The 60,948-nt window shown below is 47.5% G+C and overlaps 1 long non-coding RNA gene and 1 pseudogene across 1 annotated transcript; one reads left to right on the top strand and one right to left on the bottom strand.

Annotated features, from left to right (window-relative positions):
- Window positions 1-31,962: 31,962 nt before the first annotated feature.
- Window positions 31,963-37,228, top strand: LOC144146328 (uncharacterized; annotated as a pseudogene).
- A 1,158-nt stretch (window positions 37,229-38,386) lies between these two features.
- Window positions 38,387-45,634, bottom strand: LOC144144428 (uncharacterized). Its single transcript, XR_013317254.1, has 2 exons — window positions 45,409-45,634; window positions 38,387-38,598 (listed from the first exon to the last, which is right to left on the bottom strand). It is a non-coding gene; the product is annotated as an uncharacterized LOC144144428 (long non-coding RNA).
- Between the last annotated feature and the right edge of the window lie 15,314 nt (window positions 45,635-60,948).

Below are 60,948 nucleotides of genomic sequence, written 5' to 3' on the forward strand. Positions count from 1 at the left end.
TGAACTGGCCGCGAAATAGACATTTTTGAAACGGACATAACACAGAATTCCGCCCAGGAGTGGTTCAAAGCATTCCAAACAACGCGTTCGTGCGTTTTTGTTTTCCTTCTTCCTTTTTTAAGTGCTAGCTTTCTTGGGGCAGCATGACGAGTGTAGCGTGAATGTCTGGTTCCGACGCACGCAGACATCGAGAAATTGACATCGAAGGCCGTGACGCCGTCTGTGAATGTAGCTTGTGACATCCTCCAGCTATGTACCCGTACGACGATTTAGAAAGCAGAACTATATATAGAGAAGCAATCGCCACGTGCGCAGCCATGCAGCCGGGGGAAGAAACATTGCAGAAATTCCCAAGCGGGACTCGTCGGATAAATGAGGAAGCGGCTATGCCATACATGGACCGTCTTTAAAGACTTCTCTACAACCCACACATGCATTCCTGGGAGGAAATTTTCAAGGGACAATATAAGCAGCCTGATAGGAGAGCAGGGGGCCCTATGTCCTTTAATTAAATACCTCCAATGACCCCACCCATACCTATGGAGCGCGGTGTACACCGAGACCTTTTAAGGTAAGCTTCACTACTTCACACAGGTGCATTGATGAGTGATGTTATATCAACATAGGTGATCTCATATAATCAATGCCCTAGTGCCTTCTGTTAGTAGCATCTTCTTTTAAGCGGTGAACGTGTGACAAATGGAGCGTTACAGACCGACAGACGGTTTTCCTCGTTGAGTCTAAACATAGAAAAGTTGGACAGTTGCAAGTTGGGCAGAGAAACATTGAACATAAACATAGAAATGCTTATTGAATTGAATTGAATTGAGTTTATTTCGCAACCATGTGGCAGGAAGTTCCGCAAATAAGCAGTTGAAACAGCTTGAATGGCCCTAACCCCATTACATATAAAGCAGCAAGTGAAGCATGACGAAAGGAATTACAAAACAAGTGTTGTACAGTTCTCAATACAAATCAGAGCAATTATGAATGTCAGGTACAGCCTGAAAGTAAATCTTATTACGGTGCATTGAGTTGCAAATCGTACCCCATTCAAACAGCGGGACGTTGGAAGACACTCTCAAAGCAGGTGCGTTTCCTCATCTCAAGCTCACGTGGAGGTACTGGATGACACGAATGAGCGGAATAGGGGAAAATACAGTGCATGCAGATGGCGCTCGTCCTGCTCGCAGAAACATCATCTACTGTCCGCACTCCTCACAACTGAGAATTTATCGGCTGTGCGTCGTACTGCAGCGCACACAGACCAATAATCTGTTTGGCATGGTAGAAGGAATGCAACACCACCCTGGCTGCCTAATAAAAGACTTTCACCAGCTTTTTTTAATACTCGGAGCCTCAACGGTGTTGCAGATTTTGTTTGGTTATCTATGCAAGTGCACTTACGATTACGTTTGCAGCGGAGCAAGGGGATGCGGCATCAATTTCCGTTTTCTTATGCTTAAAACCCTGGGATGCCCAACCAATGAAAATAATAGATAAAAATCTTAATGGTTTGTTACATTGTAGTTTGGGACTCAAACAATAAAGAAACGCGAAGAAATTTTTTTTTCTCCCAGGGTTTCAAAGTTACATTGTATCATAAACGCATAAAGGGTAAATATATATACACCTACATAGATAATGTAGGTATATAATGCAGCATATACCCGTTTACATGTAGGTATATGTATACCTACATTTAAGTGGGCAAATAATGTATCATATGCCCTGTAAAAAAGTGTATCATACACCCAATGAATGTAGGTGCAGACCCACCGGGCGCGCTTACGACGGAGGAATACATCTTGCAAACTGTATTTGGGACTCAATGCAGCGAGTTATTGAGCTATAGATTTTTGAAAATGCTCAGGAGGTATCTGAAATGATACTAGTGGGCATTTCTTGGCGGCCGAAAGGCTCAGGGGCGAGTAAAAAAATCCTAAAGATGGCGTATCTTATGTGATACATTGGGCATTACAGGGTTGAACAATGATGTAAATTTGAATTCTAGGAGGGCAGGCAGTTCACAGGTGGCAGTATATATATGAAAGCTATGGTAGTCATGTTAGAAGAGGGTGTTTGCGCTTGCACGAAAGCAAAGGCGGCACAGACAGAACGACACAGAGCAGAACGGAACCGCTAAATTTGATTCATCCAATCGTCCAAGCTGCCGCCATTTCTCAACAAAAACTTCACAACAATGCCTGGTGCCGCCATCATCACGGACAGACCAGGAAAGCATTTCAGCTGTACGTTTGTTGCTTGTGCGACGTTCACTGCTCCGTGAAGCTTTAGCGCCATTTGCATTTTACGCCGTCGTCTCACCGTCAGAAAAATGAAACGCGAAGCAAAACAAAATGAAACAAAAAGCATGATTTCCTTCCGTGCAGGTGTAATTTTCGCGTGGCTTTATTACAGTAACAAAGTTGAAAAATGTGTCTTTCCCAATAACCACCAGCGGGCCGTTATTGTATCTCCGCTATCCACATTCTTTGATTTTGCGTGCTCTCGTCGATATTTTCGTGTTCTCATTACATTTATTCATGAGTGAACGCTCAGTGATGTCGTTTAACGGTTTTTTTTTTTTGCGGCTGGATCGGCTAAGCTGGCGTTCCTTTTGGACCCAGTCGTACACTAACTTAACCTAATCTGCGCAACCGTAACCGTTATCGTTACCGCCTTCGTCGTCACGCATGATTTATCAAGAAGCTCTTTCTAAACCATAATATGATACCATCGCATTCGCTGACAGGGCCCAGTCAGCAGCGTTGCATAGCTTTCGTCGCAATTAACTTAAGGGTTGCGTGGGGCACCGTTAGTTCTTCTTCCTTTGCTGCTTAAAAAACGCATTTACAAAAATACCATTTCCTAAGCTAGCCAGCAGTAGAGGAACTGTTCCCCCCCCCCCCTTTTACCGAACCTCTAAATAGAGGAAGAGCGGTTCTTATTTTATCGGCGCCTCCCTTTTACGAGCGCAGTGATGATGAATAGCGGGGCGTGAGTAGCGAAAACGAGAGCCCAAACAACAGAGACTCGCGAAGCGCCGACTCCGAAGCTTACACACAGAGCTCGTGAGTCGTCGGAGCTTCCCTTTCGGAAGCCGAGCGCCAAGATTAATTTTCGCCGAGGCGTGTGCGCCGTGCGCAAGCTTCTGCAAAAAGAAGCGGCGAAGACGGCGGCACGGTCTTAAGACGCCAAGGAGAGCAGGAGCTTCTTCGCTTTCGTGTCTCCCTTTAGTGTGCTTTTCTTCAACTTTTTGTGCACGTGTTGCGATGTTGAAACCGTAATCTCGGCTTTTCTCTTGCCGTTGTCTCTCGCCCAGCTGGCCTCTGTTTGCCGGTTTCCTTACTTTCAGCTATTTGTTTCGCTTTCAGGGAACTAGCTGCTGCTTCCTGTATACGGCGCTGAACAGCTCCCTCCGTTAGGCTGTCTTTTTTTTTGTATTGTTTTCTCTCCCAGGAAAAAAAAAACGTGATCTAACTTCCCGCCCTTTCTTGCTTTCTCTACTGTTCTTACCTGCTCCTGAGGGGCAGAATCTGTTTTCTTTGTTGTTCCTATTTATGTTTTTTTTGGCCGTTTGTTCAACGAGTGTAGGGAGAGTAAGCGAAAGTTGTGGGTGCAAAGTACACTTATTTTTTTTTTATCGACGGTATTCTTTTTCTTATGTACAGCTCTCATATCGAAGCACACGGTCCGAGCTGCATAGATACCAGAGAGTTTGTCGACCTCTATGCGCACGCTTTAGTCTCGTTCAGTGAAGCTAAAAAAAAAAAAAAAAAACAGATTTGCGAGAAAAAATACACCTTGCTAGCTTTTGCTTCAGCAACAGATGTGAGCAACATTGGAGGGGAGTATACCCTTAATATTCATTTGCTTCGCTGTCTACGTCAAAAGGCAGAATAGAAAATGGCTGAAGGAGCATAATGAGCGTGGGGGACCAACAAAAAAAACAACAAAAAAAAAAAGGCTCGCGGCATTGCTCTCCTTGTAACGACGTTCTAGGAGCAGCGGAGCCTATGAGCCTATTTTGGTGTCCTGAAATGAACGGATGAATGAATGAGTGTCCGCGAACGGAACCAGTTTTGAGGCGCGTGAGTCCGAAGCTATATACGAGGCCGCCGGGAACGAGCCACTGACTTGTCCGCCAACTCGGTGCTCCGCGTATACGTTTCTCGCTCGACGATATTTGGGACTCTTTTGATTTAGCTATGAAAACGCGTGCGGTCTATTCTGAGAAAGTGAAGAGCCGGGATTTCTGCTTCGCCTATCGCCCACCCGCTGAGTCTTGCTACCGCGCATTCGAGCGTGACCGTGAAATCCCGAATGCAATCTGTTTTTCGTCGAAGGAAATTGGACGGCGTGAACGCGACCGCGAGACTCTATAGCGCACGCGAGCCGAGGATGTCACGCGGAGAGGTTCATCCCCTAAACGAACGCGAATTACAAAGACGCAAAGCGTGCGCCGTATTTGGGCGCACGTTAGTCGGTTGACTCTTTTCATACCGGCAGGTGAATAGGATGAGTGAAGCCACGGGCCACGCCTGTACGCGGGTAGGAGAGGAAATTGACGGTTCTCACGGCTCAGGCTGTATTTCTGCGAATAAGTCGCCGTGGGGCACGTCTTTGCTGGGAAGAGCTCACCACTGAAGGGACGTAGGGCTTCACCTTGCGTACGTTAAAGGGACCCTGCAACACTTTTTTCAACTTTTTTTGAAATCTTAAATGCCTGTAGAACGTAGTCACCCAACACACCCGGTACTTAGATTAGGAGGTCGCAAAGTACCTCAGCCAAAAATTACTGCTCTATGCCCATCAGATAACTTTGAAACTCGCTCAAAAGATTTTTCTCTCTTTCTCGGTTTTGACGTTCTTCGACGGCCCGAATTACGTCACTGAGGCCATGTAGCGGCTGTTGACCGGTTTTTCTTCAGTTGCAGCAATGTAAGCTTTTCGATGGCAACTTTAAAAATAAAGCCACGAAAACAAAGCAGAAACGGAAGGCGTATATGTTGCGATGAGCAAATTAGGCAGTGCCGCTCCGTGCTGGCGATAATTGTAGCTTTCGCAGTACTTCCAGACACGAAGGAAAAAGTGAAGGCATTTATCGAAAGTCTTGCAGGATCCCCTTAATAAATGTTCCAGTGCACTGCTGAGGGTCCCGTGGGAGGACTGCATTGCACCTTCCAAGCTCCAGATGAGCGTCTGAAGCGATTATGATCTAACCCGCTCCAGTTGTCCATATGAGAGACAACATGGCGGTAGTCCGAAGGGAAGAGACACGACCCGATATTGGTGTGTCCGAGGCGACCGCGAACACAGAAGGGCTATAAATCACCCCACCCTCAACACCCGATCCGGCCGGTATTAAACGTTTATGAATCTTAACTTAATCCTTCACTGTCTCTCGTATTATGCGATAGCGCGAATGCGTGGTTACAATGGTTAAAACTTGTAGATATGGTCACAGTCTACACGCTTCGTTTATTATGCCCTACAGTCCTCGAAAATCAATGGTTTGCTCATATCGTCCACGCAGGTATTAAAAAATAGAAAGGGCAGTGACGAGTGGTGGACGTTGCATACATGCTTGTAATTTTCTTGTCAAAGTTGCAATTTTACAGTATACTTTTTATCACTCACTGTATACATGCGTCAATTGCATCATAGCTGTGTATACTCCATAATTGCTGTATGCAAAAGGGATTTGAGCGCTTGCTTTGTATTTGCCCACACGACCCTTCGAAATACCTGGCGCTCGCTTAGAAAAAGGGGAGACCTTAAACGGCTACTGCCACAATTATCACTTCCGTTCCCCGAACTCCACCAAAAATTGAGAGGGTCCGAAGTAAAATATAGCCCAAATTCCTCATAAAGCGTATTCAAAGGCACTGCGCAGACCTTCAGTCTGCGATAGGAAAACAGGTGAAGGTTCTGAAATGTCGCATTCGCGCATCCTTCTACCGCATGCAGAATTCTTATCTATGGAAGATGTCGCCACTCACTCCGCGTAGCAAGTACAGAAATTAGCGCCGTACGCCGTAGCAACTGCCTGAGTATGCAAGCAGCCGCGTTTTTAACACCGCCGTAACATTGCAAAAATGAGAAAAAAGGCCTGTATTTGTAAGGGTGTCGTCGAATCGTACCAAAAAAACAAAAAAGAAAGAAACGAGAACAGTATCCCTTGGTTATCCTCGTTCTTTTTAACACCCCGGTGTAGTAAAACAGAGTTTGATATCTTGCAGATGTTCTATCGCATAACGCCGAAGAACGACTTTTATTGCGAATGAGAGACCGCACTCGTTTTATCAGCATAAACCTTACGTACGGGGGCTGTAAAAAAAAGAGTGCAATACAACTTCCCTCGTTAACGACATTCAAAAGCATTGTCGGTTGGCACGAACTGCAAACCGTACGCAGGGATACAGGGCAGGGTATTTAACACTTCGGACGCCACCTGGTGCTGTAAAAATTAATCCGCCTTTCAATAAGACCGGTATACACGTGTTTAGTCGCGACGCAACACGACGACATAAAACCACGAGCCACGTGTACAAAGCAGCGCACACGAGATTCCACGTTCTGCATGGCGTCCGTACACAGCCTTGCACGGGCTCGCACTCGGCTAAGTGTTACGACGACGCTTTATCCCATATAAAAGGAACTGGGACGCACATATACGAGCTGGACCAAAGCTCCCCCCTACGTTTTGTGGGATCCTGCCCTGTAATGACGGCCATTACGTGACCGGTGGTGGTTTGCCGATCGTCCGCCAGTTTATTTCCAGCCAGAAAAGAACTCGGGGGACGGCGAGGATTTAAGAACGTGGAGAGCTTGCCCCTGAATCATCGGATTTTCGCAGGAGCCCGCGTCTGAGTCGTAAAGTCCGCAACCGCCTCCCCCAAACACTGACCTCGCCCCGACTGGGCTACTGACCCGTCAAAGAAGAGTTCTTGCATGAACGAGCGTCACCACCGTCGTTTAGGCGTGTTTCTCCCTGACGCCTTACGAAGGAAAAAAAAAAAAAAAAAGGGCCTTCAACTTGATTCATACGAAAGGTCGCGTTTAAGTCGCCACGTATGAAAGAGGGATTGTTGGGGACTGTGGTCGCTGCCGGGTTCTAGGTGCTTAACGTCACGTAGTGAGCGAAAAGCCACGACCAGTGTGTTATAGCCGCCCTTCCAGCGTTGAAAGTATTCCTATTTTACAGCGCAGCTGCTAGCGGTAAATTAATGACAATTTCTCGTAACAAACAGTCGTCGTCATCATTGAAGCACAAAAAGAATTGGCTCCAATCCACGCTGTGAAGGTAGTTGTAAAGCAAAGCTTCAAACGATACCCACAACAATTGCCCATGCGACGTCACTTGAATTCACACACGTGGCTTCAGAAAGAGTGAAACCAGAAATTCTGCCCGCCGTTACCTGGAATTCGCTGGGGCGGCGTCCAGAACACAGCAGCTTCGGCCACGGCCGGGCTATAGAGCGGCGGACGCCGCCGCTCTGTCCCGGCCGTGCGTCGGCAGAAAGAAAACGGACAGGAGCGTCTTTCGAAGGGTGAGACAGTGGAACCTAGCCATCCTGATGTGCTAGCTCGGGGCTACACCACCGCGCGACGCAAGCACAGACACGGAAACAATTCGGCTGGTGGCAGGGAGTGCACAAATAGTAGCGTTTCTCTAGCGGCCAGATGTCTGTATGTGGTCTCTACATTTTGTTTTCCCATCCTGCAAACCAATCCTTAAGGTATCTTTGCCGTACGACCACTTATTGCCGTTGGGTCCGGGGTACCCACGAGGTGCTGTCGAACAAGTAAGTCAAGCCGTGCGAAGGAAGTGCTCACTGGACGCGAAGTTGCGCCAAAACAGGCACAAAACAACCATCACTAAAGCCGACGACAAAGCCGTCCCGCCGACACGCCCACTGGTGTGAGCACGCACCTGCGCGCGGGGAACGCTGGGTAACCATTCGCCGCACCATCTACACTGTGCTCCGTAAGTGAAAACCGCCCTCTTCCTCCCCAGCCACTTAAGGAGTTTCTTGTCGCTCACGCCACGAAGGAAGCGTTGGCTCGTAGAGGTAGAAAGCTTTGCGTTTAAAAATCTGCTGCCCCTCTTCCTAAATCACCTGCTGATGTTAGTGATGAGGGTGTGACATGGTTGTTCTGTACCCTTATGGGAGACGAGGACGTCGTTAGCAGGAACAAAGTAAGTAGCGGGATGACCGTGGCTGCCTTTTATTATTGCATGGGTAGCGTTTGGACTGGCCTTCCCGGCGTTGTCACCACTGTTGGGGAGCAGCCAACCCGACGCTGTCACAATTGTTGGGATTGGGCCCTTTCCCCGCAGCCCCCACTGTTGCGACTGGCCATCCTAGCGCAGTCACCGATATAGCGACGTTGCCTTGCTTCGTCCGCTATCGACGCGGAGCAGAGGCGGCAGAGCAGAGCTATGAAGTTCTCGAGCCGAAGAAAATTTGAAGCAACATTTATATACAGTATGTACAAGTGTAACAAAAGCGTAACATGGCTCGCACAAAGGCGACGGCACCTCTATACTCGGTGCCTCCGAAAAGTGCCGCCGAAAAATGCCGCGCTCGCTGCGCTTCCGGGCGGGTTTTATACCACCGGGAGTCCGTTGAAGCCGCGAAAGGTTTGAATCGCTCCAATCAGGACTCTTGCTGGCCGAAGTGCGAAATCTGACGAATGGAGGCAAAGCGGTTGCGTCAGCCGAGCCGCCCCGACGGGGAAAGGCAAGGCGATGCCGTTGCCGTCTCAGCGGAGCCGTCTCCAGGCATGTAGCGGCATGTCGGCTGTTCTCCCGATGCCGAACTCGGCCGAGCCGCCACAACGGGAAAGGAGAGGCGACTCTGCGGCGATGCAAGTTTGGGCTTGTCGGCGGCGGGCGGTTTGGTCTGGTTTGGTCGAGGCGTGAATCGGCCACTGTCGGCGCGTCGCCCCGTGCAACGAATTTCGGCCGGGTGCTCTGGCACTACAGTAGTCGATGGGAATTTGCTCAGAAATTCTCGCCGTGGAACTGTGGACGGAGAGCAACAGAAGAACAGAGAACAACGGGGCGGGTGTGGAGAGGGGTGACGTCAGGTCTAGCCGACGGCGGCATTAGGTGTGGTGGCGCTGCGTTCGCACAGTTACCAACCAAGTTGCCAGCGGCTCAAGTCAAAGTGAAATTCATCCCCCTAAGCAGCGCGACGCGATCGTCGTACAAGCATCTCGACGCGTCCCATCACCGCTTGCAAGTGTAAAATGAAGCGTGTGGTAGCGAGTGCAGGGTCGAGTTGGCGGCAGAAGAGGACGGAATGCGAATGATGGCGACGAAGTGCCGATAATGGCGGACGACAGAAGGAGCGACAGGCACCCAATGCCGCTCCTACAGCGTACTAGCGGGACAACTGAGACAGAGCGCAAAGCACGTTTGGCGCGATGTGCGATGGTGCATTGGGGCATACGAGATCCGCCATGCTGTGGGCTTTTAAAAACGCTCCGAGGAGTGCGCATGGGGCACAGTGTCAAGTTGACAAGGGAGAAAGATGGGGTGCCCATGTAAGATGGCCAATATTTAGGAAGGGATATCTCGTTATTTTTTGTTCATTTACGCTGACGGTTTACCCCGACTGATTACCCCGTTTTCTGCCCAGAACATGTGGATTCGAATCTCATCGATTCGATTTCGACCAAGTCTGAACCTTAACCCTAGCGTGCGCACTGCCCCGACAATGGCCATGAATTCACCCAAACGGATGGCGTACTAGCCCGCGTGAACCATCTCGTCTTGAGCACCATGCCCTGTATGTTGGACAGGTACTACCTGTCCAACATACAGGGCATGGTGCGTTCGAAAGTTACTTACGTTCGAGACTTGCGTTCGAAAGTTTCGAACGTAAGTCTATGCATCGCTCGCAGCCGCAGCGCTAGTGTATGTGATCGATCTCTAAAGCCCACACACAACGTACAGAAGAAAGCGAAAGAGGGTTACTCGTTGCTGACTCAGAAGATAACTAAATTCGCTATTAGTTACGGAAGCTCCAAAGGAACGCGTTTTTATATGTCGAAAGTTCTTTTTTCATTACTTTTATAGCCAGGTTCGCAGATTTGGTACTCAAGCGTCAAATAGATTTGAAACTGCACCTCAAAGTTCTTATCTCTAATGTTTTGAAGGTTATTTGAAAGACACCTCCGGTTTCCAAGATCACTTGCAAGACAGCGTTGCGCCGCTTAAAATACATGGTGGTCTTCATATATTGATATTTTACTACTAGGCTCTTCATAACGGGGTATGACTGATTATATTAGTCCTCTAAAAGGGGCTCACAAGCAATGCATTTGTGTATAAAGTGAAACGAACTCTAAACGAATTTGTGTATAGCAGTCAAGCCCACCACACAGTGACGTAGTTGTAATGCTGGCTTTCCTCATCAATTTTTTGCATAGCTATGAAACCAGCTTTATAGGGGCTTCGTGTATACGTGGTATTCAATGAAAAGTTTATCGGGCGATTTCTCCGCCTGGCAGTACTGAAAACCGCCATGCCGGTGGCCACCGTGCCAGCGCATGCGCTTTGCGCCCGCATCTCGCAGAAAAAAAAAAAAAAAAAAAAAAACACCAGCGTGCATCGCCTGCTGCGTTTCAGCCCGATTATCGGCAGTGGCGTGAACAGATAGAATATTAATCGCACTCACATTATTTGGTGGTGCTCTACCTACCCTCGAGCACTTCGAATCCACGTAGAATGAAACCGCGGCTGCGAACGGCGCGCATAAGTCCGACGCAGTTGGCTGCATGCCGCCGCGGATGTCGACGGAAGCGCACCCGCACCGCATCCACGCAGTAGTAAGTGCCCTTTAATGCGTGGTTGAGTACAAAAACCGGATAATTTTTTGGAGAAATGGTTCACGCGTACGCCGATTTAGCGCTGGCCTTCTCGTACGCTAAATCTTTCCCACTCAGCAAAACAACTCACGCCTGACGTTGGCGCGCGGCGGCTGGTAATCAGCTGATCTGCGGCGGCTACTTCATACGCGTCTGGCGATAGGTAGATCGTACTGTGCTGCACTCAACAGAACTTGGCGTTGACGTACTACTTTGCGTTCAGTGGGCAACAGTTCCGAAATGATGCAGTTCCTGCTGTCAAACAGACCACGGCGCTCAAGTGGCAACCTTTGTGCCACGACCGACTCGCACTCGCTCGTAGGTGTGTGCGGAGGCTGGGGCTGAATTGTAGATAAGGTTGTCACACTCATGAGCGGAATCGTGACTTTTCGCGTAACCAACGCTATCGCGGTACAACTGACTATAGAATCACTCGCACACGCCTTGCACGGAAACCCAAGGTCACGTCACGGCCCGCTGCCACCCTGGCCGCCATGAAGGCATGGAGAAGAAGAGGAGTGCCTGATCTGGGGGCGTGCGCACAACGTCGCCTTGGCAAAAGACGCTTGGCCACAGATACGGCGGCGCACTCGCATGGTTGCCTGCATGCATTCCACGCCATTGAATACCGGCTAGAGCAGTCGAGCCCACTATAGAGCAACGTGGTCATTGTTATGCTGGCTTTCCCTCATTGATTGTAAGTATTGCCACGAAAACTACTCGAAGAGAAAAATGCTGTGTGGGTGTAAAGACGGCGTCAAAGAGAGGCGAAATACAAGCAGAAACTAAACAAAAAGATGAACAAAAAGCCTTACGTAAACGTAAAGGCTCATGACAGTAAGCGTGCCACGTAAGAAAGCCTAACAAGACTGCGTCAGTGAGATGGATGCATACAGAATGCGCACGCGTTAAGAGGTAACTCCTCATAGGAGCTTCCTGAAGATTTTCCTTCATGGTTGTATTCGTTTGCTGTGGTCTTAGCCTTATTATAATGCGCGATTGCATATAAGTACATTTTAGACGTTGTTTTAACTAGATTAGCACAGCCTTTCGCTGTAACAGATACTACAAAGAGTATACGTAATGGAGCTTCAGACGGTCGCGCTGGAGGCGCTCAGTGGAAGCACTAAGCTGGAGACACTGAGGTTTTCGCCCCGATGAAGTGATCGACAAACTGCTTACATATATCTTCTCTGTTTCTTTAAAAGTATAGGCAGAGAAGTGTGATCAGTTGAGTTTGACTTACTTGAATCGCCCCTGAACATAAAATGTTGCCAGCTTCGGCAAATTGGACATTTGCAGTTCCTGGCGCATCGACAACGGCGCTTTCTACTTTGAGCGACTACAAGAGTGACTACAGACCATCTTGAGCCTCTGTGGACATTATCGCATACCGGTCATCCCTTCAAACCGGGATGCCGTTGAAATAAGTCAGCACTTCTGGGAAAACACTTGTGCTTTCGTGAATGTCTGGCACAGTTGTGTTTTCGTTGAGGACTAGGAACCGCTTGATCCCACAATGCTCGAGCAGTTAATAACTAGTGCGATTACGTCTGCTCCAATTCTGATAAAGTTATTAATAGTGTTTCGATACGCCTTACTAATTATGTTTTGAAACCGTGACCGATAAATTATTTGCCAAAGATCTGCATAGCAGCTATTCATCGGCTTCTTTAAACCCCGGATAAACATTACAAAGGCAAAGATGCATACCACTTGTCTCAAACGAACATGGCTGAATTGAAACCAGTGTTAACTTCTTATTGTATTATTAGAGTTCTTCTTTAGTGGATTCAGAAAACGTGATATGCTGCAGTTGTGTGCAAACTAAACGTTTAGACAGCTTTCTCAAATTGTACAGCATTGTACCTCATCAAATATACACTGAACATTCGGGAACATCTGTGTTGGTGGGCTAAAGAGAAAATTATATGCGAAGTAAATTGAATGTAAAAATGAAAGCAGCCAAACAGGCCCCAAGAATACCTCCTGATTCGAGACAGCTTTGACACCGGTAAAAGAGCAAATACGTCCGGCATAACGCATTTGTGAACTCATATTTTCCGGGGCACATGTCAGAAAAAATGTTCTTTTCAAGACCAAGCGATCTGCGACTAACGTTGGGCTGACAAAAAGGGTGGCACAATGGGTCGTTGTACTTCCAATCTTTCTCACGTCCCAACTTGTTCGTTCTCCGTGGTTCGTTGTAATATTTGCCTTGAACTCCTTCTCGTGCGTGGACAGAGGGGCATTCAGTAGTTGTCCGGGGTGCGTCGTCAGTGCTAAGAGAAGGGAATAAAGGGTCCGGCGACGCTAAACCCCCGGGCGAGGCGGGGTCAGCCTATAGAAATAAATCATACAGGGCACTTTTCTAAGGTGGTCCAGTAGCGACGACTTTATATTCACAATGCCCGGGGTACAACCCCGGTTAGTTGGACGCGCCGAAGTCGCCACGAACACAACGCCGTCGAACCTCAACCCGTTTTCAGCGTGCCACGGAAGCTAACGCGCCGTGAACGCGCCTGGAAAATGTTTGCTGTCCGCCGAGTGGAAAAGAAGTAAACATCGTTCCTGAAAATAGAAAAAAAAAAAGGAAACGAAAGCGACTCTGGCCTGCGCCTCGTATTCTCGGCCCTGGCGACGGACCGCCACCGAAGAATGCTTATTGGCTAGGGTGGAGGGCAGGCGACCAGATTTCTCCTATTTCCATTCAAAGCTCCGCTGGGGGGAGCCTCTTCAAGCGTGAAAACTCCCCGCTTGTTCTCGTCGTCTGCTGTCCGCCGCTGCTGCTGTGTACGACGCTTCTGCGACCGCCCAACCCCGTTCTTCCCCTTTTCTTCCGTACAGCGAACTGCACGCCCGAAGGATTGACCGTGTGTTATTTATTCTCGTCAGGGATCGCCCTTTTTTCACCCTCCGCACGCCTCGACTCCCGTCCCCTTTCGAAAAAGGTTCGGCGGCCCACCAAATTTTGTTGCGTGCGCCACCATCACCGCTGCCCGCTGTACCAATCGACCTTTCTTAAACCGTACCGCGCTTCCACAGCGGCGCAAAACGCCTCTAAAATAGGTTTGAAAAGAGCGAAAGGCCCTTTTCACTCTCTTTTAAAAGCCTCCCCGCCGCCTTTCGCGTGTGCAGCAGACGACCGATGGAGCGAACGCGTCGTCTGCGCTGAGAAGCGTGCGCATTTGCGACGGTTCCCCCTCCTACCGGTCGCTACACGTAACTACACACAAGTGCACAAATATAGCGCCCGCCAGTCGTCGCTACCTCCGCGCTGCCTCCTTTACGTGCGGAAGGTCGCTGGCTGGAAACCGAGAACTAGCGGCTAACCGAACAGCGTTGCGGTAACAAGCCTTGCGTCACCGCGAGGGAAATAACCTGTTTGAGAAATCTTTATAGCTTTGGAGGGGTAACGTTGAGAAAGCGGACGAATGTCCTTGAACCTTTTGAGGGTGGGAAAGAAAGGCTTGGAAAGGCTAGCTGCTTGACGGTGGCAGGAACTGTGGAAGATGCCTGGGTGAAGACGTAATTTTGCCGAGTGCCTTCGCTTTGAGAGCGAACTTGATGGCTGGACATTAGACGATTCGCTACGTCTCTTGTGGTGCAAAGTGAGTTAGAGGGACAAAGAAAGGGGTGCTTGAATGCTTGAAAAAGGTGTCGTAAAGTTTTATTAAGCGGTTAAAATGCCTTTGTTGCTGAATGTTAAATGCGCACTCCACGCACGTACTGCGACATTGAAATCGTCGAGAGCGCTGCTGTGGCGCGTCTTTTCTTTGAAGTGGCTGAATAATCACGTCCCTGCCGTAAACGCCAGAAGGTGGTATTGTGTACTTGAGGACACTTGCCTTCTTTTTACCGCGATGTCTGTATATTTGCGAAGTCTTAGCCAAAGTAAGCCATCTGTTTTTGTCTGTCTTGGCCTTTGAACCAACCTTCAAGAACGTCGTTCTTGTCTGCACTGTGCGGTGAAGACCAGCTGCTGGACGGCTTAATTGCAACGCAATTCAATCCGAATGATTATGCCAGTTGGAGGCCGTAGTGGTCACTGAGTGTGCTTTCTAGAAACAACAGACACCGGTAATAAAGTCATAGTGGCATTTTTAATAAATTTCTGCAATTATTTACCGGTGAGCCATGAGCTGACCATCTAATAATTTAGAAGATCTTAGGTACCGTGTATTAGTTTATCAGGAAGAAACTGGTCCCCGCACTACTTTTAGCCCACATTCACGAATTGGCACGATGATTGTCGGATAAAATTTGAATCAATAAATTATAATTTCCTATTGGAAGCGTCGGAGTGAGACAGACAAATTCGAACGCAGCAGAAAGAAACCAGAATTATCTATTGCAGCGAATTCAGATGCGGTGCCACCTTTGTCCGACTTCTGTAACCTTTACGGACGTATCATATAGATCGGTTTCGAAGCTATATCAGAGTGAGACGAGAAATTGATGCCACGGGAGATGCAATAAACCAACTAACAAACAAGAAAGGAAAGCAAAGGTTGAAGGTGAGTAACTGCATCAAGGGTAACCTCAGTGATTTACCCTGGGCTCTTTTAGGTTGTTCCGAAAGTTACAGTGTGAAAATTCTCTCGAAATGAATGCAGTCAAACTGCAAAGAAATATGTTACGGCATTAGTTGGGTCCTTAGAAGTTCAAAACTGAAACAAGTTGTGTAAGGTTCGTAAGGTCTCTGCGTAATGTCTTCATGCTGCAGCTTAATGCCTTCATGCAGGCACGCCAAAAGAAAATATAAGTTGAGTGCTGTTGAAGATATTGATTACTTAAAAAATTGCTTCGCTATTAACGGCTATAATTTTTCTTTTGAATTCAGCTGCTTTTGTGCACCATTTCGCGTTTGAGGTCATTTGGGGGCAAAATAGTGGATCGAGTGATTTTCAAAGACGGGTTGAGTAGCAAAAATAATTTTAGCTGCGTTGATGTTGCCCATCTATTTTTTGCTTTACGTGCTTCTGTCGCTGAGGAAAAGCCACTGATAAATCCCCGCATGTCCTAATGTTCTTGAATACGTTACGTTTTGGTCAATGCCTACAATTATTGTACGAAAATATTCTCTTTCCTTGTCCTTTTTTTTTTTTCTGAACGCAATCAGGCCATGCTGGTCTTTTCTGCTTCACTGACACACACTAGCAAGGAACTGGAAAGTGCGCAACCTCTCAAATGTTGTTGCCCATACTGACCCGCCCTTCAATACGAACGCCGGCACAAATATTACCGCGTTTTTCACCCCGCATAAAAAAATATGCACATATTCTTGAATCCTCACTTTTCTGTCGAGATAACGCCATTTAAAGCGACCGGAGCTTTCTCGCAGACGCCTCTTTTGCTCCCCAAAAGGGCCGCGCGTTGCTCCAATTTAAAAGTGAAATCACATCTGGACGCACCTTTGAGAAAAGTGAAAGCTGGAGATGAAAAATGAAACTAAGGCTCTTGAAGAGGGGAACGGCGCTTTCGGTAGGCGGGCAGCTGTCCTCCCGGCAGAGGTGCTCTTCAACCACAATGGTTCCAGCAAAGACGAAGTCTCTGCCCACTGACCCAGCAGGCTGGCAGGTCGTCTTGACAGGGCGATGAGTGGCGTTCCCCCTCGCCTGCTCCTGTGCCCTTCGCACCTCCCGCGCACACATATCTGTGGGCGTGGACCAACTGGCAACCTCCGTAGGTTGCTCCCTGTAGACGTTTTTTTCTTCTCAAAAGCAGGGAATAGTTAGAACTACGCTTTGTTTGGTACTGTACTATTCTCTCATGCCTTTAATCGAAATAAAGCAAGGGGCCTCTAGCACAGAAAATGAGTCGTGATTGTGTTCGTTGTTTTGTTCTTGCAGTTTGCTCTTGAGAAGCTAGATTTTATTTATTTATTTATTTATTTGGTCAATGCTGCCAGCAGCCTTTTAGCTGCAGGAGTGTGTACAAAGCAGTGAAATGAATTTTGCAAACTGCGAGCACAGAAGAGGAACAAGAGACAACTTAAACACATAACACAAATATGCCGAATATTCAAAGAACGATAAAAACAAAGAAAAAAAAAAACAAATAATACTGAATTCTGTAATGTGTGTTGGAACAAGTCCGTAACAGTACGATTTGGCATGTAAATGACAGAGTACACACCGGAAAAAAGTGTACGACAGGCTTAGCACTAGCTGTAGCTTATGCAGAACAGAAAAAGGCATTAAAGTCATATATAGGCCATAACTGCTTTCACTGGCGTCAACACAAAAAATACATGAGCAGGGGAAATACAGTCTTAGAAAAAAACAGCATAGACAACAGCCAACACGTCGGAATAGATATTATTGAATGGTTCAGCGACACTCAGATGTACAAAACCAGAGTGAAGCAGTTGTCGGGTTTCAAATAAGACATGCAGGTTGAGTTTTCATGCAGGAGAAGTTTAGAAGTTTTCTCAGGAACTCCTTATTTTGTGAGGAGTAACGGACACGTCATTTTTCTTGGTGCTGAAGCATACCGGAGCCAAAGCACTCTATAGTAACGACAGAAGGGGCTTTCTTTACTCAGATGAGCCCATGTAGGGTACAGAGGCTTACGTAGTGTTGTAAAGATGTTCACGGTCTTATCGCCTTATCATCAAGATTGCAGTACTGAAAACAGACACTAGTCAATGCAAGTGTGAGGGCTCAACTGCACGGCCATGTATTTTAGCGGTTGTTGCACTTATTTTGTAGACGAATTATTAATCAGTGTGTGATATCTTGCCCATTATCGCCATAGGCTCTGCAGTTTGAGGCGGCGCATGCAAACGAGAGGGCGATATTTGCTGAAAGCAAAAACTATAAAATGCATGGGAGTGTCCGCAATATTTTCGCATTTATTAATGTTTATGTCAAGCTTCCTGTGGAGGCTCCCAGTGTTTCTTTTTATTTTTTTTGCCTCCGGGCACTAAACGCCTATGAGCTGCCATTGCCAATATGGGATCCCGGAAACCCCTCAAAGATACGAAAAATATACTCAGATAAAGTTTTATTCTGATGTCTGTACTTGAGATTGTATCCAGTAGAGAGAGAGAGAGAGAGAGAGAGAGAGAGAGAGAGAGAGAGAGAGAGAGAACATTTTAATGAGCTCGAAAGTACGATTGGAACTCTAGTCCGACAATCCATGTGTTGCCCTAGCCGTCTTGGCCCGTGTCACCAGAAGGCTAGATTCGATATTTTTAGTCGATACGATTTTTTAGTAGATGACTTATTGCATCTGTTGGCGCATGCGCTTTGGTATGATGGCATCCGTTCCAAGCACGGCTGGTGACCATCCCCGTATCACGTAATGAGTCTAGTGACACTTCTGCGTTCATATGGAGCGTCTGATCATCGCACTAGTGTGACCCAGGGTTTATTGACCCCCATTCGTGCCGCTGATGTGCTCTGAGCTAAACGTAAAGGATGATAAAATTGGTAGTTAGATACTCACATAGTAAATACTCCTTTCGTATAGAGCATGACGTTAAGCTGAACTCTTAATTAGAAAAGGTCTCGTTTATGAAACAAACGCACCAAGTTCCCGCTAGCTACTTTTTAATACTAGACGGGCCATATGACTTGATAGTGGCACTAAGACTTAATCGTTTACCAGCGGGTGGCTGTTAGCACAATGAGAAATTGTTGCAGTAGCAAATTGTCCCGGCTTGGGAATCCCTCTTCCAATTCGCTGAACAGCTGCACGATGGGCGTATCTACGCTTCATAGGAATAAAAAGAACGTGCATGCAGTTGCACTAATCTATGCCCTTGCTTAGCCTGTGTCCATAAACAAATTCTGATCGGTATATATGGCTCAAACCAGTATGTACAATCGTAGCAAACTGCATAGCGAAGGCCTGCTTAGAGCGGTGGTGATTGGCGGCTTGTTTACGCTCATATAATGCGGGAGCGCGCCATTTTAATAACGTGCCGCACTATTGCCACATTTGCACACAGTTGCTATGGCAGCGCTTACATAAATAAAAAATAAGTATAGAAATAAAAAAAATTAACAGTGGCTTAGCTCGGCTATGCCTGGACATGTGTAGCGTGAGCTAAGGTTCAGCTGCAGGGTTATTCTTAGGTCTTCTGGTTGTCTAGGATTAGCTGACTATCATTCTTACTGCTGCTAAAACGATTTCCAATCCAATCCAATCCAATCCCATCCAGTCCCGTCCAGTCCGGTCACTGCTCCTCGCGCATGCGCAGCACGGCTCTCCAGGAGCCACGCGAAACCACTATCGAGCGGCTACGGCGCACCGTCCGACTTGGCTACTGCGCAACGGAGGCGCATCTACGCGCCCGCGCCCGCGCCAGTGCGTATGCTGCGGCTATTACGTCATTCCTAAGGAATGCGCAGACCGGCGAATGCGCAGACCCAATTCTCTACACACCCGTACTACAACTGGATTCCAGTCCAATACAATACAATCCAATTTAATACAATCCAATCAAAATCCAACCAATGCTCCTCGCGCTTGCGCAGCAGGGCCCTTCAAGGTCCACGCGAAACTGCTCAACCTCGGCCAGTGTAGCTTACGCTACAAAAATAGATTTTTGAGGAATACAAATGTAACCAGCATTAAGGCCGACGATTATAATAAAATATTGGTGCAGAAATTGCTAGAATTGCCAACTACTGCGCGAGCATTATTTCCAGCAGCTATGTTACTATATACCAAGCCCCTCTGAAGCCGGCTTTTTTGCTATAAACGAGTGAATTTCTTGGGATAAACTTTACCAGGGGCAACGTAAGCAGCCTTATGAAACGAAATACATCAACGTCACTATGCACAAATGAGTTTCTAGCGCGCCGTGTCAGGCGATACTTTATTTTCCAATTCTTCCCTGTCGATTCTGGAAGTATCAGTCATCTAAATTTGCACTAGTATGACCATTACGTGTGCTAACTTCACGAATTAGCGTCTATTTCGCAGACATAAGGCCTCGTGGCAGAAGCATAACGCTTTTTTAGTGGGCTCGCCAATGAGTGCTTACTCATTCAAAATATAATGAGCTTATCCGCTTTGGGAAGGTGAATGACAAGCAAATCTGTTTAGCGAATGAAACAGAGGTGACGCAATGCTTTGAATAAAGGTACGAACTAGTTTGTTAGGAACTAATTCGGGCAAGTAACCGAAAATCAGCGGAATGATATGGTCGTCTTATCGACAAACTGACATGTAATTTTAAGTACCGTATTTGCCCGAATCTAACGCGCCCCAATTGCAACGCTCAGGTGAGTTTACTCATGGAAATAAAAAAAAAAAAAAACTTCCACCCTGCAGATGTAAAAGGCATGACCTACGTTTACGGTAGATGACATCTCTTGCAGTTCATAAATTTGCTTATCAAGCTCCTGATAACCTCAAAAGTAGAATGGCGACGTTGAAAGCATCTGCCATTTGAAGCACCTTGACTTGCACAATTGCGGACGTTACAAGCCGCTGACTTATTCGTCTCTCCTTTACGAATTCCGCCTGCAGCCGAGTCTTCAAGTTCTCGAAAGATCCTATGCCTGGGGCTGGTGAATACTTTCCTTGAAGCCTTGCATGAAATTTGGCGCCCCCTTGTTTGCACCAATCCCCACGCGTCTCCGGGACGCCCAGTGTGCTATTTAGTTCCGCTCGATCTTGGCAAGTAAAATAACCTTGCGGTGGAATTGCGCTTTAAAGTGGTAGTTTTCCGCAGCCATAACGACTGTGCGAGGTGTCAATAGCAGCAGCAAGCAGCAGCAGACGCGTGTGTAGCACCTGGCTAAAGCTAAGGTCCACCATACTTTACTCACGTAATGTTGACGGAATGCTTTGGATTGAATTTAGTTGGATTTCGGGAAATATTGGTGTCTACAGCGATGCTGCTAGCTGCTTTGCGGGCGATCTCACTTTTGAGGCCGGTTCTAACGCGCACGCAAATTTGAAGGCTACATTTACCGAAAAAGGGGGCGCGTTAGAATCATGGAAATACAGTAGTTGGGAAAGTTTCGATAAAATGAGTTACAGCGGCTTTCTGATGAGCATTCGCGATAAAGCTGGATTCGCCGCCAGCTTGCTCGCATACATAAACAATGCTCAGCACCCTACCCATATAGAGCTTCGTTTAAACTTGGATTGGAAATCTAAAGTAGGAGCGTGTATGTAACAACACAAAATAACGTGTAAGGTACACGGCAAAGGGAACGGGCGGACGTTTTCAATTTGCACGCGACGGGATCTTCCGGTCAGCCATTAGCGTTTTCTCCTCAATGCCCAGCGGGACGTAACTACTGCTCACTTTCACCCACTAGCAGCCTCGTGGACCCGCGGGCAGCCCACTTCTGCCGGGGATAGTCGTGCTGCACTCATTTGCCCGTAATTTGATCCAGGTGTAAACGGACACCACGCACACATGGCACTGACCTTGACCTTTGGTCACGCGTTTAACATTAACCCGGCTGCCCGGGCCAGTTGTTGAAACATCTGCTGGTCCTTCACAAATTTTTTTTTTTTAAAAGGAGCGTGCTGTGTGAAGCTTACGTGGAATCATTGGTTGCGATTCCCAGGTACGAACGTTAAACGTTCCGCATTTTTCAATGGCGCAGACCCTACTTTGTGTGTAAGGACTTTGTCATTTTCCTCCACTTTAATTTTTAACCCCCCCACCTTTCCAGCTTCACGCTCGCAGGGCAAATGTCAGTGCTAAAGGGCCAATCACAGTTTAGTGTTCTGTGATTATCCTGCGGCCAAGAAAGCGCCTGTCATGTGTCTCTGTTCGTGAACCACTTGAAAGCCAGGCTTCACATTAGGGCAAGAATTGAAATTGCTGCGAGCTACGTGTAAAATAGCAACGTGGTGCTAACAGCAACAGCAAAAAAGTTGCAGGTTACATCTACGTTTAGGTCTTAGGACGCGATAGCGTTACTTCGGCGTCGAGGGAGCGTTTTGGAACGGAGTTTCCGCATTTAGCATTACGCTTTCCAAGCACTGAAATTCAAGGACGAGAGCTAGGCTATGCGCACGGGAGACGCATAAGCTATCTTCGCTTGTGTGGCTTAAGATGTGGGCGTGAAAAGTTCCGTCTGCGGGTTGTCGGCCAGTTTGAGCGAGAAGGTCAGGTGGCTGCGTTTAAAAGTGCTTATTCGGAAGCGTGGTGTCCCGGCTGCACGTTTAGGTTTCTTATAAGGCCGAGAGAGCAGTGTGGCCTTTGTCGAGTGCGAATTATTGAATGTTTGGAGAATGGGGAATAAAGTGATGGTAGCCCCGAAGTGTTGAAACCGAATCCAGGGCCCCAGAATTAGCTCACGCTGATGTTGAGCTGACAAGCTCTACAGGGCAAGCTGTCATGGACCGATGTAACTGGAATGTGTGACACCCGCCGCGGTGGCTCAGTGGCTAAGGCGTTGTGCTGCTGAGCACGAGGACGCGGGTTCCATTCTCGGTCGCGGCGGCCGCTTTTCTGATGGAGGCGAAGACCAAAAACGCCCGTGTGTACGAGATTTCGGCGCACGTTAAAGATCCCCAGGTGGTCAAAATTAATCAGGAGCCCTCCACTACGGCGCGCCTCATCGCCTGTACATTGCGTCGGCGCTTTAAACCCTACAATCAAGATGTGGTGTTTTAATTGTTAACCCATCAGCAAATGTTTGAATAGGACGAGGTCGCGTAAAAGAGAGTGGGTGTTTTTCGAATTTATCAGACATACAAGTTAATGTCGGAGGTTGCCTTCCAAATATCTTCGCTTATCTATATTTGTGCATATATGTGTTGATTCGTCGCTATTATTCTGCATTGAAATCCCCGTGTGGCACGAGGAAGGATGCTGTTCCTATATGCGCAGGATGAGGAGACGATTTTATTTCGTTTCCTGGAGGGGACTATGGTAGCCCTGGTCGACACGGAGCACGGTATGCGAGTTCGGGCAAATTTTATTTCATTTCATTTAACTTAATTGGATTCAGACAAACGATGTCTCGGTTGGAGGGGTAAAAGGTAGATTAACTTTGCCTGACGGCGGCAATCTCCCCCGTGCATGCAACATTGCACAGTAGCGGTGTGAAACAAAAGAAAAGATACAAAACACGAGAGCGTGCTATACAGAGTCAATGCGGGAAAGACCAAAAATATACATTTTTCAAAGTTAATAGCAGCAATCACAACAGGGCGGACAACACAACAAATAACAAACTACACATAACAAACTACACATATCTTGGTCACCTGCGTCATTATTTTTCAGACCCTTGTGTCCGGGTGCAATGTGATGTTAATTTTCATCCTTGTGGTTACGAGAATCTTTTTCAGGCGTTTAGGTACTCTGTTTGCAGTAAAAACTCTAATGGCTTTTTGAGCGTTTGTAATCATGGTTATGCATCTATTCGATAGTTCCGCTAGGCGGATTTCCACAAGGATGGGTCGGATTTCCGCTTTTTGCAGTTCCTGTGTGTAAGATGGTAATGAATGCACAGTGATTGTCACGGCAGCCCACTACGACAATTGTTGCCTTCGTACTTTTGAAAGTCCCTGCTTTAGTGTATACCGTGTTTTCATGGTTTTGGAACTTCCCCATATTGGCTTGTCACCTGCCCTTGCATAACTTTGGCTCTGTGTTTTTCGGTAGGGGGAGGGCTGTTGTGAAATGGAGCTTGATCGGCGACATATCAGTAATGGCGTCCAGAAGTTTCTTCTCTGAAGTTGAGCCTTTAATACAAAAACCGGCCATAATATTGCTTTTCCTCTGACGGTCGTTTTGGGCTAGGAGAGAAACTCTTTGACTTGTTCAAAGGCGGTGTATGACCCAGTTTAAAGACCCTTGCAGTGCTCGTAAAAATTGGGAGGTTGAGAGCAGCCCTATTGGCTAATCTGATTTGATGCCTTCTTCAGGGAGGCAAGGTTTTAGGTATGACCGGCCGTACGATATTTGGCTAGTGATCAGTGCCTGCATAAGTTTTGTTCTTTCTTTGATTTTAGCTCTTCTACTGTACAGGCGGTTTACAATGCGGTCCAAATGGTCAAAGATTTCTGGTATTTTAGCATTTGCGAGATTGGCTCTGCCGCTTCTCTGTAAAGCCATGCCAAGCATTCTTACGTCACTGAACTCTGGTACCGCATGCTCAACTATTTTAGGGGCATTTTTTAATTGGCCGCGTGGCGCCATTCAAAGTTTGCCAGACAGGGCTTGCATGGGTGGCAGGACGGCGAAAAATTCGGAAAGTTGTTTTAAAATTTCTGTAATTGGACGCCATATACTCAGTTTTATTTCTTATTCGGTACATTTTGGTTCGTTTCTGGATATAATCTAGGCTTTCCTTGATTTTTGAAAGCCTGACGTTATTCTTTTGGTTCCCTTTCAGCTAGGTGACGTTATGTTGACGCCGGCCTCATTTTTGGTCATCAAAAAGACACTTTGGTGGTGGCTTCAGTTGCGATCACGGCTGGCGTCAATGTCTGCCCAACATGAGACTACACATGGCATGTAGAAAGAACACCACTGGGAAGGCACGGCGCCTGCTCAAATCACGTATCTTTTCTTTCGTCTTGAGCCGTAATACCTTTGTCGTTCTTTCCACAATGTGCCGCTGCTCTGTACTCACGGTCATAGAGTTTCTTAGTAAGTATACTACAGAGGAAACTGCGCCTGGTAATCCATATCGTTGTGGGGGTTTACGGGATGACGCTCCTTTTTGGCTTGGGCTTGGCGTTACCATTGGATTCTTAAGCGGTTTTGGGGATTTGCTTTCTTCACTATGCATTAACACGTCTACGAGCTGCGAGAAAGCCAAATCCTCCCTGTTCTGCTGTAGCCGTGTTCGGTGAGACAGCAGGCAGTGCGTGAACGCACCTGACGTCGTCAATGCCGCGGTCGAAGGACGTGTGACTGAGCGGGTAATATGCCGCCGCGAAATTTGTAGTCGACGAAAAAAAAAAAGGAACAAAACGTACTTCGACGAAGACAAGATATAACAGATACGGGCGCCTGTATCCGTCCTATCTTGTCATCGTCCACGGCTGTTTAATCGGTTTAACGCCACGTTTTCTTTTTTCTTCTAAGACTGTAGCTGACGGTCGGTGCACCGGTTCACCACGAAGGCGACATTTTCATAGGCACGCTGAAAAAACCTTCCAAACTCTTCAAACAACTTATTATTTGAAATAATGGTAAAGATTTTAAAATAAGAGTCTATAATGAGTTATTTCCCCAAATATAAACATTGCTCGTAACTACCACCTTGGCCTGCAGAATAGCAGGCACAACAGTTCCGGAAAAATACGCTTTACTTACTTTTTTCTTAGTTTTCAAACAACCTGTCTGATTTTCCACTTACATATTTGCACACTATTCTTCGCATTTTCGTGGCACTTTGTTTAAATTTGTGGTCACCAAAACGTTTTAATCCAAGCCAATGATGAAACTAAGGCGAGCGCATGATGTAATGGCGGTCCATGACGACACAGATGGCCTTGATGTGAGCGCCATAGACGCTAGCGCCAGATTCCCCTCTAGTGTATATTGTAAGAAAATCTATGCTCATAAACAGCGTACTTTCCTTCACACAGTCCTTTCTTGACTTTTCTAAAGTATATGGTAAGGTGTGTCACAAATTATTGTTGTATAAACTGCATCAGCTTAACCTTGATTCTAAACTGTTATCTTGACTTGAGTTTTTTTACCAACCGTTGTCACTTTGTGTACGCTAGTAATTTTAACCCTGAGCTAACACGTGTCCATTAAGGTGTGCCACAAGGCTCAGTGCTGGGTCCTCTTCTATTCCTTATTTATAATAAGGATTTTAGAGCGTGCGTTTCTTATAACATTCATTTATTCGACGAGGACTCTGTTGCGCACCGGCAAATAACTTGTGACCAGACATAACCACCTAGCAATGTGAATTTAATGATATTTTTTCCTGGTGCTAAACTTGGCTCATACAACTCAACGCTCATACTACTGAACTGAACGCATCACCAGAAAAGCTCACCAGTTACCTACTTATTTATTGATAACTCCTTTCGACGAAAGCTTTCGACGCCATTTATCTGATCATTACGCACCGTAATGTTGTCACTGTACAATTTTTGTATACCTTTTATTTCATATGTTTCTGGCGTTTAGCGATATTCATTATCTCTGAAATGCGCATGTTGGCTGTGTCTTTCATGAATTGCTGTACCTTTGATTGTATACATACCTACGTGCAGTAGCTATAATACCGTTTTTGTTAACTTCAGTTCACATTCTTGACTTGTGTTTTTCCTTCTTCAAACATTGTATTTGCTGTGTTTTGACTTCTTACTTGTGTTTATTTTCTTGCCTTGTGGCATTTTTTTGTTTCTCTGTCGGTAGTTCCCCTTTACAAATTATGTGCTCCCCCTTACGCTATGCCCTTCCATGGGCCTGTAAGGTATCCTGAATAAATAAATAAATAAACTCCCGTTTAGATCATGTTCATCTTATAAATACCTTGGTGTTAACATTTCAGCCGATCTTACATCTATGACAACTCACACTTAGCATGTAATTGCCAACGCTAACCGCATGTTAGGATACCACCAAAGCAGCTTTTGAAATGCCCCTCCATCACTTCCATTACTGATATACAAAACATTAATTCGTCCCAAGCTCGAGCATGCCGCATCAGTGTGGGATCCATGTTCCGATAGTCTGACTGGATCACTAAAAATGATAAAAAATAACTCTGTTCACTTTATTATTTCGAACTGTAATCGCACTGCTAGCATAACTTCGATGAAATATAACCTTCAACTGCCACCATTATCCTGTCGTCGAAAAATGTTCTGTCTCTGTCTGTTTCAAAAATATTTTATCAGCCACTACTCCATCATCAGCTTATTTTGCCTCCGAATTTTACCTCGTCTCTCTTGGATCATGCTAATAAAGTTGGAATACCATTGTCAAGAACAAACGCAATTTTTCAGCTTTTAATACCCAATACTTCAGTCAAGTGGAACAGCCTTTCTTCATAACACAATGACTAATAGTGTATAATTACGGGGTCTTTTTTATTTCTCGTCTCATTTCGATGCATTTGGTAATATCGTATAATTAAAAGCCATCTTGTTATCTTTCTACGTGCTTTACTATGAGTCAGCTATGTTTGTTTGTTTAGAAGCCATTTTTGTGACCTTTTTTATTTTACTGCTTTTATCATTACTTTACTGTAGCTAACCACTCCACTCCCCCCTTATGGCCCTGAGGGTACTGGAAATATATAAATAAAGTAAGCAAATAAATAAATATCCTAATTCAAAGTTAGCGAAAAGATATCTCGTAGACACAAGGCTGTATTGGTTATGTGCTCAGGGAAATAAAAAATTCCCCCGCATTTCCCCGAGGGGGAGAATGTGAAAGTGCGAATGCACGGTTGTCGGCCCGCTTGCGGCGCTTGCGCTCGGCCCCCGCAGCCCACCGCCTCGCCACCTTCTCTTCCATCTCTTCCATCGGGTTTGTAGTATCACGTGTACACCACGCAGTTATCAAGCCGCTATAACGCCGCTGAGTCGCCAACGCACGCCGCTGACGACGTAGTTTGAATGCGATAAAGATATAAGGCGCGTCACTAACACTGATATCACCGTCGCGTCCGTGGCTTGGTCGGTAGAGCGTCGCGCTGCGGCCGCAAAGTCCTCGGATCGAAACCTGGCGCCGGATGCTGTTTCTTTTTTAAATATAGAGGAGCACTGCGGACGCCGACGCCGCCGACGCCGCCGCCGCCGCCGCCGGCGGTGGATGGTTTGGGGTCGCTTATAAAGTGCATTCGCACTTAAAATACGAAGCGGTGCTGCCCATCGCCCCCATTTGGCTCCTACACGCGCAAACAGCTATCAAAATTTGTGGAATTCGCTGTACTGATGGAAGTGTCTATTGTTTCAGCCATATTTTACGTCAGTGGTGCAAGCACAGATCGTCCGACATTCAACCCAAGTGCTCAATGTAATGCATTCTTTATTTTCTTTTCACATTCAAAAGTTCGGTCCAAATCCCGCAACACTAATCAAACCCAGCGCGCGCACCCGTCGCGGTCGGCGAGCTAGAATAACAATTGGAAGGGAGGACCTTTGAGCGTACAACAGACCTCGCTACTGGACTGTTCATCAACTCATAAAACCGGACATCTTTGCTTACGTTCACAGCATTCACAGTATCAGCCTGGGGCTATTAGGGAAGTCACCCCCACAAACAGCGTGGTTGTAACCAGTGTTCTTGCGAGAACACCGTAGTTGTGACTTCCCACTGTTACGAACAACTTCGAAGAAAAGAAAATGGCGCTCTTTTGACGTGCCAGAGCCCTCCTAATGTACATAACATAAAGTAAATTTTTTGTGTAGGAGATAGATAGGTGAAAGCATGCTGTATGGGGATTTATGTCCTCCACATGATAGTCTGAGGTGCTGCCGGGCTCGTAATGGGTTAGATAATAAACTGAGTAATGTTATCTAATAGCGGAAGACAAGAGAGACAGGGCTGGGGCATAGAGAGCTGTCTCCCTGATACTCCTTGCTGAAGAGAAAAACGACGGAAAATGAAGAGGCAGATAAACTGCTAAGGTTGGGCGTAAGTGGAGGAGAACAGTGTAGTATAATGTTTAGGAGAATATAAATATGCTAAAAGAAAAGAAGGCACACAAGAATGGCAACAATAATTCTGCTATCGAGATCTACAGACAGCTTTATTTTTACAGTGTGTTTAAACGTTTCGTTTACAATAGAAAATACCCTTTCCTTTGGCGATAGGGGAAATCCCCCGTGTATACACAAAATATATAGCAAAGTAAACAAAACTACACATGAGCATTGTAGTACTAAGAAATAAAAGGAATAAACACCAGCGTACTCTCTGGAAACAAGAAATATAGTGAACCTTTGCTAGTAAGAAGAAATAGGGCTCGGCATTGATTAAAATTTTAATACGATTAATCGCAGGTACTCATCTATTAATTGATCGATTAATCGGTTGGTATAGTTTATAAAGAGGAATAAGACCAGATTTAGTGTTGGAAGTCTTTTTTGCTAGCAGGTCATCAACACGGAGCAGCCGAAACCATGTTAAACATTCCAACATTTTGAGGCAATAACGTGCACTTTGTATGTCGAGGTAGGCTAAATAGACCTCTACCTCGCGTGGTACAGACGTAGCACGAACGTACGTTCAACTGGCACTATTTGTCGAAGGGGTGAACGAGGCCGGCACCTCTCGCCTTCGTTGCCACAACATGCGGTTGGTTGCGGTTCAAACCATGCTATTATAGGAACAGGTTGTGGCTATGAAAGGCGATGCCCTCAAACATTTACGCAGAGTTTTGGGGTGCTTGACATCTGGTCGACTCACCTCACGCGAGTGGAACCAATTAACTGGTTAAAAATTTAATCGCAAACCATGCGTTAATTGATTAATCGGTAGGTTAACCGATCGATTGCCCACTCCTAATATAGAATGTATTTACACCGACCCCTTAGGATGAAGGATCCCGACTTGCGGCTACGCGATACATGAAATGTACTGGTCACTGAATGATGTAAATTGTTTCAATGAATTTAACTATTTGAACTGGAGGCAGAATTATTTGTTGGAAACTGCTTTCCGAATTGCGCGTTCCCTTGCGGTAAGCAGTGTATCTTCTTGAGCTTGTGTTCGGCGTTTATGCTATAGCCTTCGACGCCGTGTTCACTCAGCTTGCCCTACTTCCTTAGCTGCCACTTCGTTTAGTCTCAACACTCGAACTTTATTCTTTAAAACTTTCTATGCAGCACATGCGTTGCTTTCCTTTCATAATTCGGAATCTTGAACAAAAACGGGAACAAAGTAGTTTTCTATAAATGCATCATTGTGTCTAGCTTATAAGTTCCCTAAACTGTGCAGCGTGTGCAGAAAACACAGGAAACAAACATGACGGGTTTCTCCGGCACCATAGGTCAACTCAAGTTCGTGAAGAATAATTTGCCAAATTTTCTTGATAAAGATCGTGCTGAAAACGTATCGAGCATCCACACGGTAACTTTTGGCGGATATTATTCACGCCTAGCAGCTCATAATTTGGGATGTCTTACTTTACGTGCCAAGAATAGTAAATGCGAAAAAAAGCGGGATAGATACAGTTGTTCAATAAAAAGTCGCTTGGGGATGACTGTAATGATATGGGTTGGTTGTGGGAAGGGAGGGGGGGGGGAAGGGAGAAGGGCAGCAGCGAGATGCAGAACAAAAGACGTTGAGAATAAACTGTAGAGAACTACTAACAATAAATGCGCATAGCAATATTAGAAGGAAAGTACCAAAAGAAAAAAAGAAGCAAAACAGAAAGTAGTGCGGAGAGAGAGACCACCAAATCACCAAAAAGAAAAATAGAGCATGCGCGAAGAGAGTTCACCTGTTGCCGCTTGTTAATATTTAAGAATTAAAAAAAAATGTTTTTCAAGTTAGGCACCCGCAAAAAAAAAAAAAAAAAAGCAAAATTTTGTCTGCAAAAATCAGTTGCCACTGTTGACCCAGAATCCGAGGAAGTAGCGCTGTTAAAGCCTACCTCGCGTCGTGCACGAGACAGAAAGCTAGCTGGCTGCTGTTTTTCGCTCACTTGCGGATCGACGACAGCTGCCCAGCTAACGTTCTATGTCCTCGCGCAGAGCGCGCGCCGGGCACATGAATTTTCCCACCAGTTACTAAATTTTAACGAGCATTTCGCTTTGTTCATTTTGAAGTTAACAGCATCATTTCTTGCCGACGTTTCATGAGCCAAGAAAGTACTCTTTTCTTAAAGCACAAACTTTTTTGTATGCTGATTATTTATAATGTCGAGAGGGATGTGTGTTTATAGCTGTGGGTTTGCAATCACTTGATTACATTCGGAGTTCCTGCAACAGTTCCAAGAAAATATAACGTATTTTTTGAACGTATGGGAAAGTTTTAAAATATAAATACAAACTTGGTTAGCACAGTGAACGTTTTTATTAGGTCATCAGATGTAAGGCCTGAAACTAAGTTATGCCATAGCCACTGGAGTGTTATTTGATTGCGTCCCTTGCAGTGGTGGAAACGTTTCTCTTTCTCCGACATGTGGCTGGTTCTTCCTGTGGTTGTGGTGGCCCCGGCCGTCGGTGTTTGCGAGGTAGCTTCTTTAATATCTGTTGTAGTGGTGATTTCGTTCAGCGATGATTGCGGCAAAGTGACGGTAACGTCAGTGTGGTTTGAAATGCACTCTCCGTCATGACAAACGACGGTAATGTTCGCATTGGGTGCTGTTGGGCCATCCCCAGTGGTATAAATTTCTGTGTGATTAAGCTGAAAGTTTGAGAAAAAAGAAGTGTAATAATTTTGTAAAGAACTGGATCAGTAACTGTATAATAACATCATCTTTCAATTGGGGTGCACTGTGGCTGCGGAAGTGCCGGACAACGCCACAGACCGGGCGAAGGTTTCCCACGATGCACCTTACGTGTGTCTCGACGTGGTCGTGCTGGGCCAATCACCAAAGGCTTTCGTGGACTGAGGTGCTGCCGTCAACATTTTGGACCGTTCTGTCGTCGCTCATGTGCCTCACTTAATCCAGTCCGCACCAGCCACACGGTAGCTTGCCTTCAACGGAGCTAATGTATAACCGGTTGGTTATGTGCTGCTGGATGTGAAAGTTCTCGAAGGCTCCAGCGTGTTGAGTTCCTTGTAGCCGAAAGCCAACTTTGGCAGGTAATAGTCGGATATGGCTTGTGTCAACAGGCTGGTATCGAAATAAGATTTTCGCCAAAGCCCAGGTGCATGCTGCGTGAGGACATTCCTGCGCATCCTACAGCTGGTCATTGGTCCTGCCTACCTGCACTAATGTTTGCTTTCGTCGTACGTCTCTTGCTGCGTATACATGCAAGCTGGAAAGCTCTTGTTGATCGTGCCTTCATGGGCTTTTCCGCAAAAGGGGCACCCGGATATTACATCGGAGCGGCAGCAGCTGTTAGCACAGGTTTTCCGCCAATGGCAGGGACGAGGGTGGAAGCTGAAGTACAAGTCAACATGACTAAACACGTATTGTTTGAGCCAGTGGTTCGCTCAGCACTATTTAAGCGAGTTGCCAGCACACCAAGGCGGCGGCGGAGCACGACACTATGGAGTGCTACCAGTGCCACAAGCTGGGCCACTTTGCCCGCGAGTGCTTCAAAGATAGAGCCGGCGGAGGAAGCAGCGGCGGAGGCCTGGAACCACGCGGCGTGTTACGGGGTGGGGGCGGCCGTGGTGGCTGCATGAACTATACGCCACATATCAAAGAGAAGTGCTACAAGTGCAACCGGATAGGCCATTTTTCGAGGGGCTGCAAAGAGGCTACTGACCGGTGTTGCCTCTGCTATGGAACCGGCCACATCTCCAAGGACTGCCAGTACAGACCGGAGGAGATGTGTTGCTACAACTGCGGCAAGATAGGCCACATCGCCCGCCAGTGCCAGGGGCAAGAGAAGACGTGCTACATCTACCAAAAGCAGGACCACATATCCAGGAACTGCAAAAAAGGCGAGCGAAGGAGTGGTGCCGCAATGTCTCCCTAGTGCTACCTGTTGTTGGGAAATGACCATCCCACCGCTGGCACCACTGTTGGGAATGAGCATCCCAGGGCGGTCGCCAAGGTTGTGACTCGCCTTCCTGCTCGTCACTGAGGTTGGGAATCAGCCATCCCGACGCTGTCTCCGCTGTTGCGATGTTGCCTTGCTCCGTCCGCTATCGACGCGGCACAGAGCAGAGCGACGAAGTCCTCGAGCCGACGAAGAGTTGAAGTAACATTTATATACAGTATTTACAGGGTAAGCAAACGTTACATCATTCGCACAAAGGCGACAGCACCCTTTCACTCGGTGCTTCCGAAGAGACTGGTGCCGGAGAGAAGCCGCCGAGGAATGCCGACGATGAGAGCCTCCGGGCTTCTTTTATAGCCCGGGAGTTCGTTGTGGCCCCAAGAAGTTCGAAATGCTCCAATCAGGGCTCTCGCTGCCTGAAGTTTGAATTCCGACGAATGGTAGCGAAGCGGTGAGTCAGCTGCGCCGCCAATGGGGAAAGGGAGAGCGATGCCGCCGCCGTCTCCGTGACCTCGCCTCCGGGCGTAGCGACATGCCCTTGTTTGGGTCGTTCTCCGCTGAGGGAATCGGCCGCGCCGCACCGTTTCGAGATGCAGGAGTCGGCCGCGCCGCAGCGTTTCGAGATGCAGGATTCGGCCGCGCCGCAGCGACAAAGGGAGAGGCGTGACTCAGCCTCGCTGTCGGCGCGTCGCCTCGTGCAACGCCTTTGGGCCAGGCGCTCTGGCACAACAGCACCCCCGCCACCAGACAATGCGCCGTGAAGACGAGCTGCCTCCACGTGGCTCGGATGCTGGGCGCGCTCGTTCGCCAGGCTCATCCAGGTACACCTCCAGTGCCCCAGGAAAAGGGCGGCTCCACCAGGTCCCTCTCCTTGAACAGGTACCGCCTGCCAGGTCCGGATCACAGGTACCACGCCGTGCTGCCCAGGTGTCTCGACCAGCTTCGTCCGGCTCTTCCGGTCTGTCCTCAGCACCGGTTGCTCATCGTTCTGGAGCTTGCAAAGAACCGACCGACAACAGGCAACACCCAGCGCAAGCAAGCACCCTCTGTCCTCTGTCAGAACACCAGACTCAAAACGTGACAAACTCTCCTAGCTAAGTGTCTATCCCCAATTTGGACCCTCTACACCAAGAGGCCCATGCGGGACGTAAAACTCTTAAAAGAAGAACTCACACTAAGTGTCAAACGTAACACACGACATTAAATGATAACTAAGGCTGATTACTTGAAATCACGCGGTGCGGAAATAATCAACTGAGGCAGCAAATGAGGGCAATAATTTTGCTCCCATCTACCTGCTACGCTAAAATCTGCTCATGAAGAAACGAAACGAAAGACACGGGGAGGACGAAGGCGGCCCTACTTAGAACGCCCAGCCTAGTGCGTCTGCGTTACCGACTACAGAGCACGCAAACTTCTGCACTGCCCACACGACGCAGCCACATTCCTTTCCGGAATTACGGTTAGCCTCTTTCCTGCAAGTTAGCTTGCGGCTGAAGTACAACACTGGTCGTTCCCGGCCATTCGCATCCTCTTGGCATAGTAAAGCTTCCATGCCACGATTGCTCGATCGCACTGAATAACGAACCTTTCGAAAAGTCGGGGACCGTTAGAACTGGCTCCTCGCTCAAGGCTCGTTTCAGCGCTTAAAACGCGTCCTCCTACTTTGTGTCCGATTTCACCCCCACTGGCTCCGTCGTTCTGAGAGCGTCAGTAACGGGCTAGCAAGTGTGGAGTGATTTCTCCCCTAAGTCTAGCCATATCCAGTCAAACCCGAAAAAGTCCTTATCTCAGACTTAGTCGTTGGTCGGCGATAGCTTACGACTGCGGCTACTTTACGACTGACGGTCTTCGTCGGCCGCGCTACCACAACCACCTGCCTTAGTTACGTCACTTCGGCGCAACCTATGTGACACTGACTGTTTGACTGATAGGCCTGCTTCTTTGAGCCTGCTCAGCACGACTCTAAGACGACATGCTCCTACCCAGCGCGTACTCTGACAGGCCACGAAACACCGATCCATTAGTTTCGACTCAAAAGGCCACACGGCGCGCGTTTGATACCGAAGCTCAACATGACGGGTCGGACTGTCCGAACGGGGAAACTAAGAACGCAGCCTTAGAACTAGCTCTTCCCCACAGGCTAGTTTCGTTATTCGAAACGCGTTCTCTTTCCGCGGTCATATACAAGCCTCGCAAAGCTGACGCCCGTAATCTCGCGCGGAGCTGACTTCAAGGCCAACATAGCGGCCGGCACGCATGCCTCCCAATCGCGTTTCCGCTCATAGCAGAAAGCTCTGAACTTTCGCTTTCGCACTGAGCGTCTTCGCTCCACTGGCTTGAAATGCGGGTGAAAGTGCCCCACCTTGCTTTCAAGCAAGTCATCGCGAACTGGGGACAACATCGTGTTCGCCTCGCAACGCTCGGCCACCTGGGTTTCCCCGCCGATGGGGATGGCGCAACCCGCTTCGGCCGACGGCGGCTCGATTAAGCTACTGCCAGAGCTTTCGGTCCGCTCGCCGCTCGGCCTTCGTTGCTCGCTCGTCTCTCGTGTCCCGCTCGCAGGCTTAGCCACAACATCGCCAGAGTTAGAGCTCGCACCCGAAGGAACACCTTCTGTTTCCGGGGGCTCTAGCGGCTTCGTCTGGCTAGCCTCGCCGTCCAAAGTTTCCCGCGAAACCTCGCTATCTCGCGCACTGTGCGCGATCCTGTTGGAAGCCGTCTGTAAGGCCTCCTCTGATTCTGAGCGTTCTGCCGAGATCGTTGAACCCGAGACCGACACATGAACGCGATCAGCGGACCCGCACGGCCCTCTATCGGACGTCTCAGCAAGTGCGTTATCTACTTCAGGTACGCCATTGCTCTCCGAGACGGCGGTACGGTCTCTAACGTCACTCAATACGAGCTCACCGGATTTCTCCGTCGGCCCTGTCGGCAGCGCTTCGACCTTGAGCTCGTCTTCGCGTAACGGCTGATCGGAAAATGGTGACAACGTACTCTCCGTGTCGCCCGGCTCCGTTTCTCCACCGAAGGGTTTCACGCAAACCGCCTCAGCCGCTGGCGGTTCGACTAACCTACCGCGACAGTTTTCGGTCGGCTCGCAGTTCGGGCTAAGCTGCTCGGCGTCCTTTCGCGTCTCGCTCGCTAGGGAAGAGTCAACATTCTCCGAGAGCTTCCCCGCTTGCGAACTCGTAAGTGCCTTGCACTGGCCACTGCTCGCGGACTCTGCGCGCGTTTCGAAATCTTTATTTCGAAGCGGCTTCTCTGCCTCCGCGCCGTTCTCGCTTTCCTGGCTCGCTTCTCTGTCCAGGAATACGAGTGCGGTCAGGTGCGGTCGCTTCGCCTTTGGCCTTGGACGCTCCGTCTTCCGGCCCTAACCTCTCCACAACGAACAGCGGCCGTTGGTCCTGACTTCTCGGACCGCTCGCCTGAACTGTTTTGGACAAGTCACGCTAGGCGCCGGCGAACCCTGCCGGAGCTCTGACTCTAGCCTCATCAACTCGAGCTCCATTTCGGCTAGCTCTCTCTCTAATTGCCTTTCGGCTTCCTCTCTCCGTTTCTGCCTTTCGGCTTCTTCGCGCTCACGGCGCTCTTTCTTTTCGGCTTCCTCGCACTCCCGGCGCTCTTTCTTTTCGGCCTCCTCGCGCTCACGGCGCTCTTTCTTTTCGGCCTCCTCGCGCTCACGGCGCTCTTTCTTTTCGGCCTCCTCGCGCTCACGGCGCTCTTTGATATCCTCCCTGGCCTCATTGACTTCCTCAGCCGTTACGTTCTCCTTCCGCATGATCTCAAGGATCGCATGCTTCCGTTTCGCACGGCCTAAGTCAAGGCCCAGCTCCTCGCAAATTTCGATGAGTTCCTTCACTTTAAGGTCCTCCATCGTTTGCACTGGCCTCTTGCTGCTTACCCGCTTTAGAATTCCCTTGCCGTTCCTATACTATCGAGCTACTAGTAAGGCACGCGCAAGTAATTCTCTACGCTCCTTTGTTTACCTCTCGGCACTAGCTTTGGTTTCAACGCACTTTCTCTAGGCTTGAAACACTTAAAGCTATACACAGTGCTTCACCCAGCCCTTCTCTAAACTACCATAACCTGTGCTAGAGAAGTCTGGTGAACTGAGAGAAAACGTCGAGCGCTTACCACACCAGGTAGTAGCCGTTGCCGGTCGATCCCGCAGCTGCCATCCACTGTTGGGAAATGACCATCCCACCGCTGGCACCACTGTTGGGAATGAGCATCCCAGGGCGGTCGCCAAGGTTGTGACTCGCCTTCCTGCTCGTCACTGAGGTTGGGAATCAGCCATCCCGACGCTGTCTCCGCTGTTGCGATGTTGCCTTGCTCCGTCCGCTATCGACGCGGCACAGAGCAGAGCGACGAAGTCCTCGAGCCGACGAAGAGTTGAAGTAACATTTATATACAGTATTTACAGGGTAAGCAAACGTTACATCATTCGCACAAAGGCGACAGCACCCTTTCACTCGGTGCTTCCGAAGAGACTGGTGCCGGAGAGAAGCCGCCGAGGAATGCCACAGAACAGGGAGGATTTGCCTCGCTGTCGGCGCGTCGCCTCGTGCAACGCCTTTGGGCCAGGCGCTCCGGCACAACACTGCGGCACACTGGGCCACACCTCGCGGGACTGCACCAACAGCGACCGGGACGACATAAAGGGCTACATCTGCGGCCACATGGAGCATATCAGCCGCCTGAGGCCGGCGGCACTGACCCGGTCGCCGACGTCTGCGACCGGGGGAACGAGCGCGGGCACATAGCGCATAACTGTTTTGCCGTGTGCGCTAGGCAGTTGCCGTGAGCGCTCCCGTGCGCCGTGACCATATTCCCCTCCGTTCCAGAGGTCTTCTCTTCGGCTTTTTTGCATCCCGCCCCGGGGGAGGGGGGAAAGTGTTGTGGGTCTAGAATACAGAGACGCGAGGAGGACAATCCCCCTAGGGCTGTGAGCCAGTTAGTTAGAGATATGGGCTGGGGAAGATGAAGATGAAGACGGAGAAGAGACAGCGGAACTGACTGGTTTGTATGGGTGATTAAACCTGTTACTGTTTTCCTGTTAACCGATGTGTCCTTGTGAATAGTTGCCCGTAGCATTATATATATATATATATATATATATTTATATGGGTTGGCCGTCAAGAAAACCTCGGAAAGTAAAGGGGGGAATGCGGTAAGTCATAGATGATAGAAGCAGATGAAGAATTTTTTGAGTCGGAAAGGAAGTTGTGTAAAAATGCCTGCCGGGTGGGATCAGAACCAGACCGGCATTCTGGAGGTCGTGGGTTCGGATCCCACCCGGCAGGCATTTTTACACCAGTGTCTTTCCGACTCAAAAAATTCTTCATCTGTTTCTATGACTTACCGCATTCCCCCTTTGCTTGCTTTCCGAGGTTTTCTTGACTGCCAACTCTTATGCTGTCTTAATTAACCGAGCCCCTCATATATATATATATATATCTTTATTTATACTTCTTCAGGAGGCAGAAGAAATATTTGAGACAGGTAAGATGGTTCTCGGTGATTTATCTATGGCGCTTGTTCAGTAAGCTTACTGAGACGAACACATGTCTCTTGCAACGTTGGGCAAGCTGGCTTTGATTTTTTATTAAGGTTTATCATGTCCGTGCGTAAAACGGCAATATGTACCTATTTTTATTTCCCGGTCTCTCAGTGCGTTCATCACTGCGGAGGTGCTTACTGAACCAAAATATTTAAAAAAATTTTTAAACCCCATGTAAATGGGCTTTTATATTCAGCGAATGTCGCCTTTGTGGGGTTGATGATATTGCATGGGTTACAAATGCAGACAGCACAGCCAAGGCCCTCAAGAGAACGATCATCCAGATGGTGACCCCGTGGCAAGTTATGGTCTTTTTGTGAGCTTCAAAACACACAAAAAATATCTCCTCTGCATTAGGCAGCTCCGTTTTCTGGCAACCTCAGAAAATAGCAACAAATAAAGTACTGGCAATGTTATATTTTTATTCTGCGAAAGTTACCGGGAAATCCATTTTATTCACTACAGAATCATATTTGGAGGTGTTCTGAGCAGAACACTGTGGACCAGCGCAGCTTGAATGAACAGGGTTCCAACGTATGGACATCCTTCCCTTTAATCTTTGATTGCGCTACGGGCCAAGGGCATGGCGACTGGATTCGCAGGTTGGCCGGGAGCTGGAATCATTGAAACACGAAAAATAAAATTTAACACAGGCATATCATCTGTGCTCACTCTTCCAATCCTAGACAGAAATGGCGGTTGTTTTTCTTTTTCTTATTTTTTTTTACAGATGAAGCCTCGAAATGAATGAAAAACAGGTTTGCGAGCACAGAGACAGTGTGCAACAAGGCCAGAGCAGATTGTTGGGCAAGATGATTACATTGGCGTTTTACTTTAAAGTAGGATGCTTGGCGTGCGCGATACCACGCCCCGACTTGCTCAGGTCTCAGAAACACCCGAATATAACATCTTCGAGGCACAGGGCTCCATCCTGGGAGACCCTTAGATTCTAGGCGTTGGATATGGGGACCCCAGTACCGGTCGCTTCTTGGATTTTTGCGCGAAACTGCTGCAATTGTGTACCTTTAAAACTTCATGTTATACAGTAGGGCAATCTCTTGCACTAAAAAATATTAATAATGACGAACGCGCGCGCTGAACCACATACGGATTTTAGGACGCCTTACTCCACAATGCATCCAAGTAAAAAGAATGGTCGAAAGAAAGAGTGAAAGAAAAGATGAAATTAAGCAAGAAAGGACGAAGGAAAGAAAGAGATTAAGAAAAAAAAAAAAAAGTGGTAAACAGCTCGCTGCCCCTGAACCTACGACCTTCGGAATACGCGTCCGATGACATACCTACAAAGGTGCAGGGGGTGGTCTGTGCGTTCCTTCGCTTTCTGTCGTCAGTCGGAAGCAGTCAACTGGCGGCCAGCAGCAAGAATCCCAGAACTGAGTCCCTCACGGTAAGCCTCATTCTCAGTTCTGATTCCCGCCTACGAAACACGGCTGATTTTTGCAGCGGAGTTCTTATAACAACTATTTTGGGTTTCGTGGATTTATCACGTGCAGGAGCAGACACTCCCTAGGCTCCACCTCTCGTTGAAGTGCAAAGCGTTCCATAGCGCGAGGAGTTCGCGTGTGTGCATTAGTTTGTTAGTTTGCGTGCTTGCGTGCCTTTGTTCGGCTTCTTGCCTTAACTCGACATGTTGTCGCTCTCTATTCTGAATTTCACTTATTTGCAGCCCTGGTTGTGGGGAAGCCGCGTATAGCTCGGATTCTCGAGGAGCATCGCGCCTGCAAAGAGCTACGGCAAGAACACAGGCAAGAATGGAATCGTCGCCCTCTGGTAGGAAACACAATGAATATCGTGCATAAAAGGCCAAAGGCATGCGGAAGGTCAGACAAAACGCACAATTTCGCTTCAGAAAAGCCGCCACAAAGACGCAGGCACCACTTAAAGCAGACGCTAAATTGAAAAGCGACTTTCTGGGGAGACAGTTTCGATGTAGTTGCACGGTGTATGATCAGCTGCAGTTCGTGAACTTGTCCAACATCAGCAATGTGCAGAATCCTGAAAAGCGGGATCGTTCATTGCAAGCGTTGTCGAATCCCTTTATGCCAGGGACGCCTAAAATTTCAAAGTAAACGGGACGTATGAAGACTCTGAGCTTAAAGATGCCGGATACATGGTTGGAAACATCGCATTTTTTGTTTTGTTGTTGTGGTGGCACGCGCCGCAAGGTTGATTACGTTTTTCCAACCTCACCATCGTTTTCTCTATGAATTCCGTCTTGTGAATATGCACTCTATCTTCATTTCAATGTTTACGTTGGGAATTTACCATTTCTGAAGCGGAGCGGAATAACCCATATATACCAGATTCTTTCACAATAAGATTCCTTCACACAGTAAGATTCCTTCAGTACGTTCCAACAACAAGGAACACCACCAACTTTTATTTATACCTTTTCTTTTATTCTCTATCGCTGTTGTTTGTTTACTAATTCCTAACAGGATTGACCCATGTTTCGTTCATTTCAATATTTACATTTAAATTTATAACTTAGTCTTGTGAAACTATCTCACCCCCATGATAGGTAGGTAGTACCAGTTCACTTCAACATTGAGTTCAGGGTAGGGGGGTGGCGGAGGCCCAAAGGGCCCCCACGGCGTCCATGGCTCTGGCCGTGACGGTCTCTTGTTGTAGCTGCAGGTCAGAGCCATCCAGAGCTTGCTCCCAGTGAGATTGAGAGGGGAAAGGGGGGAAAGAGTCGCGCAGACACTGACACACTGAGTGGCAGTGTGTCCAGCACGGCGACCGAGAGAGAGTGAGGGGAGGCAAACTGCTGTGGGTGTGTGTGCGCAAGGAGAGTGCGGTGTGCGAAAGTGTGGGTTTGTAAGAGCTGCCACATGTGCGCTGCCGGTGGAGTAAGTGAAGGGCGCGGGAGAAGTAGGTTCCTGCGGAGAAGGCGGTAATGTTGAGTTATGTCCCTGTACGTGAGAAGGATCGAGCGAGAAATTTCGGGTATGCCGTGTGTAGGCGTAAAGGAACGCGTGTGTCCGGGATGTCAAAGCTCGGGCGCGTTGGTGAGCTGTCTCATTACCACCCACGCTGACGTGGGTCGGAGTCCACAGCAGAGCAGTATCACAGGGTGGGAAGTTAAGGCAGTAACGGAAACGACGCACTTCTACAATTTCGAATGGCAATTTGAGATTGAGATAAAATTTAAATGGGGGTAGATAACTAAGTAAGAGCAAAGGCAATGGCCGCTTCACCAGCTGTTACTGAAGGGGTGGTGGCCATTGTAGCTGAGACCGTAGGGGATGTTGGAGAATCGCCAATTACAGCGAGTGCAAAGGCAGGGTGGGTGGGGTATAGGCTGCAGCATCTACGTAAAGCGTGTGCTCAAAGGGAGGGTAGCGGGAGAGGTGAAATTTGGCGCCGGCTAGACAACGTCGGTGGTGGTAGGTTGGGTGCTTATTTCGCGTGATCAGGTTAATGAGGAGACGTGCGCGGAGAATCCGGGGTATCAGAGCTGGAGGGTGTAGTTAGCATGGATACTCTCAGGTTTCCGTTTCTTGGGCAATCTCCGCCTGAGTATTTCGAGAATGAGGGAAACTACAACAAAATGCTGCATTACACGGTAAGCGTACTTTGTCTAATATTTGCCGTTCCGGTTTATCATCCTTCGGTTGCCGTTCCCCCTGTGAATGGGCTTACTATCTTTCATTTTACTCGAAATAAATGTTCATTCCTCCTTCTCTGATTTTCTTAATTACCTATCTTATTGATTGATTGGTCGATTCAACTTGTTGACGTAGTGTAGTGCCAGCGTTGGTTAGCTGTTCTACGAGCACAGTTGAGTACACTTTTGGTGGTGTAGCCTATTCTGGGCCGCTGAGCGAAACTCAAACAGCGGCATATTCATTTTTCGATGGCTGGGTTTCTCCACATTAAGGGATTAAAAGCAAAGAGCAAGCACACAGAATCTCTAGAGGCCAACTGTCACGTGAACGGATGGTGGGGTTGTCTTTAGCAGCTCAGAGAGATGGACGCAGGAAAGTCGTTGACAGGTTTAACATAACACCCATTTAATGCACACTCGAAAAACCCCAACGCGAAGCACTAAATAATTAAACTACACACAAATGATAAACACTCAAACCTCTAACAATCCCAAAATACAATTTAACTCTAAACCCAAAGGTCTCTACAATAAAATTCTACACAATTAGTTCGAATCAAGTCATTCCATCACTCTTTAAGTGACCTCTATAAACCACAACTCCCTAGTTGTGTCCTACAACAGCGTCCCTTATGGACTGGCCTACCCCGCAGCCGTCAGCGCTGACGTGTCGCACCCGCTGCGTGGCCGCGACTCCGTAGTAGCCGTCCTCGTCTCGCGTCGGTGCCGGCGTTCGATACGCACGGTCGTTTCTTGGACGGCGTGGGCTACTCGCGTCCTGACTTGTTTTCTCCGTGGCTACCCCCTGGTAGCCGCTCCAACTGGAAGTCCTTGATGCCGGCGTTCGACGCACGCGGTCATCCCATGGGCGGCGTGCTTCCTCGGTGGCTACCCCCTGGTAGCCGCTGCCGCTGGAGGTCCCAGGTAGGCTCGGCACGAACGTAGCCCTTCGGGGCCGTCGAGACGAAGGTCGACGGAGCGTGGACGTTGGCCGCAGGTGCCCGACTGCCGCCGCTGGGGCCACGAAGACACAGGCTCGTGGTGTGCCTAGGATACCGCAGCCGATGCGAAGTCGGCCCGTTCCCGCCCAGGCTTGGCAGGTATAGTCGTTGGCCTGGCCACGTCCCCGTGGCTCGTTCTTTGAAGCTCACGTGCTCCTGCCGCCTCCTGGTTTCTTGCCCACCGGTTCTTGCCTCCCCCTTCTCTTTGTGCACCTTGCTTTTATCCGCTCTGGGCTCTCTCGTGGCGCACTCTCATTGGCTCCTCGCCTTTCCCATGTCCATAAATGGCCATCACGCCACTGGTCTCCTGCGCAGCGTTCTCTGATAGGATGACCAGTGCACTGCCATATTTGCCCATGATGCTTCGGTGTTGCGGCGCTGGCGTTCGCTCATTGGTGCGTTCTTGGCGCGCACTTCAAATTTCAGTTGCTTTGTTCTTTCCTTCCACTTTTTGGTGGGGTTTTGGTGCATCCCCTCTCCGTTGGTGCCCTGGCCCATGACACCAACATCGACTCAGAGGACGATACCGCTATGGCGAAGACTAGGCGGAAGGCATTTATTCAAAACAAAGTATTGGACACCAACCCGTTGCCCCTGGATGCAGCCATTGGGCAACAGTGCGGCCAAGTGGCATAACAACGGTCATGGACCTTACGCCTAGAACGGCTGATTATTTTTTCCGGCTAAGCAACCCTTAGGACTCCCCTAACTGCCAGAAGAGTGGTACTGGGCCCTCTGCAGAGCGCTACAGGTCCTATGGGAATGTTCAGCGGTGAGTGTTCATAGATGACCCTGCCTGATGAGGACACTCGGCCCGCTACAATCGGTGGACTTGCACACATTGGACCCATCCGCTTGGAGCTTCACCTGAAGGAAAGTAATGTCTTGGCACTCTGCCTATCTTTATCACAGGAGCAGGAATTGAGGACGGCTTTTAGTTGCATTTATTTCTCACGATATTCTCTCCCCCCCCTTACTTCATATGCTATTTTCGGCTCATGACCCCGGCCTTGGGTCATGTCAAGAGGGCGTGTAATTTTCAAATGAACGTATGTAATTATTATTGCACATGATCGCTTTATATATTAATTAGTTAATGTATTAATTTTGAATGATGTGACTCTGAATTGCCAGTCTGCAGCGGGACTTATCCCGCCTCATAGGCAATTACCCGAGCATTCATCCACTCTCGCAGCTTATATAGGCGATATTTTAGCGGGGTCACAGTGTGGGTCTTCCGTCATTCGCTTGGTCGATAGGTCTATTGGCGGGTTGGGGGTCGAAAATAACCATTACCGTTGTAATGATGCCAGTGTCGTAAGAAGCTAAATATAAACCGCCCCAACTACCGTGTTGTCTTCGTCGACACACGGTGGATCATTATGCAGAACAAAGATCATGGTCCATTGCTTCTTCGTCGACGTACGGTACTGCCAATAAGATCAATATAAACCATTCAAGTTATCGCCATTGATCATGGTAACTATACATACCTTCTGTGTTGGCGCAGCAGGTTAGCCAAGAAAATAACTGCTAAAATTTTATCTGTAGCCGCCAATGCTGGAGATTAGCGAAAAAGCAAGGTGTAAACCATTATGAATAACACCTGTTGCAACACCGGAGTTGTGTTGGCAGTCAATCTCAACTCTCAGTTGGCAGTCAATCTCAACTTAAGTCAGGCAACCACAGCTGGGCTGAAATCACAACATAGTATTTTGATCGCGTACCGACATTGCTAATCGACTGACTCTGCTGTGTTATCAATTATAATAGGCAGTCAACACAATGAACTTCAATAGGAATAAAACAAAATGGATTTTACAGCCTCAAAGTTGAGTCTAATACGCGTGTAAAGTATTTCTCACCGCATATTTGGCATGCTGTAATACACCCAAACAGCCCGTAAACATTGATTGATTGATTGACTGGTTGATTGATTGATTGATTGATTGATTGATTGATTGCAAAGTTTAACACCCCCAGGCTTCACAGGCGATGAGGCGCGCCGTAGTGGAGTTGGTTGGTTGGAACCAAAAATCAGTGGCGCGTATAGTGGAGGGCTCCAGATTAATTTTGACCACGTGGGGATCTTTAACGTGCGCCGAAATCTCGAACACACGGGCATTTTTGCTTTTCGCCTCCAACAGAAATGCGGCCGCCGCGGCCGGGAAGCCCCTCATATTGTAACGTGGCGGCAGAGCCAATGACTCAAACGATGGTTGAAGGATGAGGAACGATCTATTTATATAATTTACAATGCGGCCATAACAGCGCGCGCTGGGACCCAGCAACTTGTTCGTCGTCCTCGTCGTCTTCTGTGATGAGCCGTGGCAGTATAGGGCATTGGCCGCCTAGGTGTCCCGTGACAATATTGATTTTGGTGTCTTATGCTGAATCATTAACGGGAAGAACTTGACTTGGCGTCACAATACGGTGTACCCTCTCTTCGAAAAAAAAAAAAAATCGGAACCGCCCACTCAATCTATGAAGAACGGATGAACAAAAGATTTTCGCATCCGAGGCAGCAAATAAGGGCAACACGAGGCAACAAATACCGAAAATTTCACTTATTGCTAGAAAGAAAGTACTGAAGCTTCAGCAACAGCATTCCGATAATGTCAGTTATGCATGTCTGGGCCATTGTATAGTAATAAGTGTTGATTTCCTCCTTGCAAACCATCTCTTAAACTGATAACCAGCGTTCCACGATGGCTAAAGCGGCGAATGTACAAATTGCATGTTTTCGTCACTAAGTCGGGTAAGATATAAATTACGATAGAAAAGGAGCAGCTTACGTTGGGGCGTATCATTAAGGGGAGGTTGTGGCGGCGCTTCGTCGTCAGGGGGAGGGGTGGTAGGACCCTCTGAATGTTGCCCTGGAGCTTGATGAGAAGGGTTTTGGATAGATATGGCAGAAACGCTAATCAGAAAAGCAGCAAGAATTACAATCATCGCCATTGTATTGGCGTGTGTTTGAAGCGAGTATAAGGATTAACGTCGAACCGACAGTTCCCTTGCAGTGAACAATATATATGCGCGGAAAGGGGCTACTTAAAAAAGCTAGAAGAGATGGCGTGCATCAACAAGATTGGCTCTTTCTCCTCCGGCCTTTTGTGGATGCACTTATGGAGGCGTAATAGATTGGCTGGGAAGCAACAGTGCGACTGAATACTACTTTATTTTACTATGCGTGCCCTAACACAGAGAATGTCAAGCACTGGCCCATGGGCTCACTGGCAATATCCACGAAAATGCTGTGACATTAACCACAAAAGCCATCAAAACGACATTTAAAATTTAGACACTTCGACGATGCAAGTAAAATGCATAATGCACTCCACGGAGAACTCACAGGGATCAAGGAACGGCGGGGACACAGACATGGCATCCCGAGTCTAATGTCTTAACCTACCCTGGTAGTGAGAACGGTGGTATTAAAATGTGACCGACGGTAGGCGGCTACTAAAAAAATTACGGGCGACGCTTACAAATTTCTAAAAACGTGTGGGCGATAGCCTAGTTGGACCTTTTGTTGATCTGCTCTTGAACTTTCGGTTAACTTTGAGGCCGCGTCCGTCATCACTTGACCTCGGCAGCACAATTTGAAGCTTGTTCCGCTCGTCCGCCAGTGCCAGGGCTCTGCTGTTAATCTGATGGTGAACGTTCTGTTGATCAAGGATCAACAGAAAGTTCACCAGCGCGCCTGTCACAACTTGTCCAGTCCTCTGGCAAGCACCCTCCGAAGCTCATTTCACTCGCTAGCAATCGCGAGGAACATCCTGTTCATCCCGTCGGTACCTTCACCTCCATAGGCAGCTCTGATTGATTGATTGTGGGGTTTAATGGGCCCCTGAAATGGGGTATTTTTGGGGGTAGATGGTATAGCAACGCAACGGCTATTTCTTGACGTACTAGTCCGACGTTGTTGAAAGCAATCTTTTACGAGCGTGAAAACACCAAAAAGCTACAAAAACATCTTCCTTATCCATTTCCTTTTACTCAGTTCGGATATTTGTGTTATACCGAAGTGTGAAGCTATTGCACATCCGGCTTGACGCTCACCTGTTCTTGGCGGAAGGATACAGGGAGCGTGGGAGCAAGGACGTGCGCGGTGCGAGCGCTCAGCGCTCCGTTACTGGTGTAAGAGTTTCATCAGTTTAATTTGTTTTCTTGGCTGCTGTGCCCGAAAAGATTCATCGCACCCTCTTCTGTGTTTCGAGCGTAACCTCGACGTTGTTTCAGTTATGAGGTTGTAGCGAATGGCGCGTCAAGGGCCCGCCGCGCCGAGACGACGAAGGCGGGAGCTCCTCACGTAGCGCTTAACGTGGCGGGCACTGCTCGTGATCACGAGGCGCATGCTCACGGGCGCTCACACTGGCTGAATAAATCAGTTCAAGCCCAAACGCTGTCGCAGCTGATTGTCTCTGCGCCGGTCGCGAGGAGGTGAAGAGCATGCGCACCCCGAAACGACAACTCCTGCCAATGAGTTTCATTTCATTGCTTCCCATCAAGTAACGACTGCAGGAATACGCGGTTTGCTGCGCTCGGCCTTCTGAGTGAACCGTGTTGCCTAGTGTCATCAGCGTGCTTTAACCGTTTGTCGTGTGCACGGAAACAAGAGTGGCCATTTGCCGCTGAAAACGAAAGGACTGCACTCTGTGGTTTCTGCATTCCGGCTTACCGGCTTCCAACCCTATTGCAAATGTGGAGCTGATGGAAGCCATCAAACATCAACGTAGTGGATTATGGTAATGGAACTAATGTTGGCACGATAGCAGATGACAGCATGTTGGCACGATGGCAAGGTGATGGATGCCGGCATGCTGGTAGACGTGGGCATGCCGGTAGCTGACGGCATGCTGTTAGTGGCAGCGCCGATGCAGGCAGGTTGGTTGACGGTATGAAGGCAGATATACGAGAAATTGCACAAAAATGATGACATGTAAAGCAAAGATGCTACGGAATGCTAACTCAAAACTGATTAAATTTCTTGCGAACAAATTTATAAAAGAAGATTAGCAGCAAATAAGAAAGTTTGCGTGACTTCCGTTTTGCTCTGTCCATTCGTGTCGCGATCAGTTTTCTGCTATCCTGCCACAACGCTCTGAAAATTTTTCAAGCATCTATTTTACGGGAGTTTAGAGGTGTGCTGGGGTGCTTAAAATATTACACAAAACACACTTGTTTTTACTTTGAATATATTACAATGAAATAACAAATATGGCGACTCTCCGAACAGGATGGCAGCTGAAAAGAATAAAAAAAAACATTTAGTTAAACCCTTAAAGCCTACACAATCCAGGACAACTCAATACAGATGTATACGCATATTGCACATGCCGCCTGAAACATCCTGACATGGTGAATCCGATGTGGTTGGTCCCTTGCTTCTGCCATTCTTCTTCGCCATAAAAAACGAGTCTGAAGAAAAAGAACATTTTCGCCAAATTAAGTGAGAACCATCCTGCTGCGACTACCTTCAAGCCATCGCATGGTGCCCTTGACCTGCACTGCGACAGGAGGCATCTCAAGGCGGCACTGCCTTTGCCATGATTTGAAGCGCAAAAAAAAAAAAAGCACAGGCGAAAATATCGCGCCACTCCACGCCGTGAATGTGGTTGGAAAGCAAAGCTGTAAACGGCACCCATAACGATTACCCATGCGACGTCACTTAAATTCACTCACGTCGTTCTACAAATAGTAAAACCATAGAGAAGTGAAAGGCGCTTAACCACACCATTTATTACTTCAAAGAGATATTCTTGGTTGGGGTAAATCAATGCATGATGCATGAACGGTGTTTGGTTGAGTTGTATTGGTGTAGCACAAGGGTGGAAACTTTTTTTATAAAATTAAAGTAAGCTCCAACCCGGTGTTAGACGATCTGACTTCTCCGTCTAGGCGCCGCGGATGGAGGCGACGAGGTTTGCGGCAGAGAAGGAGGAGGTGGAGGAAGAAATACTTCTGTTCAGATTTCTGAAATGCCCAGAGTGCAGCCCTGGGGAGTGATTCCTTCTTCTGTGGGGCCCATATGCAGTCCGCGCGGCATGTGTTCTGTCCACCCGCTGAAGCTGGGTAAGTAGAGAGGGCCTGGACAGCAGCATCTCCTATTGCTCTTCTTGGGTAGTTCACGGAAAGAGAGGAGGCTGCTCAGGGCTAACGTCGCACACCCCGATTATGGGGCGGACTGTTCCTACTTCTGAGCAAAATTTACATTCAGCGTCGTAGCGATTCGGATGCATTAGGTTAAGACGCGTAGGCTGTGGGAAGGAGCCCGGATTGTGTGAGCCGTAGGGTAGTTTGTTGTTCTCTGGAAAGGTCAGGGTAAGGCGAAGGTACGGTCTGTCTCAGTAGGCGATAATGCTGGGTTATCTCCCTGACCGTGACAAGCGGGTGACTGTCCTCGTGCAGCTCCATAGCACGGTAGGTAAAAGCGCTGTGAGGGGGTGTCCAGATGAGCTGAATGGAACCATTTGGGGAGTGTTTTTTTAGCACGCGCAGTGCAGGTCAGGACACCCAACCCGACTGGTACTTCCAGTAGGCTTGCTGGGAATCGCTGACTACCCTCCGAACCCCTGGTTGAGTGAGAGCCAAGGTGATGGCTGCCTCTTCTGCTGCCGTCATTCCTTGGGTCCTAAGCGAGGTACACGCAATGAGGTTGGTTCGGGAGGTAGCCACGATGATGGTGTATTGCTGCCCTCGATGTTTGTAGGCCTCTGTGTAGATAGCTGCATGATCCCCACCGAGGGGGGTGTTTAGCGCTTGAGCCCGTGCTTTTCGGTCACCCTCGTCATGTGAGGGGTTCATATTTCTAAGCAAAGGGAGCATCTTTAGTTTTAGACGCCAAGAGTCTTAGAGTACGTCAAGCGGAGTGACATTCTGGGCTGCCCAGCCAATCTGGGGAAGCATGCGGTCACCCACCGCAGTTCTGAGTCGGATCTTCTGGTTAGAAAGATGGCCTTGTATCAGCTGTTCCACCGTGATGTGGAGCCCCAGCCTCTGTGTGGACGCACTCATGAGAAGACCAATGGCCTGCTCGACAACCTTTCTAATCTATATATAAAGCATCTCTATGTCTTCCTTGTGGAGAAGAAGACAGGGGGTTGACGTAAGTGACTCTCGAGAGGACAAAAGCTTCAATTAATCGAAAGGTACCGGATTCCTTTAGGCCTCCCTTCTTGGTGGCAACTCGCCTGATCATGTGTATGATTTGATTAATGCTGCTTTTGAGGCGCTGCAAGGAGACGTCACTTTTGGTGTTAGCCTCGAGATGTAGGCCCAGGATCTTGATGCTGGGGCTTTGAGTGATGGCCTGGCCACCAAGGAGTATTTGAATATATTCCTTGATTTGGCGTGAGCGCGGATGACAAGGAGCTGTGATTTTTTACTTGAACACCGGAGGCCACAGGCTTTAGCACATTGGCGTACTAGAAGTGAGATTCCATGCATTGGTGTGAGCTTCCTTTAATTTTTTAACTCTTTGTACATGAGGTGCGCACAAGGTGCGCACAAGGCCGCTAGACGGGTGTGAGTGGTCACGTGACGCTTTCACGTGGCATTCAGCCAGAACGCAGTAGGTAAACCCGTAGATGTGCTTGGTGAGTACATCACCTGTCTTCCCCGTCTTTGCGTGGGCTCGTAGCTAAATGGGTAAGACAGCGGGCTCTCGCTTTGTTAGTCTGTTAGTTCCAGGTTCGATTCCCGGCGGTGCCGGTAAATTCTTTTATTTGTTCGCTGGAGTTTTCTGGTGACACCAACGGTCGCGAAAGAACCCTTGGGGGGTAGAGGTAAAATGCTTTGCTTTAAACCACAGTAGACGATACAGGCGCTGACTTCCAACTATTTTATTTGGCTACGCATGTGCTTATATCCCCTAGGAGAACAGAGAGTGAGAAAGAAGGAGCGTACACATACACAGATGATAACAAAAACATGTTTACAGCACGTTTTTCAGAAAACCCATTTCGACACACTACAGACAATGGAGATATCACTTACACACTTATTGGCTTTCTCCTTGATATAATACACTTCGGCTGAATTACCTCGCTGCCCTGTTCTTGCTTTTGTTTAGCATTTTTATCTTGTTGAACCGTGGCTCACAACCGCAGGCAGGAGAGGGTGTTGGAAAATGTGCTCCATTATTTTTTCCTTGCGACAAATCATGTTCCCTGGCTCTCTCGTTCACGCAACGGTCCATTTGGCCAACGTAAGACCATCTGCAAGATAGCGGGATTTCGTACACAACACCGACAGCGCAGTCGACATAGGGATTTGCTTGTATTTTGCAACATGCCTTCTTCCTGCGTTCACCCGATATGCGCGAGCACAGGCGCGCAAATTTACACGGGGCAGAGAACGCAAGGGTAATCCCGTATCTTTCGACGATGTTTTTCATGCTGCCGGACACTCTGTGCACGTACTGCATGACATCCGTTTTATGCGGGCAAAAGTGAAAGGAGAGAATATTTCCCGTCCGCAGAAAAGAGATGTCATGCCGTACGTGCACAGAGTGTCCCACAAGATGAAAAACGTCGCCTAAAGACACGGGATCACCCAAGTGAAACCCTACATCCATCACTACATAAGACTAATTTAAAAACAACTTTATGGTGCAAGAATAAATACCTCTGATTTTAGGCCGTCTATCTTGACTATCCCCCAGTCTTCTCTCATCCAAACGCCTTGCAAGTGGGTTTCAGAAAAAGTCTATATGCTATCAGTATTGCCAATCCACTGCTGTGAAAAGTGCTATGCACATGCTCCTATACTAGATTGTCAACTCGGCTCAGATGGCAGCTATTTTTAACACGAATTTAACAGAACTTGTTGCTGAGCGAGTTGGTTCATACTTGAATTTAAAAAAAATGTGGTGCTAAACATACGAGGAGAAAGACAAGATACGACAGACACAGGCGTCAACTTCTAACTGCTTATTTAAAGAGAAGCACGTGTATTTATACACGACTTGCAGATAAATAATAATAACAAAACGAAGGCACAGTGCCACTAACAAGTGTAAGGGGGAAGGGTGGGAGTGACAATCGCTGGCATGCACAAGTGCCACTTTGGTGGAAGCATAACAAGATAATTGCGCAAGCGTAAAGTTAACAAGCCAACGTCCGCAACAATGTCATATACAGTATCCCCTTGAAGTGTGATAGGGTGTATATTGGACAAACAGGACGCTGCTTCAATGAACGTGCGTACAGCACCTGTTCACAATCGGTAGCAACATGGGCGGGCACCTAGCTGACCACTGCAAACGCTTGGGTGTGAGCTATTACTGGAAAAGGCGACCTTTCTAAAAAGAGCAAAAAACGAAACGGAAAGGGAGATAATCGAGGCGATCATTATAGAAAGAGCAGGCGACACATGCGTCAGCACGCCGTCGCTATCATTACGTGACAAAGAAATCCCATTCATCAAAGACAGTGTGTAATCGCACAGTTTAGGATGTCCAATTGTCATTCCCCTGTTGAGAACCGTATTGCACCTGAAATAAGCGCGCCCACTTCGGTTTGTTAACTTCAAACCTCCGCAAATATTTTGTTATGCTTTCACCAATGTTGCACTTGTACATACCAACAATTGCCTCGTCCACCTCCCCCCCATTACATTTGTTTGTTTAACGTACGTTCGTTCTTTTATTTGTTTTTGTAGCGTGAGCTACACTGGCTGAGGTTGAGCAGTTTCGCGTGTCTCCTGGAGAGCCGTGCTGCCCATGCGCGAGGAGCAGTGACCTCACACGGCGCACAGAACGTTGCCTCACTGACTGGCGTCTCTCACACACCCCACGCGCCCAGCGTCCTCGCCGACTTCCGTTCCGCACGTGGCGGCCCGGTCCACTTGATGATCATGCGAGGGGTGGCCGGGGGTGTGGAACTGATGGCTCGTGCGCCGCAGCAACATCGGCGTGAACCTGTGAAACCAGCTTAGCTCTGGGGCGATTGGTGACGCTGCGCCGGAGCCGCTTGATAAATATACATGTGTCACATAATGCGTATACCGTGTGTGTGCCATTGAAGCAGCAGTAAGCATTTTAATCAAGCTAATCCTGGACAGCCAGGAAAGCTAAGAATAACCACCTGAACGTTAGCTCACGCTACGTATATCCTGGTACAGCGAAGCTAAGCCACTGCTAATGTTTTATTTACAAGTAATGTATAAATAAGCTGTGTTTTCTTCGAATAAACAGTTGGAAGTTGGCGCCCGTGTCTGTCGTATCTTATCTTCGTCCACGTCTGTTTAGCGCCACATTTTCTTTTCATTTAACACGTAGCCTTCTTGGTCTAGCAACCTGCTCACTACACAGGAGTTTAGAACACACTGCTCCTCTTTAGACTAAAATATGCGACCGGTCAGTGCAATGCTGTTGCCACCAAGCTGTGCTGCATGGACGAGATGGCGCAATTGCGCACCACATATTCTTTGTTCCGTGAAGGAAACTTTTCGCGAATGCTTATAAAGAGATAGGTATAAATTTCCTGTTTCTTCAGTTTAGCGTGTTCATGTCAGGTGTACAAAATACAGATGTCACTTCTCTCTAAGTGTCGCATCTCGTTCCTACTCTCTCTTTTACTGAGAACTGCTACCTTTGTGCTTTTGTTTGAGCAGTACAATGTACAATGGCAGAGAGGTTCAGGTTAAACATTAAAGAAAGATGTTAAACACAATACATCCAAATTCACTTATTCCAAACTCAGGGACCAATGAGTTGCTGAAATGAAGCCGACCTGCATATTTATACAGTTCTATTGGAAGACCAAAAGACCTGCTAATACCCACTCCCAACAAATCAGGCAAGTTCTGGTAACTGAACTTCACTGTGCCCGTCATAGCAAGAAACTATAATTGTATAGAACTTGGTGCTCATCAAGTGTAACCAACCTGAAAAACAGCCAGTGAGATCTGATGACACGTCCATCTAGACCATCAGACTAGGGCATGCCAGCTGATCTCCACCTCAAGGTGTAACAGTTAGTCGCTTGCAAGACGGAAGTTATTAGCAAATGATAACCGTCACATGCGCCGTACCCCTTTTAAATTCTAAATGCGCTATTACGGTGTTCAGCGAGGTGTTTTGCACACTCCAAGCTAGATAATGAGAACCCTAAAACACCACATTAACCTAGATGTAAGGATGGCCTAAGTGACTATCACAGCATGGTGACAATGTTAACGATCAAGTTTCTAACTGAACCATTCTCTTTTTGGTAGTACATACCGTTCATTATGACCAGTATATGTATTCATAAAAAGGTGCCCAGATGAGAGCCACTACGGCGAATTATTGCCTTAACTATACTGTGACAGAGAACAGAGGAAAATGGTGATAACTTTGCTTTAAGGATTATGCTAACGAGGGCTAGTAGGGTATGTGGCGAACTTCTGAAGAAAAATACAAGCAAAAAATGTTTTGTTTGTGAAGTCTTTTTTTTTAGGTGATTGCAGCTAAACCAGGTTCAGTTCACCTTCACGTGCAGTGCTTGAAGCCCACATGATTTGTCAGTGCATGTTTTCAACTGGTACCATCAATACCATAGCAACCACTTTTTTATGCGTAGCATTCTTTGCCGACTACCTCCACAGCCAGAACAGTGTAACGCCCTGCATTTTCACAAAAATGCAGATATCGCGGAAGTTCTACCTAGAATCGCTATAATGTTGTAAATGGAGATAACTGGTCGGACGAAATTTTGAGAAAACTAAATAAATAGGAAAAACGGGGAAATTTGTAACGCCCTGCATTTCCACAAATAATGCATATTTTGCAAAAGTTCCACCTGTAATCGCTATATTAGAGTAAATGGAGACAAATTGTCGAACGAAATTTTGAAAAAAAATAAAAGAAACAGAAAAATATAAAAAATTACGGAAAATGGAACGTATAACGCATGACATTTCCACAATAAGGCAGATTTCTCGAAAGTTCCACTTGTAATCGTTATAACACCGTAAATGGAGATACTTGGCTGGACGCAATATTGATCGACGAAAGAAATAAAGAAAAATACAAAATGATTGCGTAAAATGGCGAACGGTATTACGCCCTGCATTTCCACGGTCATGCGGATTTCGCGGAAGTTCCAAATGTAATCGTTATAATAACGTAAATTGAGATAATTGGTCGGAGAAAGTTTTGAAAAGCTAAAATATAAGAAAAATATGAAAAAATTACGGAAAATGGCAAAACGTATAACGCGTGGCATTTCCACAATAATGCAGATTTCGCAAACGTTCCGCCTGTAATCGTATAATAGCGTAAATGGAGGTCATTGGCTGAACGAAATTTTGAAAAACCAAAAAAGGAGAAAATTAGAAAATAATTACGGAAAATGGCGAACACGTAATGCCCTGCTTTACCATGATAATGCAGATTTTGCGAAATTTGTTGCGCTTCTAATCCTTGTAATAGCGTAAATAGAAATAATTGGTCAGAAAGTATTTGGAAATACCAAAAAAAATTCCCTGAAAAAAACTCACACTCAAGACAAGAGGCATAGGAATGCTACGCATTAGTAAATTAATCTGAATTTCTGCAGAATGGTTTTACTTCAAAACATGCATCTAATTAGGCCTTGATGCCGTGATGTCTGAGGTAGGCATAGAGCACCAGACTTAAGTTTGTGCTCACATTCACATGTATCAAACACATTCAAACAATCTTCAAAAATGAGAGACACATTTGTATCGGCCGCAAAGACTGAAACATGACAATAATGGAGGAGGACATAGCCAGTACTTAATATCTGGAAAATGCTGTTCTCCAATCTATCCTCTAGCGGTATATTCTTTAGAGGTATATTTGTTTATATCAAGAGGTGTGTTTTGGCAAAGAGTGTATTCTTTGCTGTCCGCAAGCTACTAGAAAGAGACCTTCGGCTTTAACCAGTCCAAAGAAGACCCTGTTTTTTTTAAGCATTTGCACTTGTGCCAGGTGCACTCATCCACAGCATGAGAGCCCAGCGCAAAATATAACACACACGCGTGGCCACGGATTATTCGGAGACGGTAATGAATGTTGCAGTACTTAAACGCTCACGATGCGCGGAAAGCATTGCTTATGCCTCTGCACCGGACGCACGATACGCATGTAGTTTCGAAGTGGTACCAAATTCGGGTTCAATGCACGGTTTTGGTGCTACTGATACACATGCACAAGCATTTATGCACATTATCGAAAGACTGGAACAATCCCAAATTCACTGTAAAGAATGGGGGAGTGCGAGAGTGACGTCAGTTTCAGCCATTGTACCCTCAATCGGAACGCAGAGAGCCTTCTTTCTGCCAGTGCAATTTACTGGGTGATTGCTTTAAAATATGCGAGTCCCTGCAGTCTAGTGTATTATTATGAGCAATATTAAAGGGAACACAGGAACGGGTAGAAAACATCATCACACCCAGCTATGAGTGATACGCAGCGGCCGCCGTCGGAAACAAAGTGGGAGAGGTACGCTGTACTAACAACTGATTCCAATCCTGCCGTGCGTCTTATCGGCTTTCAGACGATACTATATTATCGGCGAAATGACGTAAGCTGCTGCTTTTTACTAGCGTTCTGGGAGGGCCAAGAGTTAGTGGAAGAGCGCCCTCCTTTCCCCTTTCTTTTTCACAGCGCCATCTGCTTATCGCTCCGAGTCTGTTTCGAGGCTGTTTGTCACGTGTTCCTGTGTTCCCTTTAATATTGCTCAAAAGAGTACATTGCTATGTGCCTCTGCTAAAAGCTGCCTAAAGCGTACTACCCCACTCCAGGTCCGAAAAATGACGCGGAGATGTAAAATTTTGCAATTCTTAAAAAAGAACTACCTAGAGAAAAAGAAATCGTAACTGTTGCGAACTGAACCTGGAGCGGCGTGTTGGAGTTCAATTGGTTGACCGCGCGTATTGGCGATCGATGGCGAACAAAAACCGTTTAGCGAACGTGGCAGTATGATCCCGTTTCGCCCAACAACAACAAAAAAAAAACCCAGAAACGGCACAAACACTGGGGCTTTTCGATTCACAAAATGGAATTCACCGCGGATAGTCCGCGGGATTGCGAGGATTCCTTGAAGCCATAATTACCTAGGAAAACCGAATGACGGACTGTTTCTTAGGGAATGTGTTGTTAATCCGGGACTAAATCGAAGAGTCCTTCTGTTGCTCTTTCCGCACGCAATATCCGCTGTCGAAAGGCGCTTTCTCGAAGGGCGCTCTACTTAACCTTCAAAATCAGTCGCTGCCAAAAACCATTAGGGCTAACCGGCGGCGCAAGCCTCTAACACGGAACGGAACAGCCCTGCCCTGTTAAATACACAACTCAACTAAGCAAAGCTGACTCGTCACTTGCCTTAAATCACAGGCAGCATATCATCGTCGAAACGACAGCTCATGGTCCTCAAACCAACTAAAACAAAGCTAGTCGACAAGCGTGTACGATTCCAGCAACTCGCCAGCCAGCGGGAAGAGGAGACAATGGCAATCATGCTGTATGAAGCAGTGGAGTACTGGTGGTTGGGTCTGGGTTTCGGCTCTGGCTCTGTTTTTTCGTAACTTAGATCATTCAACTAGACGCGAACTGAACAAAATGCATCAAAACAAATTCTGGCTTGAACAGAAGACACAAAAAACACTGTAAATAGAAAGATTGGGTGCCAAACCAGCAAAAAGTTGAGTTTGTTTTGCTATCCTGTCCATGAGCAAGTTGCTGAAGTAAACCTACGACATCACTTAGGGAAATCACTTTTGGATAAAAGATGCCAAAAACAGGCACATTCTCCAGTTAAAGAAAAATGATATCATACTCACGGCGCAAAAAAAAAAGAGAAAAAGAAAACAACCCTGCGAGGATCGAACCACCAAACTTTGCAACAAAAAACGAGTGCATCACCAGCGCACCACCAACACGAACACGAGACGACCGTACAAGCGACATTATACTTTTCAAATTGAATAGTCGACAAATAAACAAATATTGTCAGTTATGTTTTTTTCTTTTTGCATGTACCTATTCCGGAAGTCATACACTTTGTTTTGCACGTACGGATCCCTAAAGCGAGGCCCACCTTAAGCCGTTTAGATATCCTTGTCAACTTGAAACACATATCGCTTATCCTTGTTCTCCCCGACGAAAGCACACGTAGCTACGAATGAAATGGCATGCGCGCCTGGAATGAAAATTGTGTTCTGTAATAATGCTGTAGCTGAATCTGTCTCAAGGCAGCTGATTACAACTACCGAAGATCAGCGAAGCGCTAGGCCCGTAGTCTCTGCCGCATACAATTTAAAGGGACACTGAAGTGAATTTGTCAAGCTCCCGTTTTTGCTTGCACTGCGTAGACTGGCTCAAATTAGCACACTTTTCATCGTTTATCCGGTTGACAAATCGGTAATTATTTTACAAAGCGCGAAAGAAGAAAAACTACCATGCGCGGTTTGCGGCGGCCGCACCAACTAAGGCTGTGACGTTGAGAGGAGGGGCGCCGTGATTGGACGATGCCCAAGGTTAGCAATCACACAAGTTTCGGTTTCGGTTTCGGTTCTGTAAAACACAACCAATGGCTTTGTTGGATGGGCATTCTCAATATCTCAGTAATCATCGTACCGCGCTTCTGCCATGTTGTCGGCTGTAAAATGCACAAGATAAGCCTCCCAGGACGGCTTGTAGTCGTAGCATTCACTAGCCGAGACCTACGCAGTGCATGAACGCCCTCCGCGTACCCGCAGACGCCCAAATGTCATGCGCTTTTCCCCCATATTTGGAGCTAGCCTCCCTCATGCCTGTATCGTAAAAAGCGTGTTCGCACCAGGCCAAGGGTCTGTTCATTCTGGCCTGTGCCCACTGCCTGCAAGCAGTCGGTGCTTATGGCAACAGCACGCCAACGAGAACTCGCTAGCGCGCCAGTGCCAGCCTGCGCGCGTTTTGTGAACTAGTTCGTGTAGCCATGAACGTTGCGGTCCCAAAAAAGGTGAACTCAATATAGAAAACATCGGCGGAAAACAAAAAAGTTAACTTACAAAAAAAAAAAAGCACGTACCCGCGGGGATTCGAACTCGTGACTCGCAAAACATTTGCAATGAATTTCTAGCGCCTCAGACTGCTAGGCTACGGAGCGGGACGCGAAGGCCTTGCTAATATAGGGTATATATTGTACAACCGGTTTACACTTTTATTTAGTTTTGGCATTTCAAGCCGCTTAGGTGACTATTTGTTGTACTGCGATCGTGCAGTAAGCGTCGCCCGAGTTTCCACAGTAGCTCACGTCTAGCAATTGCATTTCGTAGACGGAAAAGCGTTCGCAGATGCGTAGTCGTGCTGCTGACCGCTGTGCTTGTTCGCCCAGCGCAAAAACGTGCTTCCCGCGCCCTAGTTTTACGCTGTACGGTAAAAATATCAGTTGATTTTATTTCCTTAGTACCTATTTGACTTCGCTGACTCTTCTCCCGCCTTCAAGAGGCCTTATATTTTCCTACTGGCGTACCAGTCAGCGAAGCGTCGCATGTGCAGCGCTTGTGTGAAGCGACCTTGACTTGGAGCTAGATACAGTGTACAAACAAACCAAGTAAAGAAAGGCACATTCTTCCATTCAAAAACGTGTCCTGGCTTCGTTTCAACTAAGCGAACGAATTGCGACCAAGCAATTTTTTTTAACCTCCTTGATTGCGACGACCCGCCGGCGGCCGGCGGACGAAACGCTGGGCCGACTGGCTCTGTCGGCCGGGGAGCCGTGCAGTAGCGCAGCCGTGGCGCAGCCAATTGCCAGTTCATCCCCTCCTGACGTCACACGAAAACGCCACAGAAAATGGGCGAGCGTAAAGAGAGGAGGACAGCGTTTTCGAATTAGTTTTTCTACTAAATAAAATCGCGTAAACGCGCCTAGAGTGGTCGAAACATGGCCTGGGGACTCCGGACTACAATTTGCGCTAGTAATCCCGCAATGTTTACATATCACTTCAGTGTCCCTTTAAGCCACACCACGGACGGTTCTGGACGCGGGCTCAGCCGGCGTTAAATGAAAGCACCTAGAAAATGAAAGCGGTTTGACTTTCTCGCAGCGACTAACAGGCGCACATGTTTTCAATGTCAGGATCGGCACTGCCCCCCCCCCCTCCCCCTGTCACGCAAAAAAACGGCGAATAAAGGGCATACAGTTCGATACAATCCCTCATATTTCTGGCTTAAAAACAAGTGCTAACCAAAGGAGCTTTTCTCGTATATGCCAAGTTTTCAGCCACAACTTTTCAAAAAGGCAGTTATTGTAATTTTCTCGAAACGTTCAATGCCGACGCAATTTTTCTGCTATTACAACCGCTTCACTATCGAATGAATTTTGGCTAGCTGCTATCAATCATTCGGAAAATGCCTCTCCATCGTCAGTTCAGCAGTCAAGCATGTCATCAGGCGAACATCTTCCGTCATTGCGGAGCGTGACGTCAAGTTTAGGGAAACGCCTTTTCAAAAAGGTTGTCTTCGTAATTCTCTTTCCACGTTCAATGTCCCCACTATGTTTCTGTGATTACAACCGATTCGATAACGAATGAATTTTGATTTACTGACGTCATTCATTCAGAAAATGCCTCTCCAGCATCAATTCGGCAGTCAAGCTTGCCATCACGCCAACATCTGCCGTCATTGCGTAGCGTGCCTGCCAGCCCCTTCCAGCGTCACTTCCAGCAGCCTTCATTGCAGTTTGTTCCCTACATGAAGATTTCCGATACAACCATCAGCCGCAGTCAACCTTGCCAGCAATGAATTTTTATGGTTGGTCGATGGAATTCGCAACAGGGTAGGGTGTGTTGGGTATCAAATTAAAGGTCTCGTTGATGGGAATCAATGGGGACAAATATAAAAATGCTTCTTGGTTATTGTTGAAATTTTATCATCATCGCGGTACCGATGAGATTATTATCATCTGTGCCTGCCATCACGCGGGTGCAGCTTCCACTCAAGCTGCTTCGTCATCGTCTATCCGCCATCTTGTAAAATAGAACACCATCGCATCACCGGGACGTCTCGGCCCTTGGTCCTCTTATTTATTATATGATGCTGATATACCCGGGAAGAAGGCCCTCTGTGATTCGTAGTCATCCGAACTTTGGCCTATTAAAAGGAGGATCCCTGGATACCGACAGCGGACCCTGGTGATGGACAGATCGATGGCGGTGCTACCGAAAGCCGAACCACGTGATGGGCGGACGAGACGACGATGACTCCTCACGTGGGACGATTTTCCTGGATGACCACTGGCAGCGATATTCTAAACGGCGAGGAGAACTCCGCTGCTCATCAGGCAATGGAAGATTCGGCACCTTTGATGCACGGACAAGGTATTCCTCTGCCTACGATCCGCCTC

The sequence above is a fragment of the Haemaphysalis longicornis genome, unplaced genomic scaffold, assembly GCF_048455015.1.
Source record: "Haemaphysalis longicornis isolate Haplotype H1 unplaced genomic scaffold, Haemaphysalis longicornis Haplotype H1 scaffold_7, whole genome shotgun sequence".
NCBI classification, from domain to species: domain Eukaryota; kingdom Metazoa; phylum Arthropoda; class Arachnida; order Ixodida; family Ixodidae; genus Haemaphysalis; species Haemaphysalis longicornis.